The sequence below is a fragment of the Carcharhinus amblyrhynchos genome, chromosome 1 (assembly GCF_965287045.1).
Source record: "Carcharhinus amblyrhynchos chromosome 1, sCarAmb.v2.hapA, whole genome shotgun sequence".
NCBI lineage: Eukaryota > Metazoa > Chordata > Chondrichthyes > Carcharhiniformes > Carcharhinidae > Carcharhinus > Carcharhinus amblyrhynchos.
In genome coordinates this window covers 21,086,312-21,158,400 of record NC_137324.1, presented here as the reverse complement: position 1 = coordinate 21,158,400, position 72,089 = coordinate 21,086,312, and positions in this window count along the sequence as shown.

Genomic DNA, 72,089 nt, shown 5'->3' with positions numbered 1-72,089 from the left:
GAGGAAGCAAACATCATCCATATTAGAGCAGTCAACAGCCCTGGGAGAAAGTAAAGAGTGTCATGAATACTCATTAAGGGTATAATAGATTGCAAACTCTAGATGGAGGCAGTTAGTCAGATCCACCCCAGGCTGAAACTGTAGGTCCCTCTATGTGTCTCTGCAAACCATGTTTTCATGATCCGCATATTTTAACGATTGTGTTCTGGATCAGTTTTATTCACAGCACAAGTAAATAAACATGTTGAAGAGTACCAACAATTATTTACCAGTGACAATAATGGAAATGGATGCTTTTTTGGCACTTGGCTACTTCCTATAGAGGCACTACCCTATTTATCTTAAAGCGTAAATTTGTACTTGGATCAATGTGAGAGCAATTTATGTTTTTATATTTGAAATGCGTGTAAGTTTTCAACTGAAGAAATGTTTGGGATTAAAAGACGGAATTGAGCAGCTATAGGCTGGAATTTTACTGCCTTGCCAGCCCGGGAATTGAAGCAGGCGAGGCTGACATCATGAAAATCTCTGTTGGCTTCGGGCGGGATCTTACGATCTTGCCTGAGCGAGTTCGCAAGATCCTGTCCATAGTGTCAGAAAGCAGACCAAGTAGAACTTTCCTTGTCTCGAAACTTGTCTTCATTCCTTCAGCAATGCATCACTCCTAAATGCAAATCTCGATTTACTTCAGGGTTGCCCCCTCCGTGGAGTGTTGGTGATGCCAGCGGTTTGAAGCCATGGACAAACTGAATCATAGAACCATAGAATCATCGAATCCTACAGTGCAGAAAGAGGCCCTTCAGCCCATCGAGTGTGCACTGAACACAATCCCACCCAGGCCTTACCCCCATATCCCTACACATTATACCCACTAATCCCTCTAAATTACGTATCCCTGAACACTAAGGGACGATTTCTTAGTATGGCCAGATCACCTAACCCGCAATATCTAATCAATATCTAACTGCTGTCTAGATATCGGGTTACGTGCAAAAACAGATGTACTAGTGGAAAGAGACACAGGCAGTGCAAACACCAGCCCATGTGGTCACCAGGAAACCTGTGAAATTAGTGTCAGGATCACATGAATAGTTTTTCTGCTCTGACTATAGGGGTTCAGTTTAGAATAATAAATTTGGCACAGGAAATACCTTTGCTAAACTCACATTTCTTCCTCTCCTTAATATGCTTTAAAGTGGCCAACGTTTTGTCAATCATAGAATCTCTACAGTGCTGAAGGGTCATCGAGTCTGCACCGAACACTATCCCACCCACGCCCTATTCCTTTAACCCCACATAGTTACCCCACTGATCCCCCTGACACTAGAATCAATTTAGCACGGCCAGTCAACCTAACCAGCACATCTTTGAACTGTGGGAGGAAATCAGAGCACCCGGTAGAAACCCATGCAGACACGGGGAGAAGGTGCAGACAGTGACCTGAGGCCGGAATCAAACCCAGGTCCCTGGTGCTGTGAGGCAGCATTGCTAACCACTGCTCCAGTCCGGTTTCAATCTGTCCTGATATATCTCTCTGTGGCTGGCTGCGATATTACACTCCTGTGAAGTGCCGGGGACAATTTACTGCTGCTGTGTTTGTTAACCTTTGCCTTAATGAAGCAGACCTGATCATTGATGAAAGAATAGATTTGAATTGAGTTCCAAAGCTGAAAACATGTCTGACGGGCAAATATATAATCTGTAACACATGGATTGAATTTACCCGTAGGCCTCAGGACCTCAACGTCATGACCATATCTGGGTCCTGAGCCCATGCCCACTGTACCCACGAAGAACACGTCACATGCAGCCTCTGTCTAATTAGCCACCACGGCATTTGCCATCCAAACAAGGATGATGGGCAGAATTGCAATGAGGTAGGGCCAATTAGAGAGTCTGTGGCACTGTACAGCAGGCAACTACCCTAGGGGAGGTATGGGGGCATTGCTGAGGGAGGTAGGCCATCTTAAGCCACCTCAACATGGAGGCGCTGGATGCTCACCTAACCTACTTAAGGAAAAGGTCCACCAGTGAAGGGTGAAGCTGATAATGGTGGCTGCAGCTATTTGAATCTTACGACTTGTGAATCTGTAGTGGATAAATTGTTGGAAGGTACTTTGAGAGACAAGATCTACAGGCATTTAGAGATGCAAGGACTGATTAGGGACAGTCAGCATGGTTTTGTGAGTGGAAAATCATGTCTCACAAATTTGATTGAGTTTTTTGAAGGGGTAACCAAGAAGGTAGTTGAGGGCAGTGCAGTTGATTTTGTCTACATGGACTTTAGCAAGGCCTTTGACAAGGTACTGCATGATAGGTTGTTACATAAAGTTAAATTTCACGGCATCCAGGATGAGTTAGCTAAATAGATACAAAACTGGCTTGATGACAGAAGCCAGACGGTGGTTGCAGAGGGTTATTTTTCAAACTGTAGACCTGTGACCAGAGGTGTGCCTTAAGGATCAGTGCTGGGTCCACTGTTATTTGTCAATTATATTAATGATTTGGATTAGAATTTAGGAGGCACAGTTAGCCAGTTTTAGACAACACCAAGATTGGTGGCATCATGGACAGTGAAGAAGGTTATTTTGGATTGCTATGGGATCTTGATCAATTGGCCAGTGGGCTGATGAATGGCAGATGGAGTTTAATTTAAATAAATGCGAGCTAATGCATTTTGATAGATTGAATCGGGGCAGGACTTACTCAGTTAACGGTAGGGTATTGGGGAGAGTTACAGAACAAAGAGATCTAGTGGTACAGATACATAACTCCTTGAAAGTGAAGTCACAGTAGACAGAGTGGTGAAGAAGGCATTCAGCATGCTTGGTTTCATTGGTCAGAACATTCAATGCTGAAGTTGGGAAGTCTTGAAGTTGTACAAGACGTTGGTAAGACCACACTTGGAATACTGTGTACAGCTCTGGTCACCCTATTATAAAAATGATATTATTAAACTAGAAGGAGTGCAGAAAAGATTTACTCGGATGCTACTGGGACCTGATGGTTTGAGTTATAAGAAGAAGCTAAATAGACTGAAGCTTTTTTCTCTGGCGCATGGAAGGCTGAGGGATGATCTTATAGAGGTCTATAAAATAATGAGGTGCATAGATCAGCTATATAGTAAATATCTTTTCCCAAAGGTGGGGGAGTCTGAAACTAGAGGGCATAAGTTTAAGGTGAGAAGGGAAAGATACAAAAGGGCCCAGAGAGCAAATTTTTTCACACAGAGGGTGATGAATGTCTGGAACAAGCTGCCAGACGTAGTAGTAGAGATGGGTAGAATTTTGTATTTTAAGAAGGGTTTAGACAGTTACATGGGTAAGATGGTATAGAGGGATATGGGCCAAATGTGGGCAATTGGGGCTAGCTTAGAGGCTTAAGAAAAAAGGGGTAATATGGACAAGTTGGACTGAAGGGCCTGTTTCCATGCTGCAAACCTCTTGACTATAACTCTGTGCTTTTTTTTGTTCATTAATGGAGCTTGGGCATCGCTGGCTGGCCAGCAGTTATCGCCCATCCCTAGTCACCCTTGGAGGGCAGTTGAGAATCAACCACATTGCTGTGGCTCTGGAGTCACATGTAGGCTAGATCAGGTAAGGACAGCAGATTTCCTTCCCTAAAGGCCATTAGTGAACCAAATGGGTTTTTTCAACAATCGACAATGGTTTCATGGTCATTAGCAGATTCTTAATTCTAGATATTTCTTATTGAATTCAAATTCCACCACCTGATGTGGCGGGATTCGAACCTGGGACCCCAGAACGTTAGCTGAGTTTCTGCATTAGGAGTCCAGTGATAATGCCATTAGTACCTCTGTTCTGCCGTTCATACATTCTGATCGCTTAATGGACACTTTTAACACCTTCTCGGCGTACTGTATCCTCATTTACATTCCCTTTGTCTAATTCTAACACCACCCCACACCCCAAGAGTATAAATCTCTGCTGATTTTCTTTGCCCTTAGCTCTGATGAAGGGTCATCCAAATTCTAAACGTTGCCTCTATTCTCTCTCCACAGATGCTGTCAGACCCGCTGAGATTTTCTAGCATTTTCTGTTTTTGTTTCACTAGGCTATTGCCCCCCCCCATTCATCATTGGGTATTTGAGGTGGGGGCCGGGGTGGGGGGGGTGGGGGTGTGAATTTCAAGGGCCCTCCAACCTGCCATCTCCATGCGTTTGTTAGCTCCTGTACTCATTGGTTCGAGTTTCACTGACAAACCTCCATTGGCTTTGGACATTGGTTTTTGATGTGGGCTTTAATTGAAGCTATTGGATGCTGCCTGATTATCCCTGGGAGAGTTGGCTGAGGGTGGGGGAACTGGTCCAACAGTGTTAACTGCCACATTTCTAAACAGCCAGCTTTCAAACCTGTCTCCCCAGGGTCAGGCATGTTCAGCTCAGTAACATTCCCCCATGGGGAAGCCTGACACAAAAAATAACTTTATAGAGCTCTCCCTTCTTCCTGTAAAACAAAACACCTCAGTAAGATTTCAGCCAAACGCCTACAGTCAAAATACAATGTAGACAGTCCTGAAGCTTTAACAGCATGGACTCAATAGGAATTGTCACTAGGAATTGGCAAGAAGCAACTGGGGGTCTTTGTGCACTCCTCAGGTCCTCATTAACATGCCTTTCACCAGTGAAGAATTCTCACTGCTTTCCACCCCAGGATATTCCAGGTTGAACTTTCCCTCCTCCCTAGCTATGACTGTAACATTACATTCTGCACTGTCTCCTTTCTTTCTCTATGAACGGTATGCTTTGTCTGTACAGCGCACACGAAACAATACTTTTCACTGTTTGCTCATACATGCGACAATAATAAATCAAATCAAAGTGTATCTTGCAGTCAGGTAAGCACTGCTGAAACATCAGGACTATAGCAGTGTGATGGCACAGTGGTTAGCACTGCTGCCTCAGAGTACCAGGGTTCATTTCCCCGCTCAAACAATGATGAGATAGAGTACAGGAATGAGATCTGGTGAGCTGGTGCAGCAGCAATAATCTCCCCCTCAGTGTTAACAAAATGAAGGAAATCGTCATCGACTTCAGGAGGCGTAAAGGAGAACATGCCCCTGTCTACATCAATGGGGACGAAATAGAAACAGTTGACAGCTTCAAGTTTTTAGCTGCCCAGATCACCAACTGCCGTGGTCCCTCCAGCCGACACTATAGTTAAGACAACCCACCAAAGCCTCTCCTTTCTCAGAAGACTAAGGAAATTTGGTAAGTCAGCTATGCATCTCACCAGCTTTTATAGATGCACTATAGAAAGCAGTCTTTCTGGTTGGTGTGGCTCCTGCTCTGCCCAAGACTGCAAGAAACTACAAAAGTTTATGAATACAGCCCAATCCATCAAACAAACCAGCCTCCCAGCCACTGACTCTGTCCACACTTCCAGCTGCTTTGGAAAAGCAGCCAGCATAGTTAAGGACCCCACGCATCCCAGTCTCTTCTGCCCTCTTCCATCGGGAAAAAGATACAAAAGTCTGAGGTCACGTATCAACTGACAGAAGAACAGCTTCTTCCCTGCTGTCATCAGACTTTTGAATGGACCTACCTTGGACTAAGTTGATCTTTCTCTACACTCTAGCTATGAATGTAACACTACATTCTGCACCCTCTCATTTCCTTCTCTATGAATGGTATGCTTTGCCCGTGTAGTGCACAAGAAACAATACTTTTCATTGTATGTCAATACATGTGACAATAATAAATCAAATCAAAGCAAATCGAATCATAGAGTCATAGGAGTTTATAGCATGGAAACAGGCCCTGCGGCCCAACTTGTCCATGCCGCCCCTTTTTTAACCCCGAAGCTAGATCCAGTTGCCTGCGTTTGGCCCATATCCCTCTAGACCCATTTTACCCATGCAACTATCTAAACGCTTTTTAAAAGATAAAATTGTACCCAACTCTACTACTGCCTCTGGCAACTTGTTTCAGACACTCACCACCCTCTGTGTGAAAAAATTGCCCCTCTGCATCCTTTCGTATCTCTGCCTCCTCACCTTAAACCTATGCCCTCTAGTTTTAGACTCCTCTACCTTTGGGAATCAAATCAAATCATCTTTGCCTTAAAAACATTCAATGAGGTAGCCTCAACTGCGTCACTGGACAGGGAATTCCACAGATTCACAACCCTTTGTGTGAAGAAGTTCCTCTTCAACTCAGTCCTAAATCTGCTCCCCCTCATTGAGGCTACGCCCCCTAGTTCTAGTTTCACCTGCCAGTGGAAACAGCTTCCCTGCTTCTATCTTATTTATTCCTTTCATAATTTTACATATTTCTATAAGATCTCCCCTCATTCTTCTGATTTCCAATGAATATAGCCCCAGTCTACTCAGTCTTTCCTCATAAGCCAACCCTCTCAACTCCAGAATCAACCTAGTGAATCTCCACTGCACCCTCCAGTATATCCTTTCTCAAGTAAGGAGAACAAAACTGTGCACAGTACTCCAGGTGTGGCCTCACCCGCACCTTATACAGCTGTTTTTAAATTCCATTCCTCTAGCAATGAAGGGCAAAATTCCATTTGCCTTCTTAATTACCCGCTGCACCTCAAACCAACTTTTTTTTCGGTTCATGCAAAGAAGAGGAAGGGAGTTAACCCAATGTCCCAAGGCCAACAATTATCACTTAACCAACATTGCTGTTCACTGGGGGCTTCCTGTGTGCTAATTGATGGCGGCATTTCCTACATCATTAGAACGCGATAATCCGCACAGATACAACCGTGAGAAAATATCAATGGGATTAGGCAACATCAATATGGATTTAGGAAATGGAAATATATTTGACAAACCTGCTGGGGCTTTTTGAGGACGTAACTGGTGGAATAGTTAAAGTGAAAATTCGCTAGATAAGGGTGAACCAGTAGATGTGGTATATTTTGATTTTCAGAAAGCTTTCAACAAAGTCCCTCATAAGAGCAAAATTAAAACATGGGATTGGGAGGGATAATATATTGGCATCAGTTGATGATTGGTTAGTGGACAGAAAACAGAATAGGGACAAATGGGTCTGTTTCAGAGTGGGAGTGACAATCTATAATCCAGCACGCCTTGTCAGACTTGGTTTGAGAAACATCGATTCAACTCCAGATGTGCATCCACAGCATTTATTGATCAAATTTTACCATGTTGGGTCAGTCTTCCTTTTACAATGAAGCAGGCAAACAGAGCCCACAGCACCAAGGAGAGGCTGACACTGACTCATGGTCTTAGCACAATACTTATAGGTTCTGCTAATGCATGTACGTAATCTTATTAACTACAGAATAGATATGCCCATGATCACCTAGAGTGGTATTCTTTCAGAACAGGTAAGCATCTAATTCAATCAGCTACAAATTCAATCATTACTATGTGAAAATGGCAGGAGGTATTGTTTTTGGAACAGGTAAGCATCTAATATAATCAACTGCAAGCGTCTAATATAATTAACTTCTACACAAGAGTCTAATACAATTAACTTCTACAAACTTGAGTATTGCTACAGTTACTCAATCTCTAGCTCTTATTTGGTTTTCTTCTTTTCTCTTTTTTTTTACCTCCATGGGAGACAGTGACAAATGGGTTACCTCAAGGATCTGCGCTTGGGCCACAGCTATTCACAATATACATTAATGATTTGAATGAGGGAATCAAATGTTCCAGAAAAAAAAACTTCCCACATTTGCTGATGATACAAAACCAGATGGAAAGATGTGAATGATGATAAGAGGTTTCAAGGTTATTTGGACAAGTTGAGTGTGTGGGCAATTACATGGCAGATGCAGCACAATGCGGATAAATATGAAGTTAATCCACTTCGTACAGAAAAACAGAATGGCTGAGTATTATTTAAGTAGTGACAGATTGAGATAATAAGTGCCAAGTACTCATTCTTTAAAAAGTACCTAGATGAGGACTGAGTTACGAGGAAAGGTTGGAGAAACTGGGACTTTTCTCCTTGGAAAGACGGAGATTAAGGGGGGACATGATAGAGGTATATAAAATACTGAAGGGAATAGATAGAGTCAATAGTGGTAGGCTGTTCCCTAGACTGGGTACAATTACGAGAGGTCATGATCTAAGGGTGAGGGGGGAGAAGTATAATTTGGATATAAGAGGAAGGTTCTTCATGCAGAGGGTCGTGGGGGTATGGAACGCGCTACCAAGTAGGGTGGTGGAGGCAGGAACATTGGACTTGTTTAAGGTTTACTTAGATAGACACATGAGCGAAACAAGGATGGAGGGTTATAGTAGAGGGTATTAAATAGGGTCAGAGCCTCTGGAGACACCGGAAATGTAGGCTTACATGTTAACATTTTTGTCTTTTTATTCCGCAGATGTCGGTCCACCTTGTTGTCAAACAAGGGGCATGCACACGGTGGGTCGTGCGTGGGCTGCTCTTGGAGGTTCCGGGAGTGCCTAGTACTTCGTGTCGGTGTGTGTGCTTAATCCTGGACCGGTAGACGGGCGCCGCAACAGCTCAGTGACTATCACTGCTAGCTGTGCAGATACATGGATTTGGGCCTGTGTCTGTGGGAGTTTGCGCATTCTCCCTGTGGTTGTGTGGGTTTCCTCCGGGCGTTCCGGTTTCCTCCCACACCCCAAAGATGTGCTCTTAGGCTGATTGGTTTACCAAATTGACACTATTCTCCCCTGAATCTGGCTAAGTTAGGGGTTCCACTCACGTACACACAGGGCAGGGTAGGTGTAGGAGGATGCGGCGGCGCGGGCTCATTGGGCCGAAGGGCCTGTTTCCCGTGCTGGGTTGTTCTTTGTTCTTTGTTCTTTGAGTACTTGGCATGTTATAACATTCAAGGCTATGGGCCAAGTGCTGGTAATTGGGATTAGGTGGGCAGGTCAGGGCCTTTCATGCATCAATGGGCTGAGAAGGATTCTGCACTGTAGGATTCTGTAGTTCTGTGAAATGTTGATCTACAAAGGAACCTGGGTGTTCGAGTATACCAGTCACCAAAAGCAAGCATGCAAGTCCAGCAAGCAGTATAAAGGCAAATGGTATGTTGGCCTTCATTTCAAGAGGACTTGAGTGCAGGAGCAAGGCTATCTTAACACAATTGTACAGGACCCTGGTAAGACCATAGCTGGAGTATTGTGAACAGATTTGGTCTCTTGGTCGAAGAAAGGCTATACTTGCCACAGAGTTTAAAGTTTATTTATTAGTGTCACAAGTAGGCTTACATTAACACCGCACTGAAGTTACTGTGAAAATCCCCACGGTATTTCTGGCTCCTGAGGGAGAATTTAGCATGGCCAATCCACCTAACTAACACGCCTTTCAGACTGAGCTCCTAGAGGAAACCCACGCAGGCGCTAGGAGAATGTGCAGACTTCACACAGACAGTGACCCAAGCCAGGATTTGAACCCGGGTCCCTGGCGCTGTGAGAGGGAAGGCAGTGAAGGTTCACTGGACAGATTCCTGGGATAGCAGGATTGTTATATGAGGAAAGATTGGGTCGACTGGGTTTATTCACTGGGATTCAAAAGAATGAGGGGGGGGATCTCATTGAAATGTATAAAATTCTGATAGCGCTGGATAGACTGGATACAGGGATGTTGTTTCCCCTGGCTGGGATCTAGAAAAAGGGGTCACAGTCTCAGGGTACGGGATAAGCTATTTAGGACTGAGATGAGAGAAAACCACATTACTCAGAGGATGGTGAACCTGTGGATTTCTCTACCACAGAAGACTATCGAGGCCAAATCACTGAATAAATTTAAGAAGGAAGTAGGCAGATTGCTGGAGCCTAAAGACACCGAATGATATGGGCAGAGTGCAGGAGTATGGTGTTGAGATAGAGCATCAGCCAAGATCATAATTGATTGGTTGGAAATAATTGGACGTGTTAGTGAGAGGCAACATGATTTTGTGAAGGGGAGGTTGTACCTCATGAACTTGATCAAGTTTTTCGAGGAAGTGACAAAGATGATTGATGAGGTAGGGCAGTGGGTGTTGTCTACATGGACTTTAGTACAGCCTTTGACAAGGTCCCTCAAGGTAGACTGGTGTAGAAGGTGAAGTCGCATGGGATCAGATGTGAGCTGGCAAGGTGGGTACAGAACTGGCTCGGTCATAGAACAGTAAGAAGTCTCACAACACCAGATGAAAGTCCAACAGGTTTATTTGGTAGTACAAGTTTTTGGAGTGTCACTCCTTCTTCAGGTGAGTAAAGAAAATCACTTGGAGAATGAGTGACGCTCCAAAAAATTGTGCTACAAAATAAACCTGTTGGACTTTAATCTGGTGTTGTGAGACTTCTTATTATGCTTACCCCAGTCCAACGCCAGCATCTCCACATTATCGGCCAAAGAAGGCAGAGGGTAGCAAAGGGTATGTTTCTGAATGGAGGGCTGTGACAAGTGGCACTACTCAGGGATCAGGGCTGGGACCTTTGCAGTTTGTAATATATATCAATGATTTGGAAGAAAATGTGATTGGTTTAATTAGTAAATTTGCGGACGACACAAAAGTTGGTTGATTTGTGGATAGCAATGAGGACCATCAGAGGGTACAGCAGGATATAGATTGGTTGGAGACGTGGGCAGAGAGGTGCCAGATAAAGTTTAATCCAGACAAATGTGAGGTAATGCATTTTGAAAGGTTTAATACAGAAAAGAAATATACAGTAAAAGGCAAAACCCTTAAGAGTATTGATAAGGCAGGGGGACCTGTGTGTACAGGTACACAAGTCACTGAAAGTGGCAGAACAGGTGGGGAAGGTAGTCAAGAAGGCATTGAGTTTAAAAATTGGCAAGTCATGTTGCAGCTTTATAGAAACTTAGTTAGGCTGCACTTGGAATATAGTGTTCAATTCTGGTCACCAAACAACCAGAAGGATGTGGAGGCTTTGGAGAGAGTACAGAAAAGATTTACCAGGATGTTATCTGGTATGGAAGACATTAGCTGTGAAGAGAGGTTGAGAAAATTGGTTTGTTCTCACTGGAGTGACAGAAATTGAGGGGCGACCTGATAGAAATGTAAAAGATTATGAGGGGTCTGGAGAGAGTGGATAGTCAGAAGCTTTTTCCGAGGGTGGAAGAGTCAATTACTAGGGGGCACAGGTTTAAGGTGTGAGGGGCAAGGTTTAAAGGAGATGTGTGAGGAAAGTTTTGTTTACACAGAGGGTGATGGTGCTTGGAGATTGCTGCTGGGGAAGGTATGGAAGCATATACGGTAGTGACTTTTAAGGAGTGTCTTTACAAATATGTAAATAGGATGGAAGTACAGGGATATGGTCCCTGGAAGGGTAAGGGGTTTTAGTTCAGTCGGGCAGCATGGTGGGTGCAGGCTTGGAGGGCCGAAGGGCCTGTTCCTGTGCTGTAATTTTCTTTGTTCTTGGTTCATATTGAATGGCGGAGCAGGCTCGATGTGCCAAATTGCCTAGTCCTCTTCCTGTGTTCTATATTTCATTGCAATGACAACAGTTCAAAAGTACTTGATTGGTTGTAAATCTCTTTGTGATGTCCTGAGGATTTGGTAATTGCTGTCTGAATGCAAGTCCAAGCTTTTTTCAATCCCAGAAATGTAAGCGTTACGTCTAATGTATTCAAGAGGCGGCTAGCTTTAGCACTTGGGGTGAATGAGTTCAAAGGTTTTCGGGAGAAAGCAGGATTAGGCTAATGAGTTGGACGACCGGCCATGATCGTGGTGAATGGCAGAGGAGGCTCGAAGGGTATATGGCCTCCTCCTGCTCCGATCTTCTATGTCTCTATGTTTCTAAACACCAGTGAGGCCCTTTGATGCATCAGATCAGAAAGTACTGGGAATACATGGCAGCATTTGAAACAAAAAAGCAGATTAATACTTTGGCTGAGGGTCTATTGTCAAGTTGCAACACTTTCTGTCTTCTTCTGTCAAGTTTTTGCCTTGGCTGTTATTTTTTGCCTTCCTGAATAACTATGGGGATATCAGCTCTCCAATTCCTTCATCCCCTGTTATTCGAGCACTCACAGTGGAAGAATTTGTCTGACTGTCAGAATGGAAATTGGATTTGTGAAGTCCATCTCTGTTCAGTATTTCTCGAATACCTGTAAATGGGGTCTTTTAAAGCTGTTGGAATCCTTGCCTGCAAATTCTTGTTCCATGTCCAATATAAATATATTGGAACAAGGCGCGGCTGAAGTGTGAAATGAATCCTTCACTCAGTCTGTAGAAATAATGAGTTTGGTCAAGCTACATTCCCAATCGTTTGGGATTCGCGTTAATTCTAAGTCTGCAACACCTTTGACGTCAGGAAGACACGTTGGAAGGCAAAGGATCAAAGCATGTGACTCCGCCATCCTGGAGTCTCCTGACCCTGTCATTGTCCCCGAGGCTTCAGGGGGAGAGTACATTCTTTTCTGGATAAAGAAGACCCGGGCCTTGTTCTGCTTTCCTACTATTCCCACTGAAGTGGATAACTTCCCTACATTTTACTCCCAACTTCCACATCCTTGCTTATTTAAGGGGTCTATTTGTCAAGTAGCTCCTTAATAATTGTACTTGCATCCAGAGCAAATCAACTTCCTCTCAACCAAATGATCAGCCTTAAAAGAAAATGCTGGAAAATCTCAGCGGGTCTGGCAGCATCTGTAAGGAGAGAAAAGAGCTGACGTTCCGAGTCCAAATAACCCTTTGTCAAAGCTAAAAGGCATAGAAAGTGGGAGATATTTATACCGCAGGGGGAGGGAATGAAAGATGAATCATAGCCACAGAAACCAGGGGAAAAGGCTGCTAATGGCAGTCAATAGCGAGAATAGACAGTGTGAATGACCAAACAGCAGAGAAGCTGAAATCAGAGAGTAAACTATGTAAAATAGACAGTATTACGGTTGATAAAGGGGATGTGCTGGAAATTCTTGAGGGGCTGAAAATAGATAAGTCCCCTGGTCCGGATGGGATCTACCCTAGGATTCTCTGGGAGGCTAGAGAGGTGATTGCAGAGCCTCTGGCTCAGATCTTCAGGTCGTCATTGGTCTCTGGTGTAGTCCCGGAGGATTGGAGGATAGCGAATGTTGTCCCATTGTTTAAGAAGGGGAACAGAGACTTTGCCGGGAATTATAGACCGGTGAGTCTTACTTCTGTTGTGGGCAAGGTTTTAGAAAAAATTATTAGGGATAGGATTTATAGTTATTTGGAGTGTAATGAATTGATTAGAAATAGTCAGCATGGTTTTGTAGCGGGTAGGTCGTGCCTTACTAACCTTATTGAGTTTTTTGAGAAGGTGACCAAAGAGGTGGATGGGGGCAAGGCAGTTGACGTGGTATACATGGATTTTAGTAAGGCGTTCGATAAGGTTCACCATGGTAGGCTTCTGCAGAAAATGCAGATGTATGGGATTGTGGGTAATCTAGGAAGTTGGATCAGGAATTGGCTATCAGATAGGAGACAGAGGGTGGTGGTGGATGGTAAATATTCATCATGGAGTACAGTTACGAGTGGTGTGCCTCAGGGATCTGTTTTGGGGCCACTGTAGTTTGTAATTTTTATTAATGATCTGGATGAGGGTATAGTTGGGTGGATTAGTAAATTTGCTGATGACACCAAAATTGGAGGTGTGGTAGATTGTGAGGAAGGGTGTCATAGTCTGCAGGGAGACTTAGATAGGTTGCAGAGCTGGGCCGAGAGGTGGCGGATGGAATTTAATGCGGAGAAGTGTGAGGTAATTCACTTTGGTAGGAGCAACAGATGTGTCGAGTATAGGGCTAACGGGAGGACTTTGAATAGTGTGGATGAACAGAGGGATCTAGGTGTGTGTGTACATAGATCCCTGAAAGTTGGGAATCAAGTAGATAAGGTTGTTAAGAAGGCGTACGGTGTCTTGGCGTTTATTGGTAGGGGGATTGAATTTAGGAGTCGCAGTGTAATGTTGCAACTGTACACTACTCTAGTGCGGCCGCACTTGGAGTACTGTGTGCAGTTCTGGTCCCCACATTACAAGAAGGATGTGGAGGCGTTGGAGAGGGTGCAGAGGAGGTTTACTAGGATGGTGCCTGGTATGGTGGGGAGGTCCTATGAGGAGAGACTGAGGGATTTAGGGTTGTTTTCGTTGGAAAGAAGGCGGCTAAGAGGGGATCTTATAGAAACATATAAGATGATTAGAGGTTTAGATAGGGTGGATAGTGATAGCCTTTTTCCTCGGATGGAGAAAGCTAGCACAAGGGGGCATGGCTTTAAATTAAGGGGGGGTAGCTACAGGACGGATGTCAGGGGTAGGTTCTTTACCCAGCGGGTGGTGAGGGATTGGAATGCCCTGCCTGCTGCAGTTGTAAATGCGTCTAGTTTGGGGGCGTTTAAGAGATCTCTGGATAGGTTTATGGACGAAAAGGGATTGGTATAGGCTAGTGGGTCATTGTTTTTGTAACTGGTCGGCGCAACATCGTGGGCCGAAGGGCCTGTTCTGCGCTGTAATGTTCTATGTTCTATGTTCTAAATGAAGATGGGGTGGGGCAAGGGGGGGGGTGCGGCGGGGGAGAGGGAGGAGGGGAATGAATGGGGAGAGATAACATTTAGAAAAAGAGGGAAAGGGGAGGCAAAGGGGGAAGAAAAGGCAAGGAATGGGGGAATCTCAAATGATCAGCCTTGTCTCGTTTTCAGTTGCTGTTTTTGTCTCTTTCAAACGAGGGAGGGAACCAACTAATTTTCAAACTAGCTGCTTCGAAGTTACTTTGGAATAAAGCTAAAACACTCTTTTCATGTCACAGCAGTTTTACTAACCAAGGGAGGGCTGAATGGCACCTTTGATTGTCAGGTACTTCCCTCGGTGTTTGCCACTGACAACATGATGAATAAATGACCTTGAGAGCACGTAAATAGGACTCTTTCGTGTATCGGTGGTTACATCCCACAGTATCCTTGACTCATCCAGATGAATATGTTTATAAACTCAAACGCACATGTTTTTAAGAATGAGTGCCCAACATCCAATATTCAATGAGTAAAACATTCCTCAAACCAAACATGTGGAAGAGAAAAATAAAACGTTTATGGTTCCCTGTCCAATATCTACCAACCCCATCCCACTTTTGTGCAACAGTCTGAGACTAAGCCAGACCACTGGCGACTTTAGTTGATCTGACCCTGAAAACAGGCTTCAGAACACATAACTTTGCCATCACTCAGCCCACTTTAATAACATCAGACCAATTGCTGGAAAATGGGATTAGAATAGATAGGTGCTCGATGGCCGGTGCAGACACAATGGGTGGGAATTTACAGCCTCGCTCATCCCAAAACCGTAAAATCCTGCCCGGGCTCAATGGATGTTTCCAATGTCTGCCCCTCGCCCGCTCCAATTCCGTGGCAGGTGGGGCAGTAAAATTCCAGCTGATGGGCCGAAAGGTTGCATTCTGTGCGGTGAAACTCTAAGACTCTCCCCTTGCTTTAATTAGCTCATTTACTGCTGAACCCTTGTTGTTGTTCCGTCCAGGCTGGATAATTCCAGTGCACAGCTAGTCATTCACCCACTTTCGACCCTCTGTGAAACTGAGAGCATCCAGAATGTTGCAGTCTGTGCCCAAACTTGGGCCAAGTTCTGTTCACCCATCACAGCCTGTGTTTGCTGATCACTGCTGGCTCCTGGTTCAGCAATGCCTCAGTATTAACATTCTCACTCTTCTTCCTAAATCCCCACAGGATCATCTATCTTGAGAGGGTGGCAAATGTGTGCAACTCACTACCATAGAAGCAGCTGAGACCAAAACATTGTGTGACTTCAAGAAGAAATTAGACATAGCTCTTGGGGCTAAAAGGAATTAAGAGATATTTCTGATTGGATTTGATTTATTATTGTCACATGTATTAACATACAGTGAAAAGTATTGTTTCTTGCACTCTATACAGACAAAGCATACTGTTCACAGAGTACATAGGAGAGAAAGAAAGAAGAAGGCAGAATATACTGTTACATTATAGTTAGGATGTAGAGAAAGATCAACTTAATGTAAGGTAGATCCATTCAAAATTCTGATGGCAACAGGGAAGAAGCTGTTCTTGAATCAGTTGATACGTGATCTCAGAATTTTGTATTTTTCTCCCGACAGAAGAAGGTGGAAAAGAGAATGTCTGGGACATATGGGGTCCTTGATTATGTGGCTGTTTTTCTGAGGCAGTGGGAAGTATAGACAGACTCAATGGGTGGGAGTCTGGTCTGTATGATGGATTGGCCTACATTCACGACCCCTTGTAGTTTCTTGCTATCTCAGTCAGAGCAACAGCCACACCAAGCTGTGATACATCCAGAAAGAGTGCTTTCGCTGGTGCATCCGTAAAAATTGTTGAGAGTTGTAGCAGACATGTCAAATTTCCTTAGCCTCCTGAGAACAGAGGCTTTGGTGGGCTTTAACTATAGCATTGGTGTGGAGGGACCAAGACAATGTAGAGTTGGAGTTCTGGGGTGAGGAGGGGGGTTGTGGTCAGGATGGTGGTGGTTGGTGTGACTAAGGTCACTAAGGTGAGGCATATACACTCACTCCACCATCAATGCACACAGTGCCAACACTGGGTCCGATTTTACCATCAGGTTGTACCCGTTTTCAGGCGCGATAACTTGGTAAATTTGGACACGAGGTGAATAGTGCGATCCGTGCCCGTCTCTGCGCCAATCTCTGAAAATGGCTGCCATGTGAATGTGCCCGCAATGAGCGTGGCGTCAATTTAAATGCATTTGCATGCATTTAAGTTGACTTGATGGGCTGCACACCCAAACTTACCGGCACTTCCCCCTTTTCCACCACGTTCACCCGTCCAGATTTGGCGTGAAACAGACATGGTCCGCAAAGATCCGATTCGGGCACCCCAGCTTCTGAGGAGGTAAGTTCAGAGCTTCCGGTGGCTCTCTGACTCAGATCGGTGGTGGTGGTGGTGGTGGTGGGGAGGGAGGCCATTCAGATCATTCTCTGGCGGGGGGGGGGAAGGGATCTCTGCTGCCACACTGTATGTGATCGGTGAGGGGGAAGGGAGGCAAGATCGGTCTGGGTAGCGGGTGGGGGAATAAAGAGGACAGTAATGTTGTGGGGGTGGGGCAATGTCTACGCGGTCCAGGGGGAGGTGTTATCCGGCCCAGGATCAATGTGGCTGTGGAGCGTTTTTCTATATTTTTTTGCATGAGCGGAGAAGCTCTGATCAGATCTGCAGCATTTCAGGCGTGTTCAACCCCGCCCACAGTCTTCTGCAGCGCGATTCAGAATCGCTGCTATTTTTCGGGCAGAGTGCATATGGGGGCACCTGAGAACGGGTCTAAAAGTTGGATCGGAAACATTCCTAGTTTCAATTCTGCCCAGCACTTAGAACCAAAATGGTAAAATAAGGCTGTGCATTTTTATTTATTTTTGTTGGTTATTGTCGGTGCAGGCTCGATGGGCCAAATGGCCTCCTTCTATTGGACAGATTAGAAACCATAGAAAATTACAGCTCAGAAACAGGCCTTTTGGCCCTTCTTGTTTGTGCCGAACCATTTTTTGCCTAGTCCTACAAGACCTGCACTTGGACCATATCCCTCCACACCCCTCTCATCCATGAACTCGTCCAAGTTTTTCCTAAATGTTAAAAGTGACCCCGCATTTACCACTTTATCCAGCAGTTCATTCCACACTCTCTGCGTGAAGAAGCCCCCCCTGATATTCCCTTTAAACTTTTCTCCTTTCACCCTTAACTCATGCCCTCTGGTTTTTTTCTCCCCTAGCCTCAGTGGAAAAAGCCTGCTTGCATTCACTCTATCTATACCCATCAAAATCTAATTGGTGATCTGAACACCTAGGAGCTCAAAGCTCCACTTCCACTTCATCCCAGTTGATGTAAACAGAGACATGCTCTCCACTACGCTCCCTGAAGTCGATGACTATCTCCCTCATTTTATTGGCATTGAGGGAGAGATTATTGTTGTTGCACCAGTTCACCAGATTCTCTATCTCATTCCTGTACTCCACCTCATCATTGTTTGAGATCCGATCCACAATGGTAGTGTCATCAGCAAACTTGAAAGTGAAGTTGGAGGGGAATTTGACCACACAGTCCTAGGTATGAAAGGAGAGTAGTAAGGGGCTGAGCACACAGCCTTGTGGGACACTGGTGTTGAGGATGACCACAGAGTAGGGGTTGTTGCCAATCCTTACTGATTGCGGTCTATGAGTTGGGAAGTTCAAGATCAGTCACAGAGGGAGGAGGCGAGATTTTGGAGATAAATTTTGTTGGGATAATGGTGATGAAGGCTGAGCTGCAGTCAATAAATAGGAGTCTGACATTAGTGTCTTTGTTATCCAGGTATTCCAGGGTTGGGTGTAGGGCCAGGGAAATGGTGTTTGCTTTCAACCTGTTGAGGTGATAGGTGGATTCAGGCAGTTTGGGAGGCTGGAATTGATTTGTGCCATGATTAATCTTGGGGGAAGGCGGGATCAGGATATTGAATTTGATGATCAGCCATGATCAAAGTGAATGGTGGAGCAGACTCGAATTGCCAAAAGGCCTGCTCTTGCTTTCAGTTTCTACATTTCTATGTTTCTATCTCTGCAATCACTCCTGGTGTATCCATACTTCTCTATGATCTCCTGAGAATCCCTGATTTTAATTGCCCAACCAGCAATGGCTGCGCCGTCAGTGGCCAAGGTCTTTAGCTCTGGAATTCTTGTCCTGAATCTCTTCATCTTTCTTCCTTTTTACTCTTTTCTTCCTTTAAAATGTTCTTAAAACCTACCTCTTTGACCACGTTTTAGGTCATCTGGTCTAAAATGTTTTTTTGGGCAGCTGAGTGTCACATTTCTATAATGCAATAAAACAGAAAAATGCTGGAAGATCTCAGCAGGTCTGTGGACAGAGAGTAGAGCCAACGTTTCAAGTTTGGATGACCCTTTGTCAGAGCTTATTGTTATGGTGCCCCGCGAATTGCTTTGGGATGACATGAAATGATGTGTAAATACAGACATTTGCTGTTAAGGTGCCACCATATGCGTAGGAACTGATGAAATAAAGGACTTGAGTGTTTTCTTTGGAAAAAAAATGGTCCAAGTAAAATGGTCCCTTCCTTCATCTGACTAGCAAAGGACATTTAATTTTTCGTCAAGCGCCTGGATTAAATTACCTCCATTAAGTGAGAAAGAGAAAGGGGACTGTGGCCGTTTAACTAAAGGAAAGGGAAATTGAATAATTTATAACAATTTCACAAACCAAAAGGCAAATAGAGCTTTTGTTAATATAATGGGCTGACCTGTAGATTTAATAATGGACTTTATTGAGGCTGCAATAATGTGACTCAGGCACAGCGTTCGATATAATGAGATTTTCGAATGACTTAAAAGGGCACACTTGAGACAAAATTACTTGGTGCACAGTCAGATTATTAACTGAGGTGTAGCTGAAGGGACGCACAGGCGTGAGTCACTGGGCGAACCTGATGCGACAAAGTTAATAATGTTTGAATGGCAGGCCGTGCTCCGTGGGTGCTTCTAGAGCAGTTAGGTGTGGGTTTGCAGCGGCGAGTTCTGCAGATTTTTATCACCATCTTCGTCTGGCTGTTTTTTTTTGTTCATTTTGGTGGCTGGGTGATAAAATGTCAGGCATCGCTGATGTCGCTTTGTTATTAATTGGCCAAAATGACAGCACCTGCTGGTCACTGAGGACATTTAATCAGCTTCCTTAAGAGAAATTTGTCACGGAGATTTGCAAAGGCTATTCAACCCTGGAGAGGCATCAACAAAAGCTGTTTGCTGTAGGCTGAAATTGACCCAATCTTCCCAACATGCACTGTGAAGGCCAGAGGCTTTTCGATCCAAAGTAACTGGTTCAAAGCTGCAGGCTATTTTTCCATTACAGGTAAACAGGATCACTGGTCTGCGATAGAAAGTAACACTTGAAAGGTTATCTTATGTTCAGTAAGAGGTTCAAGGATCCTGCTTTGAATCCAAAAGACTTCAAAGCTGTGTTTTATTTTGACGCCATGTTCGAACTTTGGTGAAATATCAGGTGCACAGCTAACATGGAGTCAAAGGCCTGAACTTCCTGGACCAATGCGAAAAATTTCCTGACTTGCTCTTGGAAAAAAGACGTGGGGGGCTTTTTACTGTCCTGCCCGTCATGGGAATCCGAAGCAAGCGGGGAGGCGGACGATGCAAAGGTCCACAGGCCTCGGGTGGGATTTTCCGGTTTTTGGGACAACTGCGGCTGAAAAATCCCACCCACAATCGCCAGGATGGTGGGGCGTGGGTGTTGGATGAAGTCAGGCCTGCTGGTCTTGGAAGCAGAGTACATGTGGACACAGGGATGATCTAGTGCTGAGGTGGCCAAGGTTGAAAGATCTCCTCGGTTCTCAGGAACTTTGTCTCAGTCGCGTTGTAAGATCTTAGGCTTTCTGGCCTTCAGTCCTCAGATGTCCTCATCTCCATCCACTGCCATGGTACTTTATACCCCCATGTACTTACCAACACCCTGCCATAACCCTTTATACTCCCACGCCAACTCAGTTAGTAACAATCCATGCCACAGGAACCATGTGGGGATGAAATAAAACAATGTCCTAAAAATTGAAATCAGATTTCACCACTGAGATTTGATAAGGGAAAAAAGCTTCCATTCATGAAATTATGTTCAAATCATTTTAACGATGGCCTAGTGGTATTTTCGCTAGACTATTAATCCAGAAACTCAGCGAATGTTCTGGGAACCCAGCTTTGAATCCCACCGTAGTGGAATTTGCATTCAATAAAAAAGAGGTCTGGAATTAAGAATCTACTAATGACCATGAAACCATTGTCAGAAAAACTCATCTGTTTCACTAATGTCGTTTAGGGAAGGAAATCTGCCACCCTTACCTGGCCTGGCCTATGTGTGACTCCAGAGCCACAGCAACGTGGTTGATCTCAACCGCCCCCAAGCAACTAGGGATGGGCAATAAATGCTGGCCATCCAGTGATGCCCATGTCCCACAAATGAGTAAAAAAAAATCTCAATGAAAAATGAACAAATTTTTATTCACACCCCACATTAAAAACAACTAACTCTTCAATAGTTCCGAAAAGTTGTCAATCTAACTGTAAAGTCAGAAGGCCCCCACTGAGATAACTAACTTTTGGAAATGTCCTAAGCATTTATAAAATGCTCTTAGGGAAATGTCAACAAACAGCCATTGAAATTGATAGGACAGAGCTTTGTTTAAATCTCACAGACTAGAGCAATCTATGTTTTAAGGGCTGGGAATTTAAATAACTTCTCATAGATTGGCTCTGAAAGGTATTAATTGAAAAATCCTCTCTAACAAGATAATCTCCCAAGCAAGGGGAAAGCAGAACTCATGAGTCACAGATGTTCTCTAGACAGGATGAGAAATGGGAAACAGTTACTGGGACATAAGGACAAATTGGTGTAGATCTTTAGAATCAGTCATGGACTGTGTCTTCCTGTGCTTCACAACAACTCTATAAATTTGAGACTCCCAGAACATAGCTTAAGACTCTTGCAACAATGGTGTCAGTTATATGCCCTGCCGAGTTTGTATTTCCCTCCTGTGTGAATCAAGTCTTGCTCCCCGGTTCCCCTTTGACAAAAATTGGATCTGTCAGAAGTGGGGGTGGGACTTTTGCATTTAGGTACCAGCCACCACTCTGGGAGTTCCACAGAGTCTCCTCAATTATGGAAAAATCAGGCCTAAAATGTATTTTTTTAAAGCTAACTGAAGAGTTTTTATTGCTGTCGAAACTAATACGACTGATGTGGACCTATGATGTTAGTGGTGGCATGGTTGCACAGTGGTTAGCACTGCTGCTTCACAGTGCCAGGGACCCAGGTTCAATTCTGGTTGTGGGTTACTGTCTGTGTGGAGTTTGTACATTCTCCGTGTGTGTGTGTGTGTGTGTGTGTGTGAACATTTTCTCCCACACTCCAAAGATGTGCAGGTTAAGTGGATTGACAATGCTAAATTGCCTTTTAGTGTCCCAAGATGTGCAGGTTAGTCGGATTAGCCATGTAAATGTGTGAGGTTATGGTCGTAGGGTGGGGGTTCAGTGCTAGTCCAGTGATAGTTCCACTGTGCCGCTGTCACCCCAGTAAGGAAATGGCAGATGAAATGAACAAATAACTTGCTTCTGTCTTCACTGTAGAGGATACAAGAAACATTCTAGTGATAGCTGCAAATTGGGAGGTGGAAGAGAGGAACTTGATGAAATTATAATCACTGGGGAAATAATATTGAGCAAATTAATGGAGCTATGGGCTGAGAAGTCTTTGAGCCCTGATGGACTTCAGTCTAGTGACTTTAAAGAGGTGGCGAATATTCCTGAGATTCGAGAAAGGTTCCATCGGACTAGAAAGTAGAAAATATAACCCCTCTCTTCAAAAAGGGCAGGAGGCAGAAAACAGGGAACAAGAGGCTAGTTAGCTTGATGCCTGCTGCAGGTAAGATGTCAGAATTGACTATAAAGGAAGTTGTAACTAGGCACTTAGAAAAACCCAAGATAATGGAGAAAAGACAGGATGGTTTTGTGGAAGGGAAATCATGTTTAACCAATGTATCAAAGGTCTCTCATGTGCTGTGGATAAAGAGTTGGCAGATGTACTATACTTGAATTTCCAGAAGGCATTTTATATGGTTATCAAATATTATTGTGAAAAATAAAAACTCATGATGCAGGAGTGGTGGGAGGGTCACATTAGCATGGATAGAAGGTTGGTAGAAAACAGAGAGTATGCATAAATGAGTCTTTGTCCAATTGGTAGGATTGAGAGATGGGAGTACCATAGGGGTCTATGCATTTTACAATTTACACCAACAGCTGAGATGTGGGGACCAACTATTGGCAGGTTGGCACTGTCAAAATCAATGTCTTGACATGTACCTCTCTCCTCTGCCCCCCTCTCCCCCCTTCACTGCTGGACTATACTCACCTGGACACCTCTGGCAGCTTAAGCTTGACTGTTTCACATTTTTAAATATGTTATAATTCCCCCCAATGTGGCATCACATTGGTGGGAGAGAATTCTTTATCTCTGGGGGACATAAGGCCATAAGATATAAGGAGCAGAATTAGGCCATTCGGCCCATTAAGTCTGCTTCACCATTCAATCATGGCTGATATGTTTCTCATCCCCGTTCTCCTACCTTCTCTCTGTAATATTTGACCTCCTTATTGATCAAGAACCTCTGTGTCTTGAAGACTCTCAATGACCTGGTCTCCACAGCCCTCTGCGGCAACGAGTTCCACAGATTCACCACTCTCTGGCTGAAGAAATTCCTCCTCATCTCAGCTTTAAAGGAGCGTCTGAATGTGTGTCCTCGAGTTCTAGTCTCTCCCGCTAGTGTAAATGTCCTCTTCACGTCCACTGTATCTAGGCCTCTCAGTATAATGTAAGTAACATATAGTGGAGAAGCGCTTTAAGCATATGATAATTTATTGAAATGAATTTAAATGAGGTTCCTGTTGATGGCGCGGGGAAAATCAGAGAATGAGAACTCATCAGTCCCTTTCATGGCATCGTGGTGAATGCCTGCGGAAGATCCATCCTGTTATCTCGTATCGCTGCTAATGTTGGCTTTATGCCCCTAGATAAAAATGGGGGTTATCAGTTCAGTTGCATGTTCCACAACTCTCCTTACTTTTTAAAAATTGCCATTTAATCTAAATTGCCCATTTCTGGGGAGCCTATTGGCTTTATCACTGGACTATTAATCCAGAAATTCAGCAAATGTTCTGAATCCTGCCACAACAGATGGTGGAATTTTAATTCAATTAAAATTATCTGGAATTAAGTTCTGATGAAGAGTCATTCTGACTCAAAATGTTGGCTTTTTTCTCCCTCCACAGATGCTGTCAGACCTGCTGAGATTTTCCAACCTTTTCTGTTTCTCATCCGGAACTATGAGTCTATGGGTGACCACGAAACCGTTGTCGATTGTCGGAAAACCCTATCTGGTTCACGAATGCCCTTTTGGGAAGGAAATCTGCCATCCTTACCTTGCCTGACCTACATGTGACTCCAGAGCCACAGTAATGTGGTTAACTCTCAATTGCCCCCTGAAAATGGCTTAGGAAGCCATTCACAGCAAGGACAACTAGGGATAGGCAGTAATCGCTGGCCAGCCAATGACACCCATAGATCATAGAACAGTACAGCACAGTACAGGCCCTTCAGCCCACAATGTTGTGCCGAGCTATGTCCAAACCTAAGATCGAGCTATCCCACTCCCTATCATTCTGGTGTGCTCCATGTGCCTATCCAATAACTGCTTAAAAGTTCCTAAAGTATCCAACTCCACTTTCACAGCAGGCAGTCTATTCCACACCTCAACTACTCCCTGAGTAAAGAATCTACCTTGGATATTCCTCCTATATCTCCCACCATGAACCTCATAGTTATGCCCCCTAGTAACAGCTACATCCACCCAAGGAAATAGTCTCTGCACATCCACTCTATCTATCCCCCTCATCATCTTATAAACCTCTATTAAGTCGCCTCTCATCCTCCTCCTCTCTAAAGAGAAAAGCCACAGCTCCCTCAACCTTTCCTCCTAAGACCTACCCTCCAAACCAGGCAGCATCCTGGTAAACCTCCTCTGCACTCTCTCCAATGCTTCCACATCCTTCTTATCGTGAGGTGACCAGAACTGAACACAATATTCCAAATGTGGTCTCACCAGTGTCTGGTATAGTTGCAGCATAACCCCATGGCTCTTAAACTCAAACCCCGTGTTAATAAACGCTAACACACTTCTTCATGGCTCTATCCACTTGAGTAGCAGCCTTCAGAGATCTGTGCATATGAACCCCAAGATCTCTCTGTTCCTCCACATTCCTCAGAACCCTGCCGTTGGCCCTGTAATCCGCATTCAAGTTTGTCCAAGCAAAATGAATCACCTCACACTTATCAGGGTTAAACTCCATCTGCCACTTTTCGTCCCAGCTCTGCAGGGACATTTATCCATGTCCCATGAATAAATAAAAAAGAAACCCTTGTCCTAAATTATCATTGTCACCTTGGTAATTTTTTGCTTGTTTCTGTCTCTTATTCCCATTGCTTATCAACAGTGCTGGGGGAGAAAGGAATAGACTGATGTTTTACTAATTGTAATTGTTCTGAGTTGCCATGGCAGTGGTTGCAGGCAATGGTGCGAAACCTTTTATTAAATCAATATAATCCGCATATCCACTAATGTTTCTTTGTGCGATTTCATTTTCACTTGCAATCACACCGGGAAGTTTGCTATTATTTTAGTTAGTGGGGAGTTTACTCCTAGTGCTTTGATTTTACTTGCGTTCGAGAACTGTGCAAAAATGTGGGCTGAGGCCTCTGCCAATATGTTTCATTAAGTGGCTCAGACTATCCAAATTGTTGCCATATTCCCCCGTTGCTCTTCACTTATCACTGCTATTCGCCATCCTGGAATCCAGCAAGTTGCAAGTTTTTTTTTAACATGGCGCTTTCCATATGTGATTTTTATGTCAAAATATTCAAACCCTTCCAAATAAGTACAGGCGCTAATCACTACCTTTATCACCCTCTCACCAAGTTCCCTCGCAGCTCACTGTTGCTTCCAGGATACCAGATGTTTGTTAAAATATACTACCATCTTGGCATGATGGAAGCGATAATGCAGACAGCAAGAGGAGCAAATCCTGGCAGACTGCTTCCAACAATATAGCTGCCAGCGATCGAGGAACAGAACTAAGAAGGTCTGATACTGGCATGGAGGATTTGGATGTTTTCTTTTGTTTTATCTGCATCTGGCTTTGCCTGCCTCCGCGCCCCCCCCCCTCAACTCACGACAGGAAGTGGTGATTGTTTTACTCCCTATCTTTAACTTAAAGTTTATTTATTAGTGTCACATGTAGGTTTACATTAACACTGCAATGAAGTTACTATGAAAATGCCCCCACTCCGACGCCTGTTTGGGTACACTGAGGGAGAATTTAGCATGGTCAATGCACCCTAACCAGCACGTCTTTCGGACTGTGGGAGGAATCCAGAACACCCGGAAAGAAACCATGCAGACACGGGGAGAATGTGCAGACGCCGCCCAGACAGTGACCCAAGCCGGGAATCGAACCCAGGCCCCTGGCGCTGTGAGGCAGCAGTGCTTACCACTGTGCCACCATGCCTCCCTAGTGGTGAATTCTCTCATTGCCACTCCCTCAAACCACTTAAAAATTAAATGATTTTAAAGATAACACACCTTGGTTAGCCCTTGTTATGTGCAGGTGAGAAATGCTGTTCAAAGTGGCACTGTTTAGCACTGCTGCCTCACAGCGCCAGGTGACTGTCTGTCTGTCCCCTACAGCCCGGTGCAATGGCCATGCTACATTCTCCCTCAGTGTACCCGAACAGCACCAGAGTGTGGTGACTAGGGGATTTTCACAGTAACTTCATTGCTGCGTTACTGTGGGCCTACTTGTGACAAATAAATGAACTTTTAAGCTTTAAGTCCTGCCAAATGAGTCAGTTGCAATATCTCTTTGATCGCTAAACTGCTGTAGAGTCATAATTCCATGGCTCCGGTCCCAATCAGCCACCATTTGTATACACGTGGGAGCCCTATTGAAGTAATTGCTTAGGCCAGGCTGTTCTCGGGCCTGTATGAAGACAAACCCATTCAAAACCCCTATCGCCAGCACCACTTGAAAAAGGACAATGCTGCCTGTTTTGGGTTTTTTCTTAGGTGAAGCCAGCTGGAAAGGGAGAACTTTGCTTCACAAAATCGCACCACCTCGCTCCCAGGCTGAAAACGCTGGCCAAAAAAAGAATCAGTTTTGCACGACAAGTTTCTGTAAATCTAATAGAGGAACAGAAAAGCAGTCCACCATTTAAATGGAGAGAGGTTGCAGAACTCGATGGTGTGGAAGGTTCTGGTGTCAAAGAAGGTTAGTTTGCGAGGACTGCATGCGATTAGGAAGGTGAATGGAATGTTGCTGTTTATTGCAAGGGCAATGGACTGTAAAAGTCGAGAAGTTTGACTGCAGCTGTACAGGGCGTAGTGAAACCATGTCTTGAATACTGCGGACAGTTTTAATCTCCCTACTTGAAAAAAGTATATAATTGTGTTAGGAGCAGTTCAGAGAAGGCACAATGGGTTAGAACTGCTGCCTCGCAGCACCAGGGACCCAGGTTCGATTTCTGGCTTGGGTCGCCGTGTGTGTGGAGGCTGCACATTCTCCCCATGTCAACGTGGGTTAACTCCGGTGCTCCAATTTTCTCCCACCATCTGGTTAGGTGCGTTGGCTATGCAAAAATTCTTCCTCAGTGTGCCTGAACAGGTGCTGGAGTGTGGCGACGGGGGATTTTCACAGTAACTTCATTGTAGTGTTAATGTATGCTATTTGTGACACTAATAAATAAACTTAAAATTCTAAAGTAATGTGGGATGGGCAATAAATATTGGCCAGCCAGTGACAGCCATGTTCCACAAATGAAATAATCTTCAATTCCTTCTCCTGCGCATTCTGCCCTTCTCCCACTAGACTCTCTCTCCGACGAGGGCCTCAACATCCGCAGGACCCACACCCCTCTGTAGGGCCGTGATTTGGAGAACAAACAATAGGACGCAATGGAACAAAAATAGGCCATTCAGCCCATCAAGCCTCTTCTGCTATTCAATTATATCTTGGTTGTTCCGTCAACCCAGATCCTGGTCCACCAAAAATCTATCAACCTGAGTTTCCAAAGTTTCAATTGTCCCTCAATCTGAATGGATTTTTCAAGGAGAGGTCTCCAGATTTCCATGACCCTTATTGCAAAGAAGTAAAATAATGTTTCTCACTCACTGTCTAGGTTTGTTCATGAGATATGGACATCATAGTGATAGCAGAGGACAGCTACTGGCTGTGGAAAAAATGTTCTAGAAAGCTCCATCAAGCTGTAGCCAGCCAAGCAAACTCCAACGAGTTCCAGAAACTCCAGAATGTCCCAGTAAGCTTCAGCCTGCCCTATCGAGCTCCGGTCAGCTGTCACAAGATGCAGCACACATCAGGAAACGTTCTAGCAAGTTCCAAAGAATTTGATGATACTCCAGAGCCTTCCCTACAGGATGGGAGAAATTGTGCAAAACCTAATTGTCATAAAATCAAAAGCAGTTGACCTTAATGACAAAGCCTCCAGGTGGGATTTTCCAGCCTCGCCACAGCTGATTTCCAGCCATGGAAATAGCTCACTATTGAACACAGATGGGATGTTCCGGCCCGGCTGGTATCAATGCCATTTTGGGTGACTTGCCTTTCTCACCACCACGGAACCAGCCATTGGGATACGGAGGGGGAGGGTGTGGTGTTCAGTGGAGCGGAGGTAGTCACCTTCAGTGGGACTGGAAGATCCCATCAGTGGGAAGGGCTGGAAAATCTCACCCTCCATTTTAAGAATGAACACTCAAGCTGACAGCCACCAACCAGAAATCTTCATTCAACAGATAGCTAAGCCATGAACAGATTTGCGCACCTACATCCTGCTTTTCTCAGTCAATAGGAAAGGTGATATTCCTTCTGATACAGGAAGAGTTTTGATGCCATCCCTACCTAGGGTGGCATGGTAGCACATTGGTTAGCATTGCTGCCTCACAGTGCCAAGGACCCCGACTCAATTCTGGCCTTGGATCACTGTCTGTGTGGAGTTTGCATGTTCACCCTGCATCTGCATGGGTTTCTTCCGGGTGCTCCAGTTTCCCCCCACAGTCCAAAGACGTGAAGGTTAAGTTGAGTGGCCACGCTAAATTGCACCTTAGTGTCAGGGGGATTAGAAGCGTAAACTCATGGAGTTATGGGGATAGGGCCTCGCTGGCATTGTTGTCGGTGCAGACTTAATGGGCTAAATGGCCTCTTTCTGCACTGTAAGGATTCCAATTGCTGTAATACAAGGATGTATCATAAACTGTGTGATATTGCTGATGTCACCTGCAACAGCCTTGTGTGGGGTTAGCACATTGGTGGATGGTTGGGGGTAAGTGGGAGTGGGGGTTAGGGAATAGGGTGAGGGTGGGGAGTGGGGTGGGGGTAGGGAATGGGGTGAGGGTGGGGAGTGGCGAGTGTGGTGAGGGGTAGGCAGGGTGGCGGTAGGGAGTGGGGTGGGGGGTGGGGTGAGCGTAGAGAGTGGGGTGGGGATGGGAAGTGGGGTGTCAGTGAGGAGTGGGGTGAGGGTGAGGGGTGGGGTGGAGTGGGGGTGGGAAGTGGGATGAGGTGGGAAGTGGGGTGTCGGTGAGGAGTGGGGTGAGGGTGAGGGGTGGGGTGAGCTCACTGATGTTGGACGTGGAGATGAGGTTCCTACATAGACTCAATACCCGATGCCCAATATGGTGATGACACCGTGTGCACATCTCACTCACCATTTTGTGCAATTAGTTGGCTCTGTAGCACCTGAAAAATAGGAGCTACATGGCTTAATTTCTAAAGTTAAAATTTATTTCTTATTGTCACAAGTAGGCTTACATTAACATTGTAATGAAGTTACTAATGAAAATCCCCCAGTCGACACACTCTGCCTCCTGTTCGGGAACACTGAGGGAGAATTTAGCATAGCCAATGCATCTAATCAGCACACCTTTAATCCTGAGATTACTACCTTTGAGGTCCTACTTTTTATTTTAACTCCTAACTCCCTAAATTCAGCTTGTAGGCCCTCATCCCACTTTTTATCTATATCATTTATGCCTATATGCACCACGACAGCCTCCACCTCCAGAATGCCCTGCAGCCGCTTCACGACATAGAACATAGAACCCTACAGCGCAGAAACAGGCCCTTCGGCCCATCGAGTCTGCGCCAACCACAATCCCACCCAGGCCCTATCCCCATATCCCTACACATTGACCCACTAATCCCTCCAACCTACACATCCCAGGACACTAAGGGGCAATTTTAGCATGGCCAATCAACCTAACCCACACATCTTTAGACCCTTGCACTAGGGAGGCAACAGACCATCCTGGAGTCTCGTTTGCATCTGCCAAAATGCCTGTCTATTCCCCTTATAATTGAATCCCCTATAACAATAGCTCTGCCGCTCTTTTTTCCAGCCCTCCTGTGCAGCAGAGCCAGCCATGGTGCATGAACTTGCCTGCTGACTCCTCCATCTGGAGGCAGTAACCGATTTTTAACACATTTGCCATGATTTTACCACCCTGCCAGTCACAGAAATCGGAGTGGGCGAGGGGTGGAGCATGGGAAGGTCCATTGACCTCGGACAGGATTTTACGGTTTTGTAATTCAGAGTGTCAGGTTAATGATCTGGGCACACATGGTTCAAATCGCACGCTGGTGGAATTTAACTCCAGTTAATAAATCTGGAATTAGTAACCAATCCCTGCCTGGACTGATGCTAGCAAGGGTAAAGCAGGATTATGACCCACTTAATATGGACAAGTTCTTCAGGGTCCTTCCACCTTCCGACCTTAAGACCATCTTGGGCAACGCCAAGCCACGTTGAAAGTCTGCCATGTGACATTCACAGCCAGAATTAAAGTGAGACCAACTTTACCAGGGAATTAAAGGGAGAACCAACCTTGCTTTAAATTGCAGTATAACCTGGAAATAAGCTAGAAAAGCAACATAAGTATTGGATGCTTCCATTGGATTTTCAGACTGGATTTGCGTCAGCATCTCAGTAACGATATCATTGTTAGAGCAGAGTGATGTCAGTTCTCCAGTTAACTCGGTCAGTATCTCTTCTATGAACTTAAGGCAAATATTATTTAATAATTGATGGATATCCTACTTAATAATTTACTGTAACAATATTTGAGTTTAAAAATTGGATTCACTATTCAAAATAATATTGCATTTTTTCCTAAGTACAGTCGACCATGTGATTAATGCGCTTACAAATGTAAATTATGGGCTTTGTTCTCTAATAAACATCTTTATATTTAGAATCTGGCTGGAACTTAAATATCTGGAGGATGGTAGTATTATCAGTTTGTTCCTTTTCTTCAGGGAGAGTTAAACCAAGTTGTCAGACCAGTCACAATCATTAGGACTTGGCTTCCTTAACCTTAAGTTGAGGATGAACATGTGAGAAGTACATCTAGTCCGATGGTTACAAAGGCTGGATGATGGGAAACTGAGAGTTGCTTTTTGAATTGGGGGTACAATAGTGTTCATAGAATCCCTACAGCACAGCAGGAGGCCATTCGGCCCATCTAATCTGCACCGACTATCTAACAGAGCAACCCACTCAGGCACTATCCTCGTAACTTCGCGCATTTACCTCACTAAGCCCCCGAATCTACACATCTTTGTACATGGAGGGGCAATTTTAGCATGGCCAATCCACTTATCCTGCACATCTTTGGAGTGTGGGAGGAAACCAGAGCACCCAGAGGAAACCCACACAGACACGAGGAGGATGTGCAAACTCCACTCAGCCAGTCACCCGAGGCTAGGATTGAACCCGGATCCCTGGTGCTGTGAGGTAGCAGTGCTAATCACTGTGCCACCATGCCACCGTTCCTCACAATGTTGATTTTTAAAAATATATACGCTAATGCCCGTGACTTGGACACAAGTTTCAAAACTTGTGGATTATTCCAAACTTAGAACTGTTGTGAGCTTTGAGGAGGATAGTGTTAGATTTCAAAAAAGACAGACAAATTGGTGAAATATGTAGACACATGGTGAATGCAATTGAAGGCAGGGAAGTGTGAGGTGATACATCTTGGTAGAAAAATGAGGAGATGCAATATAAAATAAAGGATACAATTCTAAAGAGAGTACAATAGCAGAGGGACCTGAGTGTACATGTGCACAGATCACTGAAGCAATGGGCAGGTTAAATTCCATCTGCCATCTTTCGGCCCAGGTCTCCAGCCAATTTATACCTTGCCATTTCCTTTGATAATCCTCCTTACTAGGTGCTACTCCCCCAATTTTTGTATCATCCGAAAATTTACTAACCAGACTACCTACATTTTTAGGCGGGGCTGTAAAACTTCTCTCCATAACATTTTAGTATTGCTCCTGCTCCATTCAAGACTGCAAGAAAATGCAAAGGGTCTTGAATGTAGCTCAATCCATCACACAAACCAGCCTCCCATCCATTGACTCCGTCTACACTTCCTGCTGCTTCGGCAAAGTGGCCAACGTAATTAAGGACCCCATGCACCCCAGTCATTCTCTCTTGCACCTTCTTCCGTCAGGAAAAAGATACAAAAGTCTGAGGTCACGTACCAACTGACTCAAGAAAAGCTTCTTACCATCTGACTTTAGAATGGACTTACCTCATATTAAGTTTCTCAACACTCTAGCTACAATGGTAACACTGCATTCTGCATGCTCTCCTTTCTTTCTCTATGAACGGTATGCTTTGTCTGTATAGTGCGCAAGAAACAATACTTTTCATGGTATGCTAGTACATGTGACAATAACAAATCAAATCAAATCAACTCAAAACATCAGTCACTACTCATTAGGGGTGCTATTACATTAGATATAGAAGACTGTGAGTTCAAACACTACACCATTTTCCATGCAGACTGAGAGGGAGTGTTGCATTATTGGAGGTAATATCCTCTGAGTTAGATTGAGACATTTTTTGCCCTCTCAGAAGGATATAAAAGATCCCATTTTTTAAAATTCATTTGTGGAACATGAGCTTCGCTGGCTGGCCAGCATTTATTACCCCTCCCTAGTTGCCCTTCAAAAAGTAAGTGGTGAGCTGCCTTCTTGAAATGCTTCAGTTCATGAGCTGTAGGTTGACCCACAATGCCGTTAGGGAGGGAATTCCAGGATTTTGACCCAGCGACTGTGAAGCAACGGCAATATATTTCCAAGTCAGGATGGTGAATGGCTTAAAGTAGAGTTAAACTTTATTTATTAGCCACAAGTAAGGCTTACACTAACACTGCAATGAAGTCACTGTGGTTGGAGGGAACCTTGCAGATGGTGGTGTTCCCATGTATGTGCTGCCCCTGTCCTTCTAGATGGAAGTTGTCACGGGTTTGGAAGGTGCTGCCTAACGGTCTTTGGTGAATTGCTGCAGTGCATCGTGTAGATAGTACACATTGCTGCCACTGAGCAGTGATGGAGGAGCAGATGTTTGTGGATGGCATAATTTGAAGAAACCAAGGTGACTTATCTCAATGTCTTTGCCAACATTCATTCCTAAAGCAACACCTAAATAAAACAGATGATTGATAATTTATAAGAACAAAACATCAAGGACGTAAGTATTAGGAACCGGAGTGGACCATTTGGCTACTCAAGTCTTCTCTTAATTTTTTATCTCATTGCTGTCCATGTGACCTTGCTCAGAGTAAAACTGCAGGCTAAATTTTCCAACCTGCTCCACGAGGTAAGTTTAAGTTTTTTTGTTTATTAGTGTCACAAGTAGTGATGACATCCAGCCCACCATTTTGTGGGATTAGTTGGCTCTGTAGCACCTGAAAAATAGGAGCTACATGGCTTAGTTTCTAAAATTAAAAGTTAATGTTTAATTCTTAGTGTCACAAGTAGACTTACATTAACACTGCAGTGAAGTTACTGTGAAAATCGCCTTGTTGACGCACTCTGGCGCCTGTTCTGGTACATGGAGGGAGAATTCAGCATGGCCAATGCACCTAAAGGGCATATCTTTTGAACTAGTGGTAATGTGGCTTCCTGTTGGGAATTCACAATGAATGACTCACTCCTGGTGAAGAAGTAGCTCGGGGACCAGCACCGTTCACGTTTGGAAGAAACAGGAAAGAAGAATTCTTTCAACACCATCCATACTAACTACTTCACTCCCTACTTCCCTCATCATCATCTCTCAAGGGGCACTGACGAGAATAGAAAGACACAGAAATAGCTGTAATCCGGACAATCACAACGCGGAGGTCAATAATCCCTTTGGCAGCAACGCGAAAGCAAGAGAAAGAATGAACAAAAAAGCTGTTGTTCGGTTCGCGTTCACTTTGGTAATAATAAATCCCACCAAATCATTCATAATGGCAGAGATTTGTTTTTGCATTGCTGCTGCCAATGGATCAGAATGGGAAAAGGTCAACAAAAAGAGAACATTCTAGGGTTTCAATTTCAGATAACATTGAGTTTATAAGAGATTAAACAATGGAGTCGATTGTTGAGGCTGATTGATTGTGGACTGACTGTATGTCTGCTATGATAACAGATTACTAAATTCTTTTGCAATGACAGCCGGTGTCAGGGTGTCTTTAATTAATAATTTTACATGCAAAGCCCGGCGATATTATTAGCCCACAAAACTCCTCAAAGCTGCTACACTAATTGTTCATTTGTCAGGATGACATTTTTGAGGATGATTATGTGTGAATTAACAGATCGTTACGAGGATGGCTCAGCTTCATTACTTGGTGAACTGTGGAGGTACCAGGAATGAGCAACTGTGACTTGAAAGGCAAGAACTGACCAAGCTCATTCACTGCAATTCAAACATTTGTTAACATAGTTCTGAAGACGGCTGCTGCAGGCTTAGAAATGCTTCATAGAAACACAGAAACTAGAAGCAGGAGTAGTCCATTCGGCCCTTCGAGCCTGCTCCGCCATTCATTTTGATCATGGCTGATCATCGAATTCAATGTCCTGATTTCCCCCCATATCCCTTCATCCCTATAGCCCTAAGGGCTATATCTAATTCCTTTGTGAAATCAGACAACGTTTTGGCGTCAACTACTTTCTGTGGTAGTGAATTCCACACATTCACCACCCTCTGGGTGAGGAAACTTCTCCTCGCCTCAGTTTTAAAAAGTTATCCCTTATCCTCAAACTATGACCCCCTAGTTCTGTACTCCCTCGCCATCGGGAACACTCTTTCTAAATCTAACCTGTCTAATCCTGTTCAGAATTTTATAAATTTCTAGAGCTCCCCTCTCACTCTTCTAAACTCCAGTGAATATAATCCTAATTGACTCAATCTCTCCTCATATGACAGACCTGCCATCCCCGGAATCAGCCTGGTAAACCTTTGCTGCACTCCCTCTATAGCAAGAACATCCTTCCTCAGATAAGGACACTAAAACTGCACACAATACTCCAGGTGTGGCCTCACCAATGCCCTGTACAATTGCAGCAAAATATCCTTATATTCAAATCCTCTTGCTATGAAGGCCTTACGAAGGCTTCTTTTCTCCTGGTTCACTTAACTCCCCAGTATTATTGATATCCACCCAAAACAGACGTTTAATGTACGCTGTGTGGGTAACTGTTTCCAAGGCTTTTTCTTTGAGGTTGTCAGGGATTAGTTTATCAGTTGGTTGGATGCTGGTTTGTGATGCAGAGCAAAGCCAATAGTGGGGATTCTAGGGGGTTTTTACAGTAACTTCATTGCAGTGTTAATGTAAGCCTACTTGTAACATTAATGAATAAACCAAGACTAAACTTCAATTACTATATTGGCCGAGTTATTCTTGAAGGCTTTACCTTCCTTCTCAACCTTGCCTAAGGTGTGGTGATCCTTAGGTTATACCAGTCAACTCTCCCCGCTGAAAGGGGAGAGGAACCTTTGGTCTTCTAGCATTATGGTAATTTTCCTTTTATTAAAGAGCAAGATTTATCCCTTAATAAAGTTATTCAAGGCTGACTTTTCCTTCAATCCCCCAAACTCTGACCATTCAGAAAATATTTATTTAGTTAACGAGTATCATTTTCAGTATCACAGAGAAATAAAACTTTTCCAAAAGTTCATTTAGAAGTTGTTTGAAGATGGGATTTGTAAGGTTATTCTGGCAATGCCAGCACTCACTCGGCCATTGGTTGAACCAAAGCATTTACCTGGAAGTTAGCCTCAGCAAGTTACCATCACCTGAATTATTATCAAAGCCCCTCAGTCACTGTAATTCGTGCTTTAACTCTGCCTGTGTGGAGTCTGCACATTCTTCCTGTACTTCCTTATAGTTCAAATGCTCCACCCCAGGTAACATCCTGGTGAACCACGTCTGTGTCCCTCCAGGGCAACACGGTGGCACAGTGATTAGCACTGCTGCCTCACGGTGCCAGGAACTGGGTTTGATTCCTGGCTTGGGTCACTGTCTGTGCGGACTCTGCATGTTCTCCCAGACCCTATGTGTCTTTCCTCCGGGTGCTCCAGTTTCCTCTGATGGTCTGAAATACATGCTGGTTTGGTGCATTGGCCATGCTAAATTCTCCCTCATTGTACCCGAACCGGCGCCGGAGAGTGGCGACTAGTGGAATTTCACAAAAAAAACCCACACAAGACACTGATCAACCACTTGCTTTCCAATAGTAGAAGAAGGTTCCTTTCTGTACTGATCCTTAACTAAAACTAGACTGGTTCTCAATGCATTGTGTGCCCTTTTTAAAATTTGCTCAAGGCGTGTGGACAAGGCTGGCTAGATTAGCCTCTATTGCCCATCTCTAATTGCTCTTGAGAAGGTAGTGCTGATCTGCCTTCATGAACTGCTGCAGTCCATGTGCCCTCTCCAGATGTTCTCCTTGAGTTGCATGTTCTACATTTTATTCTTGTCGTCTTTCTAGGCATGGCAAGAATAAATGGTTGGCCACTGGTTCCAATTGAGGGACTTCTTGGGATTAAGGTGACCCTCTGAACCTATGTGCTGGGGCATACGATGACAGCTAGTGTATGGCACCTCTTGCCTGGGCCCTACCTTCTTTCAGCTACTCAGTGTTACTTAAGGTAAGGTAATGGAAGATTCATTTAGAGAGAACAGTGCTGAAGTGCCATAGCTTCATCCACTTCTGTTTCAGTCACATTGCTGCTCTTGAACTCCACCTAATTGCCTATTGACTGATCTGCGTGTGAACAGACCACTGGCCAGTACTGAGTTAAGTCCTGTATCATGACTTGCCCTGACTAAAGTAAAGTTTATTTATTAATCCTGCAAGTAAGGCTCACATTAACACTGTAATGAAGTCACTGTGGAAATTCCCCAGTCACCATACTCCAGCCCCTGTTCAAATCAATGCATCTAATCAGCACGTCTTTCAGACTGTGGGAGGAAACCGTAGCACCCGGAGGAAACCCATACAGACACAGGGAGAACATGCAAACTCCACACAGACAATGACCGAAGCCAGGAATCGAACCTGGATCCCTGGGTCTGTGAGGAAGCAGTGCTAACCACTATGCCACAGTGTCACCCACTTAATTCCCTAGCATGTGAAACTTGATGATGCTTCTGCGGGTGTTGCAGTCCTCGTAAGCTAGTGGTTAGAATTTGGTGTTTTAACTGCCAGAGTTCGATTCCCAATTTGAAAGTTTAAGTTTCTTGTGCCTTGGGGTATATTACCCAGGTAAAGGTGCTGTATGACTGTAAGTTGTTGTCTATCAGAGCTCATGTACCCCCAAAGCGACAGTCAAATAATTCACAAGAAAGCTCCATCCAGTTTAGGGTTCTCTTGTAGTTGCAGTGAAGATTCAGAGTAGCCTGCACTTCCAGGAATATTTTTATCCAAGGCTGCATTGTTGAAGTTAGTAGACTCCTCCACATTTGCCATTAAGTTCTTGATGGTGCCTCACAGAATCTCTAATGACTATGTTTGCTAAGATTAAATTCAGTTTGTGTTAGGTTGGGATCTCTGAGCTCCGAAGCTGAGGAATATTTCTAGCAGGAACACCAGGTGGCAAGTCTTCCAGACAGCAGGTTCTCCAGACCACCAGTCCCCAGACATCAGGTCCTCCAGACAGCAGGTCGTCCAGGAAGCGGGTCATCCAGACTACCAGTCCCCGGACAGCAGGTCCTCCAGACAGTAGGTCCCCCAGACAGCAGGTCCTCCACACAGCAGGTCATCCAGACAGCAGATCTTCCAAACAGCAGGTTCTCCAGACAGCAGGTCACCCAGACAGCAGATTCTCCAGACAACAGGTCTTCCAAACAGCAGATTCATCCATCTTTCACAGAAACATAGAAAGCAAATAAGAGCTACAATTGTGTTAGAAATAGAAAGGAAATTGCCACCCAGTGTTAGCAAGAGATAGGCAGCTATCAAGTTTGATTTGCCGATTACCAGGAGGCACTATTGTTAAATGCTTCATTAAAGAGATTGTGATAAGGAACAAATGAAAGTAGAAAAGGCTGGACAGATTTAGCAAAGATCAGGCAGCATCTATGGAGAGAGAAACAGAGTTACTGGGAGTCATTTTAAACGAACCCACCCTTTAGGAGTTTGATGAGATTGGATATTATGCTGCTTTCACATCTTGCCTAATATTAATCTGCATTGAATTAATTTCGACTGCAGTATAAAAACAAATATTTTATCCAGTCCCATGGGTTTCTCGCCTAGTGAGTTAATCAGCTCACTGGCCTTTCATCAGAACTGGATGATGAAAGTGATTACTAGTGTTTAAAGATGGAGACAGCCAGAAGTCAGCAGATTGTGGGAAGATAAGGATTGTTCTTGTGATTTTAACCCGACCCCAACGCCTCTGCTTTTGACTGTTAAAAATTCACCCCAATGTTATTGGCAGCAATTTGCCTGCATTGTAATCATGAGCACAGCATATTATAGCAGAATTGAAATGAAATATTGGCTTCATTAATGTTAAGAAAGAACTTAACACCATGTTGGAGCACCATCACCGCAAGGGCAGCAGTGCGCCAAAGAGAAGGCTCGGTGCCGCATTCTCGGGTGATCAGAGGTGAGTCATTGAGTTGTAGAGGTTTACAGCATGGAAGCAGGCCCTTTGGCCCAACTTGTCCATGCCACCCAGTTTTTAACCACTAAGCTAGTCCCAATTGCCCACATTTGGCCTGTATCCCTCTATAGCCCTCTTACCCATGTAATTGCCTAAATGATTTTTAAAAGACAACATTGTACCCACCTCTACTTTTGCCTCTGGCAGCTCATTCCAGATAATCATCACGCTCTGAGGGAAAAAGAATGCCTCTCTTGATCCTTTTGTATCTCTCCCCTTTCACCTTAAACCTATGCCCTTTACTTTTAGACTCCCCTAGCTTTGGGAAAAGATGTTGACTATCGAACTGATCTTTGCCTCTCATTATCTTATAGATCTCTATAAGATCACCCCTCAACCTCCTATGCTCCAGAGAAAAAAGTTCCAGTCTATCCAGCCTCTCCTTATAACCCAAACCATCAAGTCCCGGTGGCATCCTAGTAAATCTTTTCTGCACTCTGTCTAGTTTAATAATATCCTCTCTATCAATGTCTTGTAAAACTTCAACAAGATGTCCCAACTCCTGTATTCAATGTTCTGACCAATGAAACCAAGCATGCCAAATGCCTTCTTCACCACTTGTCCAGCTGTGACATCAGTTTCAAGGAACTATGAACATGTACCCCTAGACCTCTTTGTTCTGTAACTCTCCCCAGTACCTTACCATTAACTGAGTAAATCCTGCCCTGATTTGATCTATCAAAATGCATTATCTCACACATCTAAATTAAACTCCATCTGCCATTCATTGGCCCATTGGCCCAATTGAACAAGATCTGTCGCATTCCTAGATAACCTTCTTCACTGCCCACTATGCCACCAATCTTGGTGTCATCTGTAAACTTACTAACCATGCCTCCTATATTCTCATCCAAATCATGAATATAAATGACAAATAACAAATAATCCCTGAGGCACACTGCCGGTCACAGTCCTCCAGTTTGAAAAACAACCCTCTATAACCACCCTCTGTCTTCTGTTATCAAGCCAATTTTGTATCCAATTGGCTACCTCACTCTGGATCCTGTGAGACTTAAGCTTATGCAACAAGCCATTAGGTATTTTGTCAAAGGCTGGCTAAAGTCCACGTAGACAATGTCATCAGAATTACCCTCATCTCCCTTCTTGGTTACCTCTTCAAAAAACTCAATCAAATTCGTGAGACATGATTTTCTGCTCACAAAGCCATGCTAACTGTCCCTGATCAGTCTTTGCCTCTCTAAATGCCTTTAGGTCCTGCCTCTCAGAACACCTTCTCACAACCTACCGACTGCAGATGTGAGGCATACTGGCCTACAGTTCTCAGGCTTTTCCCTGCAGCCCTTCTTAAACAAAGGCACAACATTTACCACCCTCCAACCTTCAGGCACCACCACACCAGTGAATTTACAGGATGGGCAATAAGTAGAACATTGCTACATCTTGAGAACAATTTTAATTTTAAGAACAAAGAAGCGAAGAGAAGCTTTAACTGACGCAAACGTCATTTATAATTGAGGCCAATATTCATCTTGAGTATAACAAAGAATAATTACTCTGCCTCAATCAGCGATCCTCATGCGCTAAATATTTGATGCAGCCTGTGACTCTAGAACAGCTTGTTCAGTACCTCACTGAATGAAGATATGCCTTCTCACAGACGAATGGAATCATTGCCAGAATGTGGCTGCTGCAATCGAATGCAGAAAGTTCAGTCGGGATGTGTTCAGTCAGTCACTCGATAATACCAGCGTTTAGTATAAACATTAAATAACATTCTTTTCTGCTTACTCAATTGTTTTAGGACGGGTCCAGTTTCCAGAGTCCTTCACATGTTTCATTTTAACTCTTCCCCTGGAATCCTACACATGCTTTCACATGCTGTGGGAATATTACCCCCTTCCGCATTACCCCCTTCTTTAGGGTAAGAATTATATTAATCACAATGGGTGGCAATTTCAAAAGACAATTCTTGACAAAAGATACAAAAGCCTGAGGTCACATACCAGCTGACTCAAGAACACTCAGCCTCTCCTTATAACTCAAACCATCAAGTCCCGGTAGCATCCTAGTAAATCTTTTCTGCACTCTTTCTAGTTTAATAATATCTTCTCTATCAATGTCTTGTAAAACTTCAACAAGATGTCCCAACTCCTGTATTCAATGTTCTGACCAATGAAACCAAGCATGCCAAATGCCTTCTTCACCACTTGTCCAGCTATGACATCAGTTTCAAGGAGCTATGAACATGTACCCCTAGACCTCTTTGTTCTGTAACTCTCTCCAGTACCTTACCATTAACTGAGTAGTCCTTGCCCTGATTTGATCTATCAAAATGCATCATCTTGCACTGCTGCTGTCAGATTTTTGAATGGACCTACCATATATTAAGCTGATCTTTCTCTATACCCTATCTCTAACTGCAACATTACATTTTGCACCCTCACCTTTCCTTCTCCCCTATGTATCCCATGAACAGTATGCTTTGTCTGTATAACACACAAGAAACAATACTTTTCACTGTATCCTAATACACGTGACAATAATAAATCAAATCAAATCAAACCAAATTCAATCAAATCAATTCCCTTTGGCAGGGGTCTCTGGTGAATTTGCATACAATTTACAGCACGGAAACAGTTGACACAACTGGTCTACAATGAAGTTTGTGGTCTACAAGAACTCTCTCCCACTTGAATTCATAAGAATATAACAAGATAAGAACAAGGAGCAGAAGTAGGCCATCTGGCCCCTTGAGCCTGCTCCACCATTCAATAAGATCATGGCTGATCTTTTCATGGACTCACCATAACCCATAATTCCTTTACTGTTCAAAAATATATTTACCCTTGCTTTAAAAACATTCAGTGAGGTAGCCTCAACTGCTTCGGTGGGAAGGGAATTCCACAGTTTCACAACCCTTTGTGTAGGAAGTTCCTCCTCAACTCAGTCCTAAATCTCCCCCCCCTTATTTTGAGGCTATGTCTCCTAGTTCTAGTTTCACCTGCCAGCAGAAACAACTTTCCTTCTTCTATCTTATCTATTCCCTTCATAATCTTATATGTTTCAATAAGATCTTCCCCCATTCTTCTGAATTCCAATGAGTATAGCCATGGTCTACTCAATCTCTCCTCATAAGCTAGTCCTCTCAACTCCAGAATCAACCTTGTGAATTTCCTCTGCACACTTTCCAGTGCCAGTATATCCTTTCCCAAGTAAGGAGGCCAAAACTGTACACAATACTCGTGTGGCCTCACCCGCACCTTACACAGCTGCAACATAACCTCACTGTTTTCACTGTTCATCTCACCATATCAACTTAAATTTCTATTTCTCTCTCAAGTGTTTATCCAATTTTCTCTTCAATGCATTTATGCTGTTCAGCTCAAATGTATCTTAACTATTGACTGGGTAAAGAATTTTTCCTTGAATTCCTGATTGGATTTTTTAATGACTCCCTTATGCTCATGGAAACTTCCACAGATGGAACCACCTTCTCTATCGTAGCACTCTCAAACACTTTCATAATTTTACAAACCTCAGTCAGGTCACCCCCTTGGCCTTTTCTTTTCCAGAGGAAAGGGCTTAAGCTTGTTCAATCTTTCCTGATGGTTCTGTTGTCTGCCTTGTGAATTTATTTTGCACTGTCCCCTGCACCCCTGTCGCTGTTTTGTATTTTGGAGACCAGAACTATGCACAGTACTCCAAGTGTGGTCTAGGTGTGGTGAAACACTAAACATATTGACGTTCAAATTGTTTTCATTGCACAGGCTATGGTCTGGTTATGAGGGCTATGCTGATATAGATTTTAGATTAAATGTGTTCAACAGTGGGCAATCTACTTCATCACATTACCGCTCTGAGGTAGAATTTAGCATGGTCAATGCATCTAACCAGCATGTCTTTCAGACTGTGGAGGAAACCCACGCAGGCACAGGGAAAATGTGCAGACTCCACACAGAGAGTGGCCCAAGCTGGGAATGGAACCCAGGTCCCTGATGCTGCGAGGCAGCAGCGCTAACCACTGTGCCACCATGCGTCAGGGTTCGGGGACCTTTGGATTGCCCCCTGTGACATCCTGAAGATTATCCAAAGCATCTTGGAGCAATCTAACCTGAATAACTGTGCAGTGCGCAGAGCGGGAGATTCATTTTGAAACTGCCGCTGAAATAACCAATGGGATTTACTCCGGTGTCACAAACTTAGAATTTTCTGGGGGAGAATCGCACCCCCACCCCCCACCCCACCCCACCACTCCCCTCCACCCTCCCCAGCCCCTGTAACATTCAAAGATATGGGACAAGTACAGGAAAATGGCATTAGCCCGCCTTTAATGGTAGTTATTGTCAGTGCAGGCTCGATGGGCCAAAGAGCCTTTCCTGTTCCTGTGTTGCATGATTCTCTGACCCTGTGAAGCCTCTGTACACACCATCAATAAGTCCTTGAACATTAATAAACACTTGGGGCCGCTAGCCAGTACAGACGCTGCCTTGGTCAAGTCATTGTTAACAATTTGGAGAAGGGCACACAACACTCATTCCAAGTTTGGTCCCACTTGTAAACCAGAGGAAGGCAAATTCCCACAACCCTGTTCACATAATAGTGATTTAAGGAGTTGATACTTGTAAATAAGAAGCAATCTGAGATGGTTGAAGTTAAATTGAGTTGCGACAGCTGCAGCTGCAGAGATGGTGGTCTCTGTAACAAGCTTTCTCCTTAAATTGTTCGTACTCCTCTGTAAGCTTAAATATATGCCACTCAATTTTACTGTTAGCAACTTTAATTATTTTTTCTGATGCAGACAGCTTTATGGAGCTCTGGAGCTGGCCCTGTAACTCATCAGGAAGAAGAATTAGGAAGAGCAGTCAATGCTATAAACAACTCAGGGTGACAGTTGGTTGCCTAAAAGTGTTGGCTTATTTTACAGTAAGAAGTTTCACAACACCGGATTAAAGTCCACCAGGTTTATTTGGTAGCACAAGCTTTTGGAGCGTCGCCCCTTCATCTGGTGAACAAAGAGCTGGGTTCACAAACAGGGCATATATATGGACGCAAACTCAATTACAAGTTAACGGTTGGAATGCGAGTCTAAACAAGTGATCAAGTCTTTACAGGTGCAGACAATGTGAGTGGAGAGTGGGTTAAGCACAGGTTAAAGAGGACAGTTAGTGAGATTTTGAATCCCAGGCAAGTCATGGGGGTTACAGATAGTGTGACATGAACCCAAGATCCCAGTTGAGGCTGTCCTCACGGGTGTGGAACTTAGCTATCAGTTTCTGCTCAGCGATTCTGCGTTGTTGTGTGTCTTGAAGGCCGCCTTGGAGAACGCTTACCCGAAGATCAGAGGCTGAATGCCCTTGACTGCTGAAGTGTTCCCCAACAGGAAGGAAACATTCCTGTCTGGTGATTGTCTAACTGTGTCCATTCATCTGTTGCATGACCATACAGACGCTATGACAATGGATGAATGGACACCGCTCAACAATCGCTGTATTGGTATATGCCCTGTGTGTGAACCCAATTCTCCACTCACCCGATGAAAGGACAGCACTCCAAAAGCCCGTGCTACCAAATAAGCCTGTTGAACTTTAACCTGGTGTTGTGAGAAATCTTACTGTGCCTACCTCAGTCCAACACCGGCATCTCCACATCATGGCTTATTTTACATTAACTAATCCCTTCAGATAAGCATTTTAAGTAGGTGCAGGTCTTCAGAGGAGTTGCAGTTAAAAAAAAATTACACAGTGCTTTTCATGACTGTGAGACATCTCAGAGCATTCCATAGCCAATTAAGGCACATTGGCCATGATAAATCACCCCTTAGTGTCCCAAAGTGTGTAGGTTGGTTGGCTTAGCCATGGTAAATGTGTGGAGTTACAGGGATAGGGCCAAGATTAGGACCTGGGTAAGCTGCTCTGTTGGAGAGTAGGTGCAGACCTGATGGGCTGAATGGCCTCTTCTACAATGTAGGGAATCTACATGCAACATTTTTGAAGGGTGGTGTTATGATGGCTCTGAAGGGCATGGGGAATCATCAATAGATCTCCCTGTGGGCTCTGTGGAGTACAAACTCCCTTACTGACTGTGTGAAGTGAGCAGTGGGGGTTGTTGTCTTAAGTCTCCGGGTATCGACTTGCTTGCTGTAAACCGCAGGTGCGACTGTTCCTTTGGTTTCTAATGAAGGGTTTCTTGGTGATAGAAGACAGGCCTCAGCAGAATTATTACACAGTTGTAAAGTAGAAAACATGACATCCAATTTGCCCGCAGCAAACTCCCACAAACAACCGCATGATATTGACCAGATTATCTTGGTTTTCTTTGATATTGTTTGAGGAAAAATTGACCAAAGTGTCAGGGTGGTTAGCAGGTTAAATGCACCTACAAATTGCGAGAATTGGGCCTGGGTGGGATTGTGGTTGGTACAGACTTGTTGGGTCAAATGGCCTTCTTCTGTACTGTAGGGATTGTTTGAATCTGTGATTCCATCAGGGATAACTGCTGTGACATTCTTCAAGGTAATGCCATGAAATGTTTTATAGCCACCCAAGCTGACAGATGAGGCTGCAGTTTAATGTTTCATCCACTTGTGGAGGGAATATGTTTGTGTTTTGTCTGTTCGTTCCTTCACTGGGCTCTCCCCACTCTTAACTTAATGCTGAATCGGCACACTTATAGTATCCTGCACAACTCCTTGCTCTGCTAGTTTGGCAGAGATATGAATACCTTTACTTAACACAGATTGGTCCCTCCACAAAAACTGAGGAGACAGGGATTTCAGCACACATTTTATACATTTTTGTTACAGGTTAAATTCAGAGCCTTTGGATTATTACCCCACCAGATTGAACAGAACCAAATCTGTAAAGCAGACTGCTCTGGAATCCCATCTAAATGGACTTAACGCTTTTTTTTAGGGTTATAAGGTTCAGGTGAGTGGACAGAATTATGTTTTAAACATGGCTACATTTGGAAGTTGTGATTTTATATCCGTGACATAGTGGTATTGTCACTGGACCAGTAATCTAGAGACTCAGGGTAATGTCCCGGGGATCTAAAGCTATTGCGCTTTTCTGTGGATTTATTCTTCATTTTGCTCATGTATAACATTTATCTTTCCTCTTCTGCTTACTTGGATAATTTCACCACAAGGATGAAAATCTGTCTTTACATAATGTCTGTCATGTCCAAAGGTCCCAAACTACACTGAAAGTGGCATCCAGATTTGTGTTCAGAAAACAGAAGGAGGCCATTCAGCCCATCATGTCTGTACTGACTCTTTGATAGAGCATCTCTCCCAGGCCCACCCCACCCCTGCCCTATCCCTGTAACCTCAGCATTTACCCCACTAATTCCCCTATCCTACACATCTTGGGACACTAAGGGGCAATTCAGCATGCCCAGACTACCTAACCTGCACATCTTTGGACTGTCAGAGGAAACGGAAACACCCGGAGGAATCCCACCTGGACACGGGGAGAATGTACAAATTCCTCACAGTCACCGGAGGCCGGAATGGAACGTGGTCCCTGGCGCTGTGAGGAAGCAGTGTTAACTGTGCAACCCCACCGCAATGTGGTTAACTCTTGAGGGGCAATAAATGTTGGCCCAGTCGGCAATGCCCACATCCCATGAACAAATAAGGAAAACATGATATCCTACAATGAGAGGCTTGGCACCTAGCCCCATGCCAACCTTGACTTCAGCAAAATCACGCTGAAGGAACTGCCTCAATGAAGATGAATAATTACGTGGAGTGTTGGGTTTGTCTCCTGCTGCCAGAGGACACACCATTGGAGTAATAATATGGTGGGCCACCATCAGTGGTGCTGCTCACTATGTTTCTGTTTGTCATCAGTAATATGGGATCTGCCAAGTTTTGTATATAGTGCAACATCTTACAGAACCAGTTCTGTATTATAAGTGTCAAAGGCCCCGATTAGCAAGGTTAAAGGCCATCATTGGCAGCAACTAGATTCTTTCAGTTAACTCTTAACAACACAGGGCAGCACAGTGGCACAGTGGTTAGCACTGCTGCCTCACTGCACCAGGGATCCAGGTTCAATTCTGTCCTCTGGTGACTGTCTGTGTGGAGTTTGCACATTCTCTCTGCAACTACATGGGTTTCCTCCAGATGCTTCGGTTTCCTCCCACACTCCAAAGATGTATGGGTTAGGTTGATTGGCTATGATAAATTGCCTCTTAGTGTCCCACGATGTGTAGTTTAGGCGGATTAGTGGGATAAGTGCGTGGGATTCTGTAGAGGGGCTGGGTGGGATTGTTGAAGGTGCAGACTCGATGGGCCGAATGGCCTCCTTCTGCACTGTAGGGGTTCTATGAACACTAAAATTAGGTCCTTCCAATACTGTAAAGGATGCTGGAAGCATATTGAAATAATAACTTTCTGAGATGAAATAGTGAACAAATACTTGAAGGGGGAATATTGCAAGACCATGGGGAAAGGGAAAGGGAGTGGATTGATTGGATAGTTCATTCAAAGAGTTGGCATATGTGCAATGGGCTGAGTGGCCCCCATCTGTGCAGTGTGATTCTGTGATACTGTAATTCTGCAGAAGGAGCCCAGGAGGCCAGAAACTCCCAAGCATTGAAAAACTTAAATAATTGTTCATCCTTGTTAGCAAACAAGTGGCGAGTTGTGAGATAAGAATGGCCTGACCTCAAGAAATGAATTTCCATGAAACAAATTCAGGCTTCTGGGTAAAACAGTTAGGGTCATTATGGCTCTTTATACTTAATAGGTTCGTTGAAATATAAAACCAATGCCTTGCATTGAAAGGGCAATGAGCCTGATGCTAATCTCTGCTGTTGATTATTACTGTTTGATTAACCTCTCGCCCTTGCTGCACTGGGACTGTCACTTCAGAAGATTAGTGCCAGTTAGTAGCAAAACATACACATTGTATAAGCTTTTTTTCTCTCTGTCTGAAGAACGTGCCAATCCAGAACAGGCTGCGTTAGCATGACAGCAGAAGGAATTGGACTATGAGTACAAAAGCGTTTTAGAATTCATTAAGGCGGAATAGCTGTGACATTCTTAAGTAAATCTGGATGCCTCACAGAAAGAAGGACTACTTCACCAAAAGAAACACAAAGCATGTTAATGTCTTGCGTCACTTGGTTGAGTAAAGGTTTATATCCCTAAGTATGACATGATTGTACAAATGCTTAGTGTGATCTTCATAGATCCTGCTTTCTGCCACTTTACTGGAGACGTTAACCTATAATTAACAGATAAGTTTAATGGCTCTTTGAAGAATCATGCAGCGAGGAAATAGAAATTAGAAAGCTAAGAATTTTGTTGTAAGCTATTTGAATGATCTTATTAAAGTATTTATAATCTTAGGTAGTTCGACTGTAAGTATCTATTAACTGTTAAAAATGATAGACATAGGAGCAGTAAACGTCCAAACTTCCACATATGGCGCTGTCCAATATTATACTGACCCTTAAGTCATGTGCTTTCTTGCATCAATTTTTGGCTGGCACTGTTCTCAGTCCCACGTTGACTATTTATGTGCCAGACCTTTATACCACAAACTTGAATTGTAACATAAAGTTTAAAATTTATTTATTAGTGTCACAAGTAGGCTTACATTAACACTGCAATGAAGTTACGATGAAAATCCCCTACTCACCACACTCCGGCGCCTGTTCGGGTACACTGAAGAAGAATTTTAGCATGGCCAATGCACCTAGACAGCATGTCTTTCTTAGAAACCTTACAGTGCAGAAGGAAGCCATTCGGCCCATCGAGTCTGCACCCACAACAATCCCACCCAGGCCTGATTCCCGCTTAGTTACGTTGCTAATCCCTCTAACCTGCCACATCCCAGGACACCAAGGGTTAATTTAACATGTCCAATCAACCTAACCCCCACATCTTTGGACTGTGGGAGGAAACTGGAGCACCCAGAGGAAACCCCTGCAGGCATGGGGAGAACGAGAAGATGGCACTTCTGACAGTGCAGTAATTTCTTTATATTGCACTGGAGCATTAGTTTGATTTGATCTGATTTATTATTGTCACATGCATTGTCATACATTGGAAAGTATTGTTTCTTGCTCGCTATACAGGCCGTTCAAACATACCGTTCAAAGAGAAGGAAACAAGAGAGTACGGAATCTAGTGTTACAGTCATAGCTAGGGTGTAGAGAAAGGTCAAGTTAATGCAAGGTATGGCCATTCAAAAGTCTGACAGCAGCAGGGAAGAAGCTGTAAATTGCTGTACTCAGGTCCTGGAGTCAGTCTTGAAGTGGAGATGCTGGCGTAAATGCAGTGAGAAGTCTCACAACACCAGGTTAAAGTCCAACGGGTTCATTCGGTAGCACAAGCTTTCGGAGTCTCGCTCCTTCATCAGTGAGTGAGGAGTTGTGTTCACAAACAGGGCATACACAAACACAAACTCAATTTACAAAATAATGGTTGGAATGTGAGTCTTTACAAGTAATCAAGTCTGAAAAGATATAGACAATACGAGTGGAGAGAGGGTTAGCACAGATTAAAGAGATGTATATTGTCTCCAGCTAGGACAGTTAGTGAGATTTTGCAAGCCCAGGCAAGTTGTGGGGGTTACAGATAGTATAACATGAACCCCAAGATCCCTGTTGAGGCTATCCTCATGTGTGTGGAACTTGCCTCTGTACCTTTAAAACTTGATTACCTGTAAAGACTCACATTCCAGCCATTATTTTGTAAATTTAGTTTGTGTCTTTATATGTGCTGTTTGTGAACTGAAATCCCACTCACCTAATGAAGGGGCAGCGCTCAGAAAGCTTGTGGCTTGTGCTACCAAATAAACCTGTTAGACTTTAAACTGGTGTTGTGAGACTTCTTAACTGTGTCAGTCTTGAACCCAGAGATTTCTGGCTGAGAGGGAAGCATGTTACCAGCTGATAACTTCATTTGGAGTTACAGGAGTTTGCCCCCACGGTTTAAAGCACATTATGACCTTTACTCATTTCAACTGATGCGCATGGACGTTCCTTTGAGGTTTTCAAATGTGCTGCACACTTCTGATGAGAAGGGGGATTAGCAAGCAACTACAGAGGCAACACGGCACTCGGAGCATTTTCTGCAATACTATCATGGAACTCAAATTTATAGACCTCTCTGCTTGTCAGAAGAGACTGTCATAACTTTGTTAGGGTGACTGGCAGGTTTGGTTGCTAACTCTCAAGAATTGCCCTGGAAACTCCAGAAGTCCAGGAATTGGGCGGCACGGTAGCACAGTGGTTAGCACTGCTGCTTCGCAGCTCCAGAGACTCGGGTTCAATTCCCAGCTTGGGTGTCTGTGTGGAGTTTGCACATTCTCCGTGTGTCTGCATGGGTTTGCTCCGGGTGCTCCAGTTTCCTCCCACAATCCAAAGATGTGCAGGTTAGGTTGATTGGCCATGCTAAAATTGCCCCTCAGTGTGCTGAGATGTGTAGGTTAGAAGGATTAGCGGGTAAATGTGTAGGGATATAGGAGTACAGTCTGAGTGGGATTGTGGTCGGTGCAGACTTGATGGGCCAAATGGCCTCTTTCTGCACTGTAGGACTTCTATGATTTCTATGAATCAAAGATTAATCTCCAGGAAGTTGTTAAGAGTAACCCAGAAGATAAGTCACAATTAAAGTGGATTGAAATCTACTGACTTTGTTGATTTCTGCAAAAACCCATCTGGTTCACCAAAATCCTTCAGAGAAGGAAATCTGCCATCTTACTTGGTAATGTTTACATGTTACCCCAGACCACAGAAATGTGGTTGACTGGGCAGCACTGTGGCAGTGCTACTTCACTGCACCAGGGACCCGGGTTCAATTCTTGGGTCATTGTCTGTGTGGAGTTTGCACGTTCTCCCCATGTCTGCATGGGTTTCCTCCAGGTGCTCCGGTTTTCTGCCGCACTCCAAAAATGTGCGGGTTAGGTGGATTGGCCATGTTAAACTAACCCTAGTTTTGGGGGGATTAATGGAATAAATATGTGGGGTTACAGAAATAGGGCCTGGGTGGGATTGTGGTCAATGCTGACTTGATGGGCTGAATGGCCTCCTTCTGCACTGTAGGGATTCTATGATTCTATGATTTAATTCTGATCTTGGGCGACTGCGTGGAGTTCTCCCTATGTCTGTATCAATTTCCTCCAAGTGCTCTGGTTTCTTCCCATTGCCCAAAGCTGTGTGGGTTAGGTGGGTTGGCCATGCCAAATTGCCTCTTAGTGTCCAAGGCTGTGCAGATTCGGTGGATTGGCCAAATTGCCTCTTAGTGTGCAAAGACGTGTAGGTTAAGGGGATTAGAAATGCTAAATAGGGTTATGAATAGTGCTGTGGGATGGGCCTAGGTAAGATGATCTGTCAGAGAGTTGGTGCAAACACGATGGGCTGAATGGCCTACATAAGAACATAAGAAATAGGAGCAGGAGTAGGCCATCTAGCCCTTTGAGCCTGCCCCACCATTCAATAAGATCTTGGCTGATCTGAAGTGGCTCAGTTCCACTTTCCCACTTTCTCCCCATAACCCTTAATTCCCTTGCCTACCAAAAACCTATCTACCCGTGTCTTAAATATATTTAGCGAGGCAGCCTCCACCACATCAACGGGCAGAGAATTCCAGAGATTCACCACCCTTTGAGTGAAGAAGTTCCTCCTCAACTCTGATCTAAACTGCCCCCCCCCCCCCTTATCTTGAGGCTGTGCCCTCTAGTCCTGCTGTCCTTTCTAAGCAGGAAGAATCTCTCTACCTCTACCCTTTCCATCCCTTTCATTATCTTATCCGTCTCTATAAGATCCCCCCTCATCCTTCTAAACTCCAACGAGTACAAACCCAGTTTACTCAGCCTCTCTTCATAGTTCAACCCCCTCATCTCCAGTATCAGCCTAGTGAACCTCCTCTGCACTCCCTCCAAGGCCAAAATATCCTTGCGCAGGCCTCCTTCTGCACTGTAGGAGTTCTTTGATTCTATTGTTCAAATGCCATCTTGCTTTCCACGAAGCAATGGGAAGGTGGAATGCCCCAAGAATAGACATGCTGGGTAGACAATGATGAGATTGTGTGTCTGGGATGGTTTGGAGGGGGTAGTCATGAGATCTCCAGGAATATGTCCAGCTAAATTTAGCAATCCCTGGTGGGAAATATCGGGAACCAAGATTGACCTCCTCCTCTACAGACACAGGATGTCACAACAAGAGATTCCATGGTTATTTTTCTCCCAGAATCATAGAATCCCTACAGTGCAAAAAGAGGCCATTCACTCCATTGCCTGCACCAACCATAATCCCATCTTTGTCCTTTCCCTATAGCTCCATGCATTTACCCAGCTAATCTCCTGATAATAATAGGCAATTTAACATAGTCAATCCACCTAACCCACCCATCGTTGGACTGTGGGAGCAAACTGGAGCACCCAGAGGAAACCCACCCAGACATGGGGAGAACATGCAAGCTCCACACAGGCAGTGATTCAAGCCAGGAATCCATGACACTGTGAGGTAGCTGTGCTAACTATTGTGCCACCGTGCAGCCTTTTCAAGGTTCATGACCTTGCGTCACTTTCACTGTGAGAAGATTAGAATCCCTAAAGTGCAGATGGAGGTTATTCAGCCCATTGATTCTGCACTGACCACAATCCCACTCAGGCCCTAATCCTGCAACCTCACATATTTACTCTGCCAATCCCCCTGACACTAAGGGGCAATTTAGCATAGCCAATCAGCCTAACTTGCACATTTTTGGACTGTAGGAGGAAACCGGAGCACCCGGAGGAAACACACGCAGACACGGGGAGGATGTGCAATCTCTACACACACAGTGACCTGAGGCAGGAATTGAATCTGGTCCCTGCACGCTGTGAGGCAGCAGTGTTAACCGAAGTGCCGCCGTGCCACCCCAGTTAGTTAGACTGTGACTGGGTTAGAAGATCCTCTGAGATAAAAGGTGCACTCTGGGTCAACTCATGCCCCATTTAATCATTCTCAGGAACTGGTGCTGACATTGTTCCAGCCATTATTTCAGTGAGAGAACGAGCGACTAAGAGTAAATGGGTTAATACCTGCAACTAAACTCCAAACAAAGCAATGTCAGTAGAGCATACAGGAACAGGAGTATGTCATCAACTTCTCGAACCTGTTCCTGTCTCTGGAGTTCTCTGCCCATTGAAGTGGTGGAAGCTACCTCACTGAATATGTTTAAGTCACGGGTAGATAGGTTTCTGATAGACAAGGGAATTAAGGGTTATGGGGAGAAAGCGGGAAAGTGGAACTGATCCACTTCGGATCAGCCATGATCTTATTGAATGGCGGGGCAGGCTCGAAGGGCTAGATGGCCTACTCCTGCTCCTATTTCTTATGTTCTTATGTTCCACCATTCAACTAGATCATGAATGATCTGCACGTAAACTCGTTTTATCCATCTTGATACATTATCTCGTAATATCAATAAATCTCAGTGTTGACATTTTCAATAGACCTCCAGCATCAGCAGCTTTTTCAAGGAGAGATTTCCACATTTCCATTATTTACTGTATGAAGAAATTCTCCCTTACCTTACCCATGAATAACTATACTCTCATTTTAAGGTATATCCTCTTGTGCTGGATTCCCCCCCTCCAGTGGAAATTGTTTTTTCTGTATACCCCACTCAAACCACCCTAAAGCCTTAAAGATATCAACCTTTATCCTTCTACGCTTGAGCGAATACAAACCTCACTGATGCAACCTGGCCTCATATTTTAACTCTTTTCGCTCCAGTGCTAATCTGGGGAATTAGCACTACGCCCTTTCAAAAGTGTGGTGGTCAAAGCTGAATGCGTCCCACATGTACCAGAACTTTATGATACTGTGGTACTTCATAGAACATAGAACATCACAACGCAGTACAGGCCCTTTGGCCCTCGATGTTGCGCCGACCAGCGGAACTAATCTAATGACCCTCTAACCTAAACTATTCCAATGTTATCCATATGCCTATCCAATGACCATTTGAATGCCCTTAAAGTTGGCGAGTCCACAACTGCTGCAGGCAGGGCATTCCATGCCCTTACTACCCTCTGAGTAAAGAACCTACCTCTGACATCCATCCTATATTTATCACCCCTCAATTTAAAGCTACGTCCCCTCGTGTTAGCCATCACCATCTGAGGAAAAAGGCTCTCACTGTCCACCCTATCTAATCCTCTGATCATCTTGTATGCCTCAATTAGGTCACCTCTTAATCTTCTTCTCTCTAACGAAAATAACCTCAAGGCCCTCAGCCTTTCCTCATAAGACCTTCCCACCATACCAGGCAACATCCTGGTAAACCTCCTCTGCACCCTTTCCAATGCTTCCACATCCTTCTTTTAACTGTACGCAATACTCCAAGTGCGGCTGCACCAGAGTTTTGTACAGCTGCAACATGATCTCACTGTTCCGAAATTCAATCCCTCTACCAATAAAAGCTAACACACCGCACGCCTTCTTAACAATCTTATCAACCTGGGTGCCAACTTTCAGGGATCTATGCACATTTCCTTTCTGATCTGGCTCTCTTGAGCTGAAGGTTAATATTCCATCATCCTTTTAAACTAATTTTTGTATCCCATTGGAATTGCTTAATATAGAATGCTTTCAGTGCAGAAAGAGGCCATTTGGTCCACTGAGTCTACACTGGCAACAATCCCACCTAGGCCTTATCCCCGTAACCCCACATATTTACCCCATTAATCCCTCTAACCTACGCATCCCAGGACATTTAGGGGCAACTTAGCATGGCCAATGCACCTAACCCACAGATCTTTAGACAGCTGGAGGAAACTGGAGCACCCGGAGGAAGCCCTCACATACACGGGGAGAACTTGCAAACTCCACACAGACAGTGACCTGAGGCTGGAATCGAACCCGTGTCCCTGGCGCTGTGAGGCAGCAATGCTCACCACTGTGCCACGTGCCACCCAGGCATCCATCAACCATAATCCCTCGGCTCATGTCTTGAAGAGGTTCGTGCCACCCAAGAGTTAAATATTTCTGGGCTGAGTATGAGACTTCCCTAACCGTCTGTTGCATTCAGCTTGCGAACATCATAGGTGGAGAGCCAAATTTCATCATGTTTATGAAATTTGATCACTTTGGGGTAAAATATGTTTTCTTTAACTGGCGTTCTTGTTTTTGTATTAATGTGTTGGTAAGTCAGTGATTAAATGGGCGTTGAAACAAAGGCTTTCAACCTGACTTCTTATGTCTGCAGTTCTGGCACACCCTGATCCAAATCCAACAAGAACCACTCTTTGGCAGGCTGGTTAGCCAATGAGCAAGATACATCTGCATGGGCCTTCAGCATTAATTGAGGAGATCATTTATTATCGAAAGACCTTGGTAAAGCAGGGGGAAAAACATATTTCCATTGCCTGGTGAGTCAGTGTCTAGAGGACAACAAGATTGATGATAATCATTGGAATAAACTGAAGATTTCAGGGGAAAAAACATGACGTAGGGAACAATTAGGATATGGAACTGTTTTCAATGAACAGTGGTGGGTGAGGAACACTTTGCAGCTCTTCAAAAGGATGTGGGTGAATATTTGGGAAAAATATACAAAAGCAAAACGCTACGGATTCTGGGAATCTGAAATAAAAGCAAAAATGTTTGTAATAAGCAGCATTCAGGCAGCATCTAGGGAGAGAGAAACAGATGTTTCAGAATTATGACTTTTCATTAGTACAGAAGGAATATAGAAACGTTTAAAGTTTATTTATTATTGTCACAAGTAGGCTTGCATTAACACTGCAATGAAGTTATTGCGAAAATCCCTCAGTCGCTACACTCCGGCGCCTGTTCGGGTACACTGAGGGAGAATTTAGCACGGTCAATGCTAAATTCTTTCGGACTGCGGGGGGAAACTGGAGCACAAAAAGAAACCAACTTAGACGCAGAGAGAATGGCCTGTTCTGCACTGTAAGGAGTCTATGCTTCTATTCCATGATTCTACAAATGGAAAGAACACAAGTGCATCACCCTTTCATTTGAAAGAAGGTTCCTGGTCCTTGGACAGTGAGAAGGAGGGAGATGAAAGGATGGGATGTGCTGCACCTCCGGTGCTTGCAAGGAAAGGTGCCAAAGGAAAGGGAAGAGGGTATTAGGGGTGATTGCAGAGTCCACAGAGGGAATGGTCCTTTTCAAATGTTGATAGGAATAAGACAATGTGTTTGGTGATGCCATCACACTAGAGCAGGTGAAAATGGCAGAGGAAGATTCACTAAGGCTGTTGGATGGAAGGTGAGGACAAGGTAAACTCTATCATGGTTCTGGGAGAGACGAGACGTGGCGAGTGTGGAAGTGAATTGTGTGGGGAAAGAAAGGACAACAGGATTAGTATTGAGTAGATAAGCCTTTCAGTGAATTGATATATTGATGAGTCAAAGATTGACTAAACTAGGATTGCTCTCCTTGGAAAGACAAAGGCTGAGGGGAGACCTGATAAAAATTTATAAGATTGTAAGGGGTGTAGATAGGGTGAACTGTTGGAAGCTTTTTCCCAGGGCAGAAATGACAATTACAAGAGGGCACAAGTTCAAGGTAGTGAGGAAAGGTTCAGTGGAGATGTGCAGGGGAAGTTTTTTTACACAGAGGGTAGTGGGGGCCTGGAATGAACTGTCAAATGAGGTGGTTGAGGCAATTACATTAGAGACATTTAAGACTTATCTGGATAGGCTCATGGACAGACAGGGAATAGAGGGATACAGGTGGTTTGTCTAGGTGGACAACGTGTTCAGCTTGGAGGGTCAAATGGCCTGTTCCTGTGTGGCACTGTTCTTTGTTGAAATTGCCCCCTTCTGTGCTGTAAGGGAAAGAGGACTGTGACTCGGCCCCAAAGCCGGCAGTAAGAGAGTGAAGCGTTAGCTGAGAACTCCTCCCTGAGGCCCGGGCCATGATTAACACCAGCTGTCAGTTAAATGAAGCAGGTTGTGGGCACCAATCAGGTGCCACAATGCAGTTCTCCAATCAGAGCTGGACAAATTCTGGCCATCTCCTTCACCACCTGGACCACCGATTCCTCTTAAAGGTGAGATGATGGAGGAAGAGACCAAACTGTGGAGAGTGACCCAGGCCGAGAGCCCATTGCAAGGTTCCTGTGGGGTCAAGGAGAACATTTGCTTCTTCTAGCTCCATTAAGGTATAACTTTTAAAATGTTTAGTCTGTTTTCTTTGAGCAGTCAATCTGTCTCTTTTCAATCCCACTGTTTAGGCCACTAAAGGCGCCAGTATGACTAAACAGGGCTTGTCCATTTGTACTGAAACCTTCCACAAACATCTCCATCTCTCTGGCTATCCTTGATTGAAGATGATTTTGATCTGATTTGATTTGATTTGGTTTATTATTGTCATGTATTAGTATACAGTGAAGACTATTGATGCTTACGTGCTGTACAGACTAAGCAAACCGTTCTGAGAGGAAAGGAGAGAGCGCAGCAAGTTGTATTACGGTAATAAGCATTGTTAGAGAGTTTAAAAGATTTAGAATGAAGTCTTAGAAGCAATGAACGAGAGTAAAAGATAGATTAGAAGGTATGTTGGCCACAGCTCGCAAGAAGTCACCTCACTCCGGCACCATCTCAAATCCAACTAGGATTTCAGTTTTCTGCCCTGTTCCTCCTAGTGTGGCTGGGTGGGACATATGGTTTGATAATGTTAAGGTGAAGGACCTTGGGAAGTTAAAGGTGCTATACAAACATGAGTTGTTGTTGTTTTGAACTGCCTGCCCAGTTACAGGCATCTTGTGACCATGGTTATCAATGTAGTGGCCAAGGTGACCCAAATAAATTTTCAATTCCTGTTCGTCTGTTGACTCCAGGTTTAAAACAAATGCTCGTGGGTCGAATTTCTCCCCTTAAAGTTTTTAATCCCTTTGGAGTTCATGATGGGTAGGATGAGAAAGGAGTTCAGGATTATTACGTGCAGTTCTGATTACCACACTGCCGGAAGGATGTGGAAGCTTTGGGGAGAGTGCAAAGAAGGTTGACCATGATGTTGCCTGGTCTCGAGGGTGTTGGCTACGAGGAGAGGTTGAATAAACTAGGATTGTTTTCACTGGAAAGAATAAACTAAGATTGTTCTCACTGAGGGGGAGACCTGATGGAGGTCTACAAAATTATCAGGGGCATAGACAGGATAGATAGTCAGGCTTTTTCCCAAGGTGGAAGTGACAGTTGCAAGGGAGCACATGTTCAAGGTGAGAGGGGAAAAGTTTAAGGGAGTTGTGCAGAAGAAGTTTTTCATGCAGAGAGTGATGGACGCCTGGGATGCGCTGCCAAAGGAGGTGGTGGAAGCAGGCATATTAGCAATCTTTCAGAGACATCTGGATGGGTACATGAATAGGGAGGGAATAGAGGGATATAGACCTAGTAAGGGCTGAAGATTTTTTTTGTTTAGTCAGGGCACCATGATAGGCACAGGCTTGGAGGGCCGAAGGGCCTGTTCCTGCGCTGTACTTTTCTTTGTTCTTTGTTCTTAGATCCGTCTAGATCTCATTGAATGGCAGAGCAGAGTCAATGGGCTGAAGGGCCTACTTCTGCTCCTATGTCTTATAGTCTTATGGTCAAGATATTACTCAACTTAGTTTTAAGAGGTCACATCCTTAACCATGCTGCGCTCGCAATTGCCCTCCAGTGGGCCTTTGCAGTTAGCCTCTGTGCCCCTGTGATCAGGAGTGCAAAATCGGCCAGGGCTCCTCAAATGATATGAGCTTGAAAAATAGCAACATATGGGCAATGGAGAAACTGTAGGGGAGTGGGGCTAATTGGATAGCTCTTTCAAAGGGCCAACATTAGAACAATGGGCTGAATGGCCTCGTTCTGTGCTGTCAGATTCTACGATTTTGATTGGTCAGAGCGTTGAAGGTGGGGAGCCTACAATGAGTACAAAACTGGGTTCATCAGCGAACACACCCTCATGGTATGCTAACAATCTCAGTCTGGCCTTCTAACTGGAGAATAGTCACTTGAAGAAGGAAGGGAGGGAACTGGTGAAAGAAAAATATTGCATTTGGAAAGGAAAGGAGCAGAAATAAATTCTGATGTATGACAACCAAAAGAAACCAATGCAGGCAATTATCTGATAAGGAGTGCAGTCAGGGGTTTGATGAGTGAATGTTTTTAGAAAATAAATAAAAATTGCAATTCTAGAACGTAGTCAGTCCACAGTCGCGTTCTTTTCTCTAAAGCAAACACTGCCCTTTACCCCTTGTTCCAGTTTTCTTTCTCCTTCCCATGGACAATTATGTCCCACGCTGGAGATGTTTCTCAAAGTTCAGACATCCCTTGGCCATATACGAAGCATTATTTTACTGCTTTCAGGTGCCTATTGGGCATTCCTGTATGTCTGAGGATTTCATTGCACTGTTAGCCAAGGCCTGTCCTCTGTGCTTTCCAACTTCTAAAGAAAAATAATTCTCGGGATTTGGGTGTCAGTCACAAGCCTCTCACTTGTTGCCCAGTTTGTGTTTGTCCTTGAGAAAGTGGTCATAGAGTCATGGGTGGCACAGTGGTCAGCACTGTTGTCTCACAGCGCCAGGGACCCAGGTTCAATTCTGGCCTTGGGTCATTGTTTGTGTGGAGTTTGCATGTTCTCCCCGTGTCTGCATGGGTTTCCTCTGGGTTTTCTCCCATAGTCCATAGATGTGCAGGTTAGGTGGATTGGCCATGCTAAATTGTCCCTTAATGTCCCAAGATGTGTAGGTTAGACGGATTAGCCATTGGAAGTGTGTGGAGTTGCAGGGATAGAGTTGGGGAGGGGGCCTGGCTGGAGTTTTCTGTCAGAGAGTCGGTGCAGACTGGATGGGCAGAATTTTTGCACTGTAGGGATTCTATGATTCACAGACCCGTTACGGCTCAGTGGGAGACCATTTGGAATATTAATGATGGTGGTGAGACTTCCCTTTCATCCGCAGGTAGTGGTTTGATACCACGGCCTTGTCAGAACAATGTAGCGGGGGGCAGTTATGCATCAGCCAGCCACACACAGAAGGCAAGGACAGCATGTTATCGTCCCTAAAGGACAAACAGTTCAAGTTACTCATCTGAAATTTATGCAGCACGTACCTGAATATCTGACATGCAACACTGACTGTTGAGAATCAGCCCTCGGAATGTGGAGGAAGGAAAGAAGCCTATTCAGCTATAGGGTCATCACAACTGAACATGCCACTGCACAGTCATACCTGTACATTTTCCAGGGACAGTTGCCTGCTGAAGACCAGACGTGACTTGTTTTGCCTCCACAGCTCTATATTCATAGATCCACTGGCTCTCTTCCAATATAAGGGGAACAACGTTAGCCTCCAACAAAACCCAAAAGGCACCATTTACCAGCGCAGAAATCTTTGGAGTGTTGGGCAATCAGACACAAGTGCAGATGTACTACAAGAAGGTACTAGTGGAGCATGAGACAAAACAGTAGGTAACTTGTAATTCATAAAATTGATTTGATTATTATTGTCAGATGTATTGGGATACAATATTGTAAGTATTGTTTCTTGCATGCTATAGAAACAAATCATCATTTAAGAATACAGAGGTTTATTTATTAGTATTGACTTATATTAACATTGCAATGAAGTTACTGTGAAAATCCCCTAGTCTCCACGCTTTGACACCTATTGGATACATTGAGGAGAATTTACAACATAGAACGTTACAGCACAGTACAGGCCCTTCGGCCCTCGATGTTGCGCCGACCAGTGGAACCAATCTAATGACCCTCTAACCCAAACTGTTCCAATGTTATCCATATGCCTATCCACTGACCGTTTGAACGCCATTAAAGTTGGCAAGTCCACAACTGCTGCAGGCAGGGCATCCCATGCCCTTACTCCCCTCTGAGTAAAGAACCTACCTATAATTACCACCCCTTAATTTAAAGCTATGCCCCCTTGTGTTAGCCATCACCATCTGAGGAAAAAGGCTCTCACTGTCCACCCTATCTAACCCTCTGATCATCTTGTATGCCTCAATTAGGTCACCTCATAACCTTCTTCTCTCTAATGAAAATAACCTCAAGTCCCTCAGCCTTTTCTCAGAAGACATTCCCACCATACCAGGCAACATCCTAGTAAACCACCTCTGGACTCTTTCCGTTGCCTCCACATCTTTCTTATAATGCGGCAACTAGAACTGTACGCAATACTCCAAGTGCGGCTGCACCAGAGTTTTGTACGGTTGCAACATGACCTCATGGCTCCGAAATTCAATCCCTCTACCAGCACAGCCAATGCACCTAAACAGCACATCTCTGTGGGAGGAAACCAAAGCACCTGAAGGCAAACCACACAGACACAGGGAGAACATGCAGACTCCACACTGACAGTGATCCAAGCCGGGAATTGAACCCGGGTCCCTGGCACTGTGAGGCAGCAGAGTTAACCACTGTGCCACCGTGCCACCTATGGAAAGGAGAGGGTGCAGAATGTAATGTTACAGTTGCCAATAGGGTGAAGAGAAAGATCATATTAATATGTGATCGGACCATTCAAATATCTGATGGCAGCAGGAAAGAAGCTGTTTTTGAGTTGGTTGGTACGTGTCATCAGGTTTTTGTATCTTTCTCCCGATGGAAGAAGGTGGCGGAGAGTATGTCTGGGGTGCGTGGGGTCCTTGATTTTGCTGGCTGCTTTTCTGAGGCTAGGTGAGTTTTCTTAAATACAACATCGGCGTGGAAGGACCAGGACAGATTGTCAGTGATCTGAAAACGTAGAAACTCATAATTCACCAATTCAAATTTGTTGTTTTCACGAGCTATAATGGATTCTTGATTGCCCACCTTGGTAATTTATGAATTTGGTTGTTCAAACTCCAGGAACTGTGGTCAGGCTGATTGCCAGGAGAAAGCAGGATTCTTTTTAAGGTTATTTTGGCTCCTCTCAGGGATTCCAGTTCAGTGTCCAGCTTAGGTGTGAGCACAATTGGAGTGATCCAGTTACTAATGCTAGATGCCATGGGGTCATAGAGTCACGACAGTGCAGAAGGAGACCACTCAGTCCATCAATTATAACCCGACTCTCCGCAAGAGCCCAAGCCCATTGCATGTATCCCCCTAACCTATATATTGAGACAATAAGGGGTCATTTAACATGGCCTATCCACCCAACCTGCACGTCTTTGGGCTGTGGGATGAAACCGGGAATACCTGGAAGAAACCTATGTAGACACGGGGAGAATGTGCAAACTCCACACAGTCAGTGACCCAAACCGGGAATCGAACCAGGGTCCCTGGTGCTGTGAGACTACAGTGCTAACCACTGTGCCAGCTTGTCATTCTAGTTGGCACTGCAGTTGGCAATGCAATAGAGAGGTAATCTTCTCCCATCTGTCTGGTCTCCCTCTCTTTCTTCGACCTGTTAGTTCCATTTAAAATTTTTGCAGCTGGAATTCACTTCGCCTGTTCCCCCTACCTCTGCCTTGCCTGTTCCCTCCTCCCTCTGCCTTGCCATCCCCCTCCCTCTGCCTTACCTGCCCCCTTCCCTCTGCCTCACCCCCGTCTCCCTCTTCCTTGCCTATCCCCCCTTCCTCACACGCCCCCTCCCTCTGCCTTTCCCGTCCTTCTCCCTCTGCCTCTCCCGCTTCCCCCTCTCTCTGCCTCGCCCGCTACCCTGCCCTCTGCCTCTCCTGCTCCTGCTCCCCCCTCCCTCTGCCTCACCCTTCCCCCCAGATAGTCCTGAATTGTAGCTTGATCAGGGTGATACATCATTTTTAGGCATTCCTGGGACTACTCCTGGTTTGCCTCCTGCACTCTTCATTGAACTAGGGTCCACTTCCTGGCTTTGTGGTCTTGATAGCATGGGTGGTATGCAAGTACTTGAGGTTACAGATTGTGGGTATCATTCTGCTGCTGTTAATCACCCACACCGTCTCAGAATCAGTGCCTTGAGCTATGGGACTCTCCTTCCCCACATTGACTTCAATTTATTGACCATCTGGAATTTGCCTTGGTTTTCAGGACTGATAACATCTCAGCCATTATGGGTTGAAAGAGGTGCCATTCGTCTTAGGAAAGGCATTGTCTTAACAGGGCAATGGACTCCACCAGCAAATTTGGCTTATCAAATGCAAAAAGAATTCCTGCAGCTCCTTTAGAAGTTGGTCTGTTTAGTTTCAAGTTGTCTGTTAGAATCTCCTTTGGCATAACGTGGTGTGATATTTTTAAACTGAGAAAAGAATGATTTTGTTCTGGAGGCTGCTGGTGATCATTCCCAGTCAGAGGGTCAACCATCTTAATTGTGTTTGTTGAGCAAAAAAGCCTTGTTTAAATTCAACAGATAGTCGTAGGAATAGTTACTTTACACGCCCACACATCTCATGACGGCTTACACCCTCTGTGCCAAGGCATGTCCCCTCCAAACACCTCAAACCTCCAAGCTGAGCTGGGGCACTTTCATGCCCACTTTCCAATCATATAAGCTGCGCAGAAGCAATGAACTCAATTGTTTGTTGGAAATTTGTTGGAACAATTGTTTGTTTCAACATGAGAAGGAAAATCGAACTCTATCATTATTTCTATTTTAAGTTTGAGATGCTATGGGAAGTGATTGGAGGAGGCATATCTTAGCACGACGGGTATGAACAGTCTTGAGATGTGTGGGGGTATAAAGTGTCGTGGATGGGGCATGCAACATGTGAGATAGAAATTATAGAAATCCTACAGTGCAGAAGGAGGCCATTCAGCCCATCAAGTCTGCACCAATAACCCTCAGACCCCATCCCCATAACCCCATGTATTTACACTGCTAATACCTCTAACCTATGCATCCTGGGTCACTAAGGGGCAATTTAGCATGGCCAATCAACTTAACTCACATATCTTTGGACCGTGGGAGGAAATCGGACCACCCAGAGGAAACCCACGCAGACACTGGGAGAATGTGCAAACTCCTGACCCAAGCCAGGAATCGAGCCCAGGTCTCTGGAGCTTTGAGGCAGCAGTGTTAACCACCATGCTACCATGCTGCTGTGCCGCCCACTGCGCCGCCAACAGTGGCTGTTGAGTAGTTGTGAGAGTTGTTCATTTTCTGGCTTCTTAATGATGAAAATGGCTGAGCCATTGAACAGGTATTTTGTGTCAGTCTTCACAGTGGAAGACACAAATAACATGCCAAAAACTGATGACAGGAAGGCTATGGCAGGTGAGAACATAGAAACTGTCATTATCATGAAAGAGGTAGTGTTGGGTAAGTTAATGGGGCTAAAGGTAGACAAGTCTCCTGGTCCTGATGGAATGCATCCCAGGGTAGTTAAAGAGATAGAACATAGAACATAGGACATTACAGCGCAGTACAGGCCCTTCGGCCCTCGATGTTGCGCCGACCAGTGAAACCAATCTAATGACCCTCTAACCTAAACTATTCCAACGTTATCCATATGCCTATCCACTGACCATTTGAACGCCCTTAAAGTTGGCGAGTCCACAACTGCTGCAGGCAGGGCACTCCACGCCCTTACTACCCTCTGAGTAAAGAACCTACCTCTGATATCCGTCCTATAATTATCACCCCTCAATTTAAAGCCATGTCCCCTCGTGTTAGCCATCACCATCCGAGGAAAAAGGCTCTCACTGTCCACCCTATCTAATCCTCTGATCACCTTGTGTGCCTCAATTAGGTCACCTCTTAACCTTCTTCTCGCTAACAAAAACAACTGCAAGTCCCTCAGCCTTTCCTCATAAGACCTTCCCAGCGTACCAGGCAACATCCTGGTAAACCTCCTCTGCACCCTTTCCAATGCTTCTACATCTTTCTTATAATGCAGCGACCAGAACTGTACGCAATACTCCAAGTGTGGCCGCACTAGAGATTTGTACAGTTGCAACATAATCTCACGGCTCCAAAATTCAATCCCTCAAAGTGTGGCACTTTGACTTTCCTTCTGCAATGCAGTCTTCAAAAATGCATGGCTGCCACCATGTTGTGTTACTGGGTCCTTCACACAAACTCATTAATTGCACACTGATGAAAGGCAACAAAAACTTCAGATTTTTTTTATATTGGAGACTATAGGAGAGTTCTGCATACACTTTACCAAGGAATCAAATCAACTCCTACTGCTGCATCACATGTTGTGTGACACCACTTCCACTCACTATTTACAAATCCCTGCCTCACATCAGTGTGCTGGAATTCCCTCCCTAATGGCATTGTGGGTTAACCCACAGAATATGGACTGCTGCGATTCGAGAAGGCAGCTCTCCACCACCTTCTCAAGGGCAAGTTGGGATGGGCAATAAATGCCCAGAGATGCTCATGTCTCAGGAATGAATAATAAAAAAAATTATGCTTCACATGAGCCACTGCCCTATTCTACCCCATCTCTTTCTATCCCTTTGACCCTCAACCAAAAATATTTAATCTAAATACTCTTCCCTATTTACTTGACGCACTGTTCCAGCAATAGATTGAAATCTCCCCTTTTCACTAAACTGATTAAAACCAGTCTCTGGGCAGGAGTTAAGTACTTACAGCTTGACAATCTTTCACTGGCGCATAACTGTGCAGCAGTTGATTATTAATAACCTTAACAAAGCTGTTAACAAGCAGAACATTGGCTTTACTCCCATCTATACTTTAATCCTCATAAATCCACTTTGAGAATGGCACCCTCCTCGAAATGGTAAAATGAATGTAGACAACTTTACTTCTGGGCTACCTCCATTTCAACTAAAATTAACACATTTGGGTACTTGAATCCCTCAGTTGCTGAATCTGTCGGCTTCCTGGTACCTCACAAGAGCGTCTGTCTCCTATAATAAGGGACACTGATGCATAGAAACAGCACCCTTCAGATCACCTGTGAATCCAACAATCCCCTGTCAAAGAGAACAGATAAGTACAAGAAAAGTTATATCTTTTTTTAAAATCTCGGGATAGCACAGTGTGTGCTGCATGACTCACTTCGCAATATTGCATACTATTTAATTCTGGCTAACTACTACTTCAGAATACTGTGACTCATGTACTCGATCAACACATTCCATTGTTTCAAGGTAAACAAAATCGAGCCTGCAACTCAAATATAGTGGGCGGGATTCTCCCCCAAAAATTCCAAGTGTCGAATTCATGTAAAAACGGGAGTAAATCCCACTGGTTTTCTCAGCGAGATTTTCAAAATGAATCTCCCACAATCTGCGCACTGCAAAGTGCATTAGCGTGAATTTCATTAAAAACCAGGGGTGGAGCCCATGGAGATGCCGGCAGCATAGCGCTGAGTTGGTTACTGCGTAAGTGCCGAGCTGTCAGCACTAGCCAGCCCCATGACCCTGCAACGCTGCCCCATCTATCCCCCCACAGCCTGACCATTGGCCTCCCGGATGTGTCAGGGCCAGCCCTGACCCCATCCCCCCGATCTCCCATCTCACTCCCCTGGCAGTCCTGACCTCCCTTTGCCCCACCACTGGCAGTCCTGACAGCCCCCCCCATCACAGCGATCTCTTCCCCCCCCCCACCGCAGCCCCAACACACCCCTCCGAGTGCGGAGTGACAGCGGGACCCCCAACACCACCGATTCCCCCCCACCGGCCCCATCCCCATGAGGCCATGCCCCCTGACCCCATACCCTGGGCACAGCCCAATGCCAATGGGCAGTGCCAAGGTGCCCCTTACGCATCGTCACTTTGCCCATTTGGCGGTGCTGGGGGGGCCAAGCTGGCAGTGCCCAGGGGCACCCTCTTACCCTCAACCCTCTGAGGAACCTCCATGGCCCACCTTCACTCCAGTGAGGTCAGGCTGCTAGCTCCCTGTTAGTGGGAAGTTATTGAAAGTCCTGCTGGAGTGAAACACTCCTGGTGGTGGTGTGGGGAGGTGGGGGTTTGGGGGGGCGGGGGGGTGGGTGCGGTGGGGGGAGGTGAACGAGTTCAGAGACTTACTGTGATATTACAATGAGTGTTAGACTAATTTAATCCACTCCGCACTGATTCTGGCACAGAGCAGATGACGCCAGAAATCTGGCAGCAGATGTGCAGAGGGGTCGAAATCTTGGAAAACCCTCCCTAACAGCACTTAAAGATTAGAAAGTTGCTCATTTCTCAATTGCTGTAATTAACAATAACAGCTCAGTATCTGTACAGTTCAACAGAGAACCATGGTGAAATTCACTGTTGGCTGTGACTGTTCTCCTTGCCAGCAGGTTAATAAAAAAGTAAATGTAGACCAAATGTTTCCTCTTATGGGATAATCTCAAACAAGAGGTCACAGGTATAGGTTGAGAGGTGGTAGGTTTAAAACTGAGATGAGGAGGAACTATTTCTCACAGAGGGTGGTGAATTTGTGGAACTCGCTGCCCCATAGTGCAGTGGAGACGAAATCGCTGAGCGGCTTCAAGAGGGAGATAGATATATTCCGAATGCAAAGCAGGATAAGGAGGTATGGGGAACAGGTAGGGAGCTGGATTTGAGACCAGGGGAAGATCAGCCATGATTTTCCTCTGGTGATGTTCGGTGATGCTGGGGGCCAAAATCGGGGGGGGGGGGGGGATGATGCTCAATGTCCAGGGGTTGAATGGGAGAGGGGGGTTATGGGGAGGGGGGGAGATATCCAGGATGACCATCAGGTGGGGAAAGGTGATGTCCAATGTTCAGGTGGTGGGGGCGATGTCTGGGCTGGTGACTGGGGAGGGTGGGAGGGCAACGTCTGTGCAAAGAGACGTTGGAGGAGTGTGCACAGTACACTGGGGGATTGGGCTAGAGGTAATGGCACCTCTAGAGCCTAGCAGCCAGTTTCCTGGTGAGAATAGGCTCCACCCCCTCCCACTGCTGGCGAGAATCACATCAGCTCTTTTTATTTCTAACTGATGTACGATTGCGACTGGAATCTTGTCCAAAAATTCAGTGCAATTTTTTTTTAATTTCCACACTCATTCAGTGGTTAGAATTCTCCCGGTGTCTTTTCATTACACTCTGTTGCTTCCCAAGACCATTACCCTCCCAATCACGCACCCCTCCCCCCCCACCCCCCTCACAACACCTAGTGACATGATGCTGCATCTCTGGTGAGGGAAGGCCCTGCCTCAAATGATTGCCTCCCTGACCTCACCCACCCTCAGCTCACACGATGCAAGCCACAAAAGTACAGAAAATTACACAAATCATTGCTTCAATGATTTTTTAACTTCCAAAAACAAGCCTGTAATTGATGAATTCAAATCCAAGTCTACCTGTTGTCAGCATGATGGTCAAGATGGTCAACATTATGATTTATTGTCTTGAAGCATACAAACATTGAACTGTCTGATAAGCAACAAGATGAGGAAATCAGTTGTTGTATTCAGTGAATGGTCGGACATTAGGAGGTTCTGTGGAACAAAGGGAGCTTGGTGTATTTATCCACAGATCTCTGAAAGCAGAAGGGCATGTTAGTGGGCTGGTGAAAAAGGCACTTGCCTTTATCAATCAAGGCATAGATTACAAAAGCAGGGAAGTCAAGTTGAAGATGTATAGTACTTTGGTGAGGCCACAGCTTGAGTACTGTGTGCAGTTCTGGTCACTACATTATGTGAAGGATGTGACTGCACTGGAGGGGGTGCAGAGGAGATTCACCAGGATGCTGCCTGGGATGGAACATTTAAGTTATGAAGAAAGACAGGATAGATTTGTATTGTTTAGATTGGAGCAGAGAAGGCTGAGGTGTACAAGATTATGAGAGACATGCGTAGTGTGGATGAGGAGCAGCTGTTGAAGAGTCAGTCATAATGCTCAAGGTTCAAGTGAAGAGCTGGAAGTTAAGAAGGGATGTGACGAAAAATGTTTTTACCCACAGAGTGGTGATGGTCTGGAATGCGTTGCCTGGGAGGGTGTAGAAGTAGGTTGCCTCACATCCTTTACAAAGTACCTAGTTGAGCACTTGGTACATAATAACATTCAGGGCTATGGGCTAAGTGCTGGTAATTAGGTAGGTAGGTCAGGTATTTCTCACATATTGATGTGGGCTTGATGAGCTGAAGGGGCTCTTTTGAACTGTGTGATTTTTGGTTCTTTGACCCCTGAGGAACTCCACTACAAACTCCCGCCACCCAAAGAACATTCATTAACCAATCCCGTTTCCTGTCACTCAGCCAATTTGGCATCCAGGTTTCTATTGTCTTGTTCCATAACTTTGCTCACAAGTCTATTTTGCAACATCATCAATTGCCACCCCAATATCACCTGAAGATGGCACAGTGGTTAGTTAGCACTGCTGCATTGCAGTGCCAGGGACCTGGGTTCGATTCTGGCCTGGGGTCACTGTCTGCGTGGAGTTTGCGTATTTTCCCTGTGTCTGCGTGGGTTCTCTCCGGGTGCTCCGGTTTCCTCCCACAGTCCAAAGATGTGCGGGTTGGGTGGATTGGCCATGCTAAATTGACCCTTAGTGTCCCGAGTTGTGTAAGTTAGAGGGATTAATGGGTTAAATACAAGGGGTTAAGGGGATAGAAAGACACTCAGTCAGAGAGACGATTGCGGACTCAATGGGCCAAATAGTGTCCTTCTGAACTGTAGGGATTATATGATTTTCCAAGGGTACTGTCTGAACATATTTAATTTTTAAAATTTATTTGATCTAATTGTCGCTAATGTCTGGAATGTTATCCCATTGTACCTGCACTGCCTGGAGGGGAATCTATTCCTGACTCTTGCCCTCACCCGACACATTCAGGAGATTCACTTTTATTTTGCTTTTCAATGTATTCATTTGCCAACATTGAGATCTCATCTAAACCGACACTCCTTTATAGAACAAAGGAGGAGTTGTGTTGTCAGAATGTACTGTTTCAGATTGATGTTTAACCACTTTCAGTGGGTATTTAAGATCCTGAGGCAGCTCTTAGAGCAGAAACATTCCTCATTCAGCTACAAATAGCCGACGAAATAACCAGTCATCCATCTCATTCCCTTCTGTAGAGCGTGGCTTACTAGTCGCATTGCTCTACGCAGCAATAGTTTCTGCTCTCCAAAAAAGTAAATCCCTTTGTAAAGTGCTTTAACTGATGGTGGTGCTTCTGACTCTCACTACTTGGTGAGACCACATTTGGAATATCGTGTTCAGTTCTGGTCACCTCACGATAAGAAGGATGTGGAAGCATTGGAGAGAGTGCAGAGGAGATTTACCAGGATGCTGCCTGGTTTGGAGGGTAGGTCTTAGGAGGAAAGGTTGAGGGAGCTGGGGTTTTTCTCTTCAGAGTGGAGGAGGATGAGAGGCGACTTAATAGAGGTTTATAAGATGATGAGAGGGATAGATAGAGTGGATGTGGAGAGACTATTTCCTCAGGTGGATGTAGCTGTTACTAGGGGGCATAACTATAAGGTTCATGGTGGGAGACATAGGAGGGATGCCCAAAGTAGATTCTTCACTCAGAGAATCTGGGGTGTGGAATGGACTACTGCTGTGTTAGTAGAGTTGGACACTTTAGGAACTTTCAAGCGACTATTGGATAGGCACATGGAGCACACCAGAATGATAGGGAGTGGGATAGCTTGATCTTGGGTTCGAACATAGCTCAGCACAACATCGAGAGCCAAAGAGCCTGTACTGTGTTGCACTGTTCTATGTTCTATGTACTTCACCATATACGCTGCTCACAATGTAGTCTTCTCCGTACAAGGGAGACCAAAGGTAGACTGAGTGATTACATTGTAGAACTCCCCCATTCTACAAGTTTGATCCTGAACTTCTAGGTATCTGACATTTCAATTCTCCACTTCGCTTCTGCCATTGACCTTTCACTCCTCGATCTTGTACATTGTTCCAATGAAGCTCAAAGAAACATCTTTCGATGAGGCAGTTTGCAGCCTCTGGGCACATTTTACTGTCCCACCTCCCGCGGAAATCGGAGCAGGCAAGGGGCGGACTATGGAAAGGTCTATTGACCTTGGACAGGATTTTACGTTTCAGGAAGGGTGAGGCAGTAAAATCCCGCCAATGGAGTCCAACACTTTCAGATGGAAACCTCCGACCCCATTTTGTTGCATGTATTTTGAGTTTGGACAGTAATTGCTGGGGATGATTCTCCTCTAACATAGAAACATAGAAACTAAAAGCAGGAGTAGGCCATTTGATCCTTCGAGCCTGCTCTGCAATTCATTTTGATCATGGCTGTTCCTCCCATATCCCTTGATCCCTTTAGCCCTAAGAGCTATATCTAATTTTTTCTTGAAATCAGACAATGTTTTGGCCTCAACTACTTTCTTTGGTAGTGAATTCCACACATTCACCACCATCTGAGTGAAGAAATTTCTCCTCACCTCAGTTCTAAAAGTTTATCCCCTTATCTTCAACCATGGAGTTCTGGACTTCCCCAACACTGGGAACATTTTTTCTGAATATACTCTATCTAACCCTGTTAGAATTTTATATGTTTCTATGCAATCCCCTCTCACTCTTCTAAACTCCAGTGAATATAATTCTATCCGACTTAATCTTCCCCATATGATAGACTTGCTTTACACCCATTCAAATAATAGTCTGTCTTCTTATTATTGCTACCAAAGTGGATAACCTCACATTTGTCCACATTGTACTACATCTGACATGCACAAGCCCACGCACTCAACCTGTCCAAGTCATGCTGAAGCATCTCTGCATCTGCCTCACAGCTCTTTCTCTTGATACATCTCCTGCTTCTTCTCTTATCCCATTATCTCCCACCCCCATTTTACCCATTTATCCCATTTTGCCTTGGACAATCACCTCTTATGTCCTGCCTTCCTTTTCACTCTATCCTCCTCTGCCATCTCTCACTGCCTCGATACTTGCTTTGAACATTCTTCTCAAACCTGTCACAATCCTAACATTTTCCTGGTTCTGATGCCAGGTCAGGGCCTGAAAATTTGGGCAGGTTTTTGGGTGGGTGCTCCTCAACTTCAGGGTTAAACAGCGATGACACCCTAATGTTGAGCAGTTGCACACCAGTGGCGTTTTTAGCATTGGAAATTAAGTCACAAGACGACAGGCTTATTACCCCATTTAAGTGTGGTGAGCGGACCCCTGAAGCTGGAGATCCTCCAGCGCAGATTGGCCTCCAGTACGGAGGAGCAGCTCAGGCTGGAGAGTCGACGGTGACTCCGTCTTGAGGTACACACTCTCCAACTTTTCAAACAGAAAATGGAATCAGCACTGTTGTGAAGGGGTGTGGGGGCACTGGGGATGGGTAGTGGTGGAAGCTTTCCACTGCTGTCACCAGGTAAACAGAGAGAGCCACAAAACCTATCAGGAGTACTGACTCCTTGCCCCATCGCTTGGCAATCATCCTCAGCTGGTGGCCTAATTCCTGACATTTCGACGTGGCCAAGAGGGTGACTGACAATAGGCCTGAAGAGGCCTTGAAGCAGCATTAATTGGTTATACCTTTGCAGATTGATTTGATTTGATTTGATTTATTATTGTCACATGTACGCAGTGAAAAGTATTGTTTCTTGCATGTGATACAGACAAAGCATACCATACATAGAGAAGGAAAGGAGAGGGTATAGAATTAAGTGTTACAGCCATAGCTAGAGTATAGACAAAGGTCAATTTAATAGGAGCTAGGTCCATTCAAAAGTCTGATGGCAGCAGGGAAGAAGCTGTTCTTGAGT